Genomic DNA, 72,089 nt, shown 5'->3' with positions numbered 1-72,089 from the left:
CTGGCCCTTTGGGCGGTTTTTTGGCCGAAATTTCTTCCTTGCAGAAGCACAAAAACCCTTTTTGAAACCGGAAAGGCATTACTATGATAACACTATTACAGAAGTAAGAGTAAGGAAGAGAGAAGTTTTAAAAGGTGAGAGGCACAAGAGTAAGAAAGAGACATTAGCAATAGAGGCTTCGATGTAGATGTTTCTGAATTTCAAGAACTTTGGAATCCGCATATTTAACGCTTTCTTGAATCCATCCACTGACGTCCTAAATAGTGGTTGCTGCCATTATGCTTCCATCATGTTGTTTATGTTGTGGGTCATAATGGAATCCATAGAATCTGATGATGACATTAATTCATGAAAATTTTCATTTCTCTAGTGAATTGCTTAGTTAATGTACTATCCATATCTATGAGAAGATTTGGAAGGGTATCGAGCTTAATTATATTTTCTATTGTGGCAATTCTGTCTAAAAGTTCTTGACTTTTTATTTTCTGCTCGGTAGTACGTTTAAATGTGGTGTCAAGGTCACTTCAAAATAACCTCCTTCCATCTGTTACTATTGTCTTATATCTGGGGGGGGGTACTTGTTATTCGATGAAGAGTTATAAATGATGCCTTCTAGGCTGGTTTGCTATCATATTATTAAGTATCATATCCATGGCTATATCTTCATCCACATTGACAGGTCTAATGTAATCCTCTAGGTTGGCTAGATGCATTATCCAAATTTGATATGGTTGAAAGAACCATTCTCATTCTTGCCATCCCAGTGTTGAGTATATGGTGAACACAAAGTTTGAGACTTGCCACTCTTTAACAGTATGTCTAATCATTGGAGGGAGCTGGTTCATAAATTCAAGGTCCAAATCAGTGTGATAGACAATTTTCCCATACATTCCCTTTCAATGGTTTTCATTTCCTAGGCTTCGTACCTAAGGTAGAAGAGGAGTTTCACGTATCCTTCTTACATGTATACTACCTTAAGATACTTTTGTAATACATACTTTGTATACAATAACTTATCTACTTCAATGGCTGAATTGATTCTCTGGAAGAAAAAAAATATTGATAGGATGTGCTTTGCTTCTTCAAATAGACAAATCTTTCAAATCTTGTGGAAGATTGGTTCTTCACGAAAGGTTGTCAAATATTTGCTTAATAGGAGGAAATTATTTACCATTTGGTATCGAATTTCGTCATTGGAATTTGTTTGTTTAATAATGTCGAAGACTAATTCTTAAAATATCTTATCCTCCTTAAAGTGGTTTCCCAACTAAATTGATAATTGAGTTAAAACAACATTTCTTCTATCTTCACAATAGTTCTTCCGCAGTGAATATAGCTTTTCTTGCCATCTGAAGGGTACTCCTTTGTGATGATGCCATTTGTTAGTTTGAATTCATTTTTTGGCTTTTCGTCATCTTGTAGGGCTTTTGTCATTAATTGTGTCATTTGTGGAGTCGGAAATGGATATTGATATTGAGAGTCTTGAAACTTTTTCCTTTGTACATTCTTCTTTGGAGCTCTATATGCCTTTGATTGAGTATCAAAGGCTTGCAATTCTTTAAACATTTTGGAAAGGTTGCTTGTGCAAAAGCTTCGATGGATTGTCCAAGAAGCTTGTTAAAGGAATCTCATTGGATGAAGTAACCTTTTGTTTTTATTCTTCCTTGAGGGGTTGTTGACCCTAGTTGGAAAAATGGACAGATTGTTTCCCTTTATTATTTACTTGTGGGGTACCAATGATTATAGGCATAGAATGGGTATCATCCTTGTTGGATGGTATTGAAGCCTTTTTTTTTGGCTGAGTGACCAAACTTGTGGGCTTTTATAGGGATTGTGGGCCATCTGTTAGGTGTTTTAGGGATAATGGAGAATTGGAAAATTTTCATAGATAAGTGTCATCACCAGATTTTATGGATTCTATTATAGCTCACAACATAGACAACATGATGGAAGCATGACATCAACAATCACTATTATGACGTCAGCAAATGGATTCAAGAATGTTTTGAATTGCAAACTCCAAAAGAACTGAAATTCGGAACCCATCTATAAATAAGGGCACCCCCCCCCCTAGAGGACATCAAAGCCTCTCACCTCTCTCCTCTTAAGACTCCTCTATTCCCTGCTCTGACTTCTGTAATGGTGTTGTCATAGTAATGTCTCTTTAGTCTCTATATCAATGCTCTTCTATAGTAGTGTTGTTATGTCTACTATGTCAACAACATTGGCTAACTCTAGCTGGTGTGGTATCAGAGCTAGTGTTGGTCTTCTAGTATAGCTTAGAGGATCACCTTTGATCTTCTATATTATACTCAAACTACTTAGCCAGTGTTGCCTTATAGTGTGTTAAGCAGTGTAAGTATCCATGTTGTACTTCTAATATATCATTTTTGTAGTGTTTCAATTAATCTATTTCCATCACATCTTATTTATACACCACTACCCCTCGATCTATGGATTAATAGCCACGGCAAAGAGTCCATGATCAACTTTCCATTATGTAAATTCCCCTTCCCCCAGATTCTGATTTGAAACTCTAGATCATTTCCATTTTTTTCTTTTATTATTTCGAAACTACTCATTCTGAAATAAGTTATCAGTTAAAGGCCATGCTTGAATCAAAGCCCATACCTTCAGCTGTATAAAGTCTAAGGACCAAATAGCCAAAAGTTGGTTTTATGCAACAGATTCAAACCGATTTAACCACCCAATTTAGAGTCTGAGCTTCATAATGTATAGGAATATTACTTGCACAGCACAATCCTCTGCTACAGACTATGATCCCACATAGCACGCTAACAATTCATTTTTTGCTAGTAGTAGTGGTTTAAATAACTTTATAGATTGTTCTGCTTATCGGTTTGCTTGTATTAGTGAGCAAATTGAAAATTTAGAACAAAAATTGATACTTAAAGAAAAACCTTATATATCCTTCAATAGTTTTATGTGTATACCTACATTACATTATCAGAAACATTTGATAATTCTTCGAAGTCCTACTCCGAAGAAGATGACTTCCTTACCACAAAGAAGGTTTGGATTACTGAAAGAAATGTTACAACAACTCATTTGATTCCATCAGGCAGCAAAATATTATTTAATATGATATTGTCTTACTATACAGTTAATGAACTTATCTTTAGCAAGCATGAACATGTGTTTACTCTTGATGACTCTGATAGTGACTCATCATTAGAATACAATATGGAAAGAGAAATCTGTCTCTTGTAATGAACGAATGTCGGAAGAGTCCAAAAACTTAGAAACAGAAGATGAAGATTGATGAACATGAACCAATACGAGAACCCTTTGATGATAGTGTTTAAAAAAATTGCAAGAGCAGCAGAAACAACTATGGTACAAGAAGAAAGTTCACACCCCGTCTACCATGCTGGATGAGATGATTTACAAAAGTTCTCGGTTGCCTCGGTGGAACTTATCTAGATCTAACAAATGTTTTAGTTAGAGATTATGGAAAAGCGATAGATGATTGGTCAAAGACTTTAGAATAGTAATTTTCAATTACAAAACCATATGGTTTAGAAAAAAGTTCTTAGAGTATGTCTACAGTACCCTTAAAGGCGACATCCTACTATGGATGCGTGAATTCGACACTGACACAAGAAAAAAGAAAGTGCAAAATACCTGCAGAATTTTAATGATTTTGAAAAAAATACTGTGTGAGGTAAGCACCATGTGTGAGGTGAGCACCATGATAAAAACTGAATTCTGTGGAGTCCTACCCACGGATTCCTATCTAGAAGATATAGAATATAATTTAGCAAAACAAAAGCTACACAACATGCATGCTTTTGAAGAATTTGCAAAAACATACGTGTTTTATTATCAACAGTTGGATGAGACAAGCTCACCCAAAGCCTCTTATCCATGTCAGTTGTTTCTTCCGACCCTGCTTTACCCTGTTGATGAAGGTGAGAATCAGGCAGGATTCTCCAATAACTAGCTACTTTTGGTAGCACAAACTTTAAACTGCAGATATGCTAGATTTCATTTTGTCTGTTAATTTTCTTATCTTGTTTACAACATTAAATAAAAAGAGAATTTCCATATACAAAAGTTATTTTTTTGGAGAAAGTAAGTGAGTGGTCTTGTGTTTTAGGGATAGCATGTGAATTTATGAAGGTCACCAGCCACATTGACATGATAGGGCTTTAGCAGGACTTGTGTTTCTTAAAAGGCATTGAGAGATGGTCAGCATATGGAGATATAGCTTCCTAGTCCACCTAAAGATATACTGCCATATATTCTACATGAGATAAACAACATATATAATAATGAACTATTATTGGAATATCTCATAAGATTAGCAAGAGTTGCTTTTGTTCCCCTCTGTTTTTTGGGATAGGGTGGATCAGCGTGCACAGGGGGAATAAACAGACAAACAGTAGGCAGCAGCTGAGAGATTGCAAAATTTATTTTAATAGTAGAGTTTACAACCATTATATGTTATTATAGAGTATATAGTCTCATCACAGAGCTGAAAAGGAAGTTCCCTTTGAAGGCAGCTATATAAATAGATTTATATATCCATCCAAAAAGTATGCCTACGAATTCAACTACATAAATACATCCGTATATCCATTAATTTATTATGAGGTGAAACTGATGTTCAGTCCAACAGCCCCATAAATTATGTAACAGTCACCAGTGACCAAACATCCTAATTAGTTGAAGTAGTTGCCATCCAGGTAATTGTGATGTTGGTTTATTTTCTCAAGCTCCATGGCAGGGACCTCATGACTCATGAAGACAACCTTAAGCTTTTTGTCAGAGATATTGAATTGAACCATTTTGGTTAGGGGGATTACCAGGACTCCATGAGGCTTTGTATGCAGAAATTTAGACTTTTTGATTGTTGAGCTGGAATCTTAATCTAGATGCACAAGAGCTATGTTCTCTGCTTTAAACAGAAAGCATCTATCAGCCCCATCTAGATGCATAAGAGCTATGTTCTCTGCTTTAAACAGAAGGCATCTATCAATCCTAGTTCTTGGTATATATTATGGGGCAGACGTTCCCCACAAAACCAAAGTGGGAAAACTCCATCACAAGGAGGGAGACAATCTCATTGGATAGGAGCTAAAAATTTTCTAAAGAGAGTATCAACGTATCCAGTAGGGCCTCAAATAGAGTTGACTGGGAAGGCAAGGATCCATTGTAGCCAACCCCATTTAGCTGGGTCAAGGTTTTTTCTTCTTCTTGTTGTAGAGTGTCAGCACATGCCCCATATCATTGTGTATGGGGCTCCATGCTCCAGCATGGTGAAGAATCCTTTTCACTACATTAGTATAAGTAAACCTATGGCTTTCACCTTAGATGGTCAACCTTGGCTTTGCCCTTGTCCTATTAGTTTCTTTGTTCTGTGTAAAAATGAAATTAGGGTTGGTTACAATGAAAATTTTGGTTTCCATTGATTCTACTTGCGTAATGAATCTTTATATTAACCTACTATGAGAATTTGAACGTTAAGTAGGATTTACAGGTATCTCTAGAAATTAACTTTGTATTTGTGATGTGTCATATGAAATGTGTCACAATAATATAGGTATTTGATCCTTCGTCAGCTCTAAAATCTAGTTTGTATTAGGCCATTTTTCATCTCTAAATGCAACTGTTTTCTGACTTCCCCTTTCTCTCAGGTAGCAGTTGATGGTGCCTCATACCACAGAGCCTGTTTCAAGTGCTCCCATGGGGGCTGTGTGATCAGCCCTTCTAATTATGTTGCCCATCAGCACAAACTCTATTGTAAGCATCACCATACTCAACTCTTCAGGGAGAAAGGTAATTTCAGCCAACTTGGCAAGTCTGAAGAGTGATGATAACCAAGGGATGACCAAGAACACAGTTTCCAAGATATGCTAGGTGAATTCTCTGTGTCCATCACCCAGGGAATTAGTGCATACCACAGCCTTCATTCATGGAAATGTAGAACGTCATATAGAGTGGATCTCAAGGCATTATACATTAATGAGAGGTAAATGAGTTGTAAGTGTGAGTTTGGTATCTATCTCTACAATAAACCAAGTTGTCGTGAAGCCTGCTCTTTGAAGTTTGAATTGAGTGTGTTTTCCAGTGTCTTCAACCCCATTGTCTTTAAGTATAGATAAATGATTTTTATCATCTTGTTAGAGTACCAGTTGCTCATGGACTCCTTGGTGACACATCTTAATAATAGTGATGCATGTTTATTGTTTGGTTGTTTCATCTCTGATTTGAATCTTAAAAAGTATGGTGTGTGGTCATCAGTTGTCACTAAGTGGTCGATGCCCAGTATCTGAAACTAAACTGATAATAGTGATTGAGGCATGTTTGATAATTGTTCCCAAACTCACTGGACGGGCACGTTCACAAGACTGAGGCCTTGACAGTCAGATTTAATCCTAAAACTATACAGGGCTGAAGGCAAAACTAGACATCCAACCATTATGGCCAACAAGGGTTTTGTATTTGACTTGTAAATGATCAATAGAGCTTAGAGGAATTAGGTTTGAGAAATAGGAGGGGAAGGGGGTTCCAGGTTTATAAGTCTCTATGTTCTTCATATTGCTTCTCATAGCTTGTATATATAGCTTGCCAAGCATTCACGCAATACATCACTGCTTGTTACACACTCACATAATCATGAAATCCCTAATGGAAAGATGACAGCCCACACATCCTTCAACTCCCATATCCCCAACATTCCCTGAATTCTTCAGCTAATGTAATCCGCTAGAAATACGTACTGGGGTGTTTCCAGTTCAGTGTTGTTTTCGTAAGCTGCCACATTCAAGTTCTGGACTGTTCTTGCCATGTATTTTTGGGTTTGCAAGCATGGCTTCCACCTTCCCTGTGCTTGTTTGCCTACACTTTCATGAGCACTTAGGCCTCCGCAACACTCTACTTACAATATTTGTTTACGGGGTAAGAGCACCCTAACAATTCTAATCCAACCTAGACTAGAATTACATTACAAGAACTGAAATTACAAAGGAAGGATATTACCTACTTAGGGGGTGTGACACCTTATCCCTTGAGTAAGTGTGATGCAAGATGAATGAATGCACAAATGAGAATTAACGCACCACGTTGAAGTGTTTGAACTTCCAATAGCCTTCAATTAACTTACCCTTGATCAACAAGTTGAAAGGCTTGACTCCTTTGAATGGTACTTTAATGCAAACACAAAGCATAAGAGGCTAGAACTCTTAGATTGAGTGGAAGTTACAATCACTTGGTATGGCTCTTCAGTAGAAGGGGTTTGGATATTTATAATATCCTAAAAATCCCTTTGGGTTAAGTCCCAACAGATAGAAAACAGTAACATTTTTGCTGAGATGGTGAGCCGTTCACGAATAGAGCCATTAGAATATTATCACTAGGCTCAAAAGGCTTGCCGTTTGATACAAATGGTCCCGGTTTCAACGGGTCTCTATAATGCCTGTTGTTCAGGCGGCTGGCTTAAAACGGCTTGTTGTTACAAAACAGCGAGGCTTTACTCAAACTAGTCTCTATGATGCTCATATTACTCATACAAGAGCAATTTGGCTTAAAACGGCTTCCCGTTACCAAACTAATCATCATTTCAAAGGAAACACCTTGCCGCTTGAAACAGCAACTTTATACTTGGTCTTTTCATGGATTTTTAGTCCTTCTAACCAAGCCTATGTCCAAGTTTACTCTACCTAGCATGCCCTAGGTCAATCTCATGATATTATGAGCATGAAATAAGTGAGTGCAAATGTATGTGGTGTCCTAAGCGCACTCAATCCAATTGGCCTTGATTTTTCCTTCTTCTTGATTCTTCAATTCTTCACTTGGCCTTCAAGCATCAAGTCTTCATACTTAGTCTTGGGTTAGGTTGTCCCTCGTGTCTTGGTCATCCACCTAGGCTAGCCCTTCACTTGTGTCTTGATCATCCTTGCCTTGGTTCCATATTCTCAATTTAATTCATTTGGCTTGATCTAATTAGAGACAACTCAATTGAGTTATTAGTACCTTGTGTTTTTTTGGTCAACAAACTGAAAACTTAATTATAAAAAAGAGTTAAAGCCAGGAGACCTGGACAATACAGACGGATAAATCATAAACACTGGTGGAATAGTTCACCAAGACCTAGAAAAAGAGAGACGACGAGCTCCCTTAGCAAGAAAATCTGCAAAAACATTAGAAAATCTAGAAATATAATTAAAAAACACCCAACTAAAAGTAGAAGAAATTCTCAAAATATCTGAAGCTAAACTAAGGCACATCCAGTCCAAAGAAGAAGGAAGGCCCTGCAAGGAGAGAATCGCTGGCATACAGTCAAAGTTGACTTGGATTAGCTCCACCCCCAAAGACCTTCCTAAAAGTAAACCATCTCGAATGGCAAGAAGTTCCATTGCTGTAGCAAACCAGCACAAACAGTCTTTACATTGAGCAGCTATAAATGAACCTCGATGATCCCACAAAATATAGCTCATGCCTCCCTTATTGGTATGGTTATTCCATGCACCGTTTACAAACACTTGACAGCATTCAATATCCTCTGATGGTCTCAGAATAGTAGGAGAACCAAAATCCCCTACCAAAGATGACCCAGCTAAGAAATTATGAATGTTAGCACAAATGAAAGAAAAATGTGACATGGTAGACCTAACTGAGATATCAAGGCCACAAAAAATAGATGAGTTCTGAGTATTCCAAATACACCAAGCCATTGCGCTCCAAATTTGATTCACCCTATCCATATCTCCACATCCCTTGAATTTTGTCTGGATAAACTCCATCCAATCATGAATGTCAATCCCTCAAAAAACTGACATATTGATGTGTAGGGGAGAAAGTTCCCAACACATCTTTGCATGCGGACAAAAAAAAAAAGCATGGGTAACAGTTTCCCTACCACAACCACAAATCAAGCATAGAGGTGCTAAAGCAATATATCTAACAAATAAAGAATTTGAAGTTGCAATAGCCTCATGAGCTTATCTCCAAAGAAAGTGTTTAATTTTAGGGAGAGTATGAAAATGCCAAATTTGTTTCCAAAGCAATGACATGGAAGAAGATGAAGCAATATTACCTTGTGAATCTGCCATAGCGAGGCACTAAGAATATGCAGATTTAACAGTGAATTTTCCAGAAGAGGTTTTATACCAAATCCATTTATCTTGGGAATCACTACTAAGTATGGGAATGGTACGAATGGCCTCCACTTCAATAGGAGAGAAGAGGGATTGAAGAAGAGGGATATCCCATTGTGAATCCTACCAATTAATGAGATCCTTCACCCAAGTAGGGCAATGATTAAGAGGAGGGCTACAAATACCTTTCAAAAGGTAATGAAGGAAGCCAAGGTCCTTATAAATATTAACTGATGTCCCAATTTGTCTAATCAAACCCTGATTGAGTATATCCCTACCAATAAGTATACTCTTCCAACCCCAAGAGCTGTAAGATGGAGCTTTGCAAACTAGGAAAGGTGTGTCTTTGATGTATTTTGCATACATAACTTGGGCCCATAATGAATTAGGATTGATCAACAGTCTCTAGCTTTGCTTGGCCAACAAAGCTTTATTAGAACAATGGACATCATGGAAGCCCAATCCCCCCTCCCTCTTACCCCTACACAAAGTCTCCCATTTAACCAAATAAACACCTTTCCCTTGGTCATCCTTCCACCAAAACTGGCGAATTTTCTGGTTCATGGCTTGGCATAATTCCTTTGGAATGAGGAAACAAGACATAGCATAAACGGGGAGTGCAAAAGCCACAGCTTTAATCAAAATTTCATTCCCATCTGGAGTTAACAATTTCCCCTTCCAACCAAGATAACTTAGAAGTCAGCCTCTCAAGAACAAAGGAGAAAGTTTGGACCTTAGACCTTCCAATGGAAGAGGGAAACCAAGGTAAACCCCATGTGACTAAGCCTCTTTAATGTCAAAAGTGGAAATAATATCACTCCTAACTTGGATAGGGGTCCTGGCACTAAATAAGATAGCTGACTTATCCGGATTAATATGCAATCCCGAACCAACTCAAAATCTTGATGTAAAGTATTAACTTGCACAGAATTTGAAATAGTGACTAGGGAAAATGACATGCAATTCATCAGCAAAAAGAAGACGATTAATCTCAGGACCCCTTTGGGAAATTTTAACACCAGGTAATCTGGGAATACCTCTATTGGATGTGATGTGTTCGGATAAGGTTTCAAAATAAAGAATAAAGATGTAGGGACTCAAGGGACAACCTTGCCAAATACCTCTATGTGGCACCAACTTCCTAGAGAGGAGTACTCCATTGATCTTAATCTGATAACTCACTGTGGTGATACATTACATGACCCACTGGGTCCATTGGTCAGCAAATCCTAGGTGCTTCAAAGAATGTTCAATATATGACCACTCTAATTTGTCATAGGCTTTGCACAAATCAAGTTTGAGAGCTATAAACCCAGAATTTGATTTAGATTTCTTCATAAAGTGAAGGTATTCATGGGCTAGATAAATATTATCAAAAATAGCTCTACCTGGTACAAAAGCACTTTGCATCTGGCTAATAATGGACCCCAAAATGGGTCTGAGACGATTAACCAAACATTTACTATGACTTTATAAGGAATGGTGCATAGACTGATAGGACGAAAATGAGAAACATCCTGAGGATGAGCTCTTTTGGGGATGAGAGATATGAATGTTGAGACTCTTAAGCATATGTCCCCCCTTGAAAAAGTGTTGCACACCACGGACTAGATCAGGGCCAATTACGTCCCAATGTTTTTGATAGAACCGAGCAGGGAGACCATCAAAACCAGGGGTCTTGGTGCCTTTCATTTGGAAGAGGGCTTTTTTGATTTCCTCAACAAAAAAAAAAAAAAGAGAGCAAATAGTAGACTTGTCTGAAGCTGTAATGCAAGATGGGGTGCTAGATAGAAACTCCTGAGGAGAGATGGGAGATGAGGAAGAGAAAGTGGATGTAAAGTGTGAGTAGATTTCAGAGTGGATCTGGGACTCCTCAATCAACCATCTCCCAAAATTATCTTTTATTTTGGTAATTGAGTTTTCTTGTCTTCTTTGAGTGGTGGAAGCATGGAAGAACTTGGTATTTCTATCCCCCTCTGAAAGCCAAAGCACCCTAGATCTTTGACACTAGAACTTTTCCTCTACCAAAAGTTGTTTTTCAATTTCTTTCTTAAGTTCCAATTCTTCCTTGGCAAAGGAATCAGACGGGGGCTGTTGTTGGCAAGCTTCCAATAATTGGGTTAGATTTGCAATTTCCATAGAAGCATTATGAAAAGTTGCCTTACTCCAAGATCTAACGGATTTGGTACAGTTTTTTATTTTATGATGAAGTTGGTAAGAAAAAGAACCAAATCTTAGGGCATTCCATCCAATGGTGATTTGATGAGATAAGTCTGGATGGTCTTTCCATTTGGTCTTATAGTGAAACCTCATTGGCCTTTTATTGGTAGGATGGAGAGAGATTTCAAGTGGGGTGTGATCAGAACCCACCATAGCCCATCTATGACCCTGTACACTCCCAAATAAGTCAAGGAATTCAACATTTACAAAAGCTCTATCCAAACACTCCTTGACTAGGTCTCTACCATGTCTTTTATTGGACCAAGAGAATTTGGGCTCACTACACTTCACCTCAAAGAGATTGCAAGACTCAATAGCCTCCCTAAAGGCATCCATTTGAAGTTGAGGTTTTGGGGGTCCACCAAACTTATCCTCATTACACAAGATTTCATTAAAATCACCAAAGACAATCCAAGGGGTACTTACAAATAAATCCAAATGAACTAATTCATACCAGATCCAAGCCCTTTGCTCAACTTGGGGATGTCCATACACTAAGGTTGCTCTAAACTCTGCATCAGAAAAGGAAACTTTAATTAGTAAATCAACAATATGAGAAGACGAAGAGAGGATAGTGATCGAGACATTACCATTCCATAGTATACCAATACCTCCAGAAAGTCTTACTGGATTTACAAAGAAAAAATCATTGAAATGAAGATTTTGTGATAGTCTTCTTATTGCAACATTTTGTTGTTTAGTTTCCATGAGAAAGATAATGTTGGGCCTCCCTTTCCTGCAAACCTTTTGCAGGTATTGTTGAGTCAGGGGCGGGCCAAGCCCCTGACAGTTCTAAGAAAGGAGCTTCATGGAGCTTGTGGAGGCTGACTTAGGGCAGACTGCCTCTCCCTTGTAGCAATAAAAGGGGGGTAGCCCCTGGCCCTCATGGCAGCCCTAAAAAACCTAGCTGATCTCCCACCAACTTGACGTGCAAAAGCATTCAGGCCTTGTCCCCTAAAATCATGAAATGGGAGAAAATCTTTGTCCTCCTCAAGTCTAAGTCTCTTCAGCATGATGGTTACATGATCAGAGGATGCAGCTCTTTTTCTAGCATGAATGGGTTGCACAACAGGTTGAGATGAATCATTTTCAGGTATCTCCTCAATAAATACTCTTGATCCCACATGAGTAACATTTGGTGCAGATGTCCTTATAATGATTGGTTGTACTTGAGTAATCTCCTTTGAAGGACCCTCTTCTAATGGGGAATTATATTCAATTTGAGCAATCTGAATATTCTGTTTAGTCATAGAAAGCATAGGCAAAGGCATTTGATTATTGGGAAAAGAAAGAGTATTTTCATCCAAAATCTCACATGGCTCAGCAGAATGCAATACATTCTTTCCATAATCTTTTAAGTGTATCACAGAATCATGTAATTCATCAGAAATATTTTGATTGGGCCAAGAAGGTGGGTAATCGGTCAAAGGAGTCTCAATCGAACCAATAGAAATAGAAGGAAGCTTAGACCTTGAAACATTGGAAGTACTTACCTGGTCTAAATCAACAACTAAGTTTTTACCTTGCAGTGACACTTGAGATTGAGCGGAGTTTGAGCTACCATCAGGATGGTTCACTAGTAAAATAGGTAATGTTTTACCTCGTGGGCCTCTAAAGTCAGTAGGCCCATTGACAGAACCAATAGAAAGTCTTCTATTTAAGGAATGAGGTGGGCCTGCTTTCTTGGGCCTAGGTAGTTGATGATTAATAAGAGAGCCCACTCTAGAATTTTCGCCCAAAGCTAAAGATGGAATTAGGATTATTCCAAAGTTAGTGATACTACAGATTTGTCCCTGTGAATTATCACTCCTACCTATACCTACACCATTGATGCTCGAAGAAGCCCAAGATGGTGTCACTTGGTCTAAATTCCTTGTCGCCGGATCAACAAGTTCTAGAATGTACCTCAGCAGATCAGGAGGTAGACAAACTGTAGCATCACTAGAAGTGGGCGGGTATAATATATTGCATTCAATTAAAACCATTTTTTCCAATAACTTTCGAACTTCCCAGTTGGAAGGACGATGAATAGTGCTGCTAGAATGAATCCAATCTCCGAACATTGCTCCACAAATTTCACCACAAATATCCCCAGTAATTCCCTCAAAAATCGGAATGCCTTTGCGAGCAATTTGATTACTCAATGAACAATTTCTAAAAGCCAAACAAAAAAACAAATCGCAGGAAGCTTGGTAAACTGCAAATTCACCCAAATCATACATTGTCTTGGCCTAACAATCCGAACACCTGGTTTTATAGGAACTCGAATAGAACGGGATAAACGGATTGCAAGTGGTCTCCCTAAATCGCTTAGACCATGGTGTGGTTTTACCTCAATAAATGTCCCCAAGTTGTTACCAATAGACCTTGCAACTTCTATATTATACATTACAGGAGGAAGATTAAGAGCTCGAGTCCAGATTTCATAGATGTCAAAAGATACTCTATTTATTGGTATATGTGGTTCCAAAATCTTCAAGATAAGCAAATGATTCTTTATAATCCAAGGGCCATTGTGAAGAGCATGGTACAATTCGGTCGAAATGTGCGAAATTTCGACCGAAATTTCACATTTTGGAAAATGCGAAACGAAACTCATAAGGATCCAAAAAAATTCCTCAATTTCAATCAAAACTGTCGAAATTTTGTTGAAACTTGTCAAAACCTTGAAACCTATCAAAACTTGGTTCAACCCAGTTGGACCAGCTGGTTCATGAAAAAAAAATTCCCAAATTTCATGGGAAACTTGGGAAATTTAGTGGAAACTTGGGAAATTTCTTGGAAACCTTGGAAATTTCATGGAAACTTGGGACTTTTTCCTGTAAATTTTGTAGCTTTCCCAAATTTTCAATTTTTTTTTTTATTTCATGTTTCCCCAAATACCACGACAAATACCCCCTCCATCAAGACTTTCCTATCCAAAGTGCGTATTCCCTCAGGCTGGTTATCTTAAGCATGTTAATGACCAGACTCATAAAGTTACAGTTGTCGATTGCCTTGACAACCATAGGCATAAAATGTCATGGGATGTCTATGTTCGTTGGTTGGAGGAGAGGATGTTACAAGCATAGTACTACTTAGCTCACAGGATGAATCCACTCTTGGCACTCCTCTTAGCACTAAGTTGTATTTTCCTTTTATTCTCAACTATTTTGAAGTTCGAAATTATATATTGAATGTTATCTATTTAAGTAGTTACGTTTATAATGTACTTTTCGGACAACTCTACATTGATGTTATGTACATTGAATGACATATCTACATTGATTTTTTAGCAAAATACAATCAATGTGTTTTTTATACTCTAATTAGCTTAAATACAGAATCCCACCCCAAAATACTCTTTAAAACCTGTCGAAACTTGTACGGAAAAGTCCTCAGTTTCCTCGAAATTTCCCAAGTTTCTATCTAAGTTTCCCATTTTCATCTGATCGAAACTTGAGTTTCCCTCGAATTTTTTATCATGGTGAATAGCATTCTCAACTTCCACTGGAGTCAGCAGCTTGAGAAGAAATAGATGTCTTCCCACTTGACGGACCTCAAGCTCCCTTGGTAACCCCTAAGTTTTTGCCAACGAGAGAGCAATAGTTGATCTAGAAACCCTTTTTGAAGTGATAACTTTGCCGATTAAAATAGTGTGACCCTCTACAATAGATGCGGATAAAAGAGAACTAACATCCGAGGAGTCATCCGGTAGAATGATGTCTGCCGAAACGCCACCGTCTCCTGAGAAGAAATGGATGAAGTGGGTGGGGGGTCCCCCAAAATCGACTCCATAACTCACATGCACAAGTTAATAAAATCAAACAAGTATAGTAACAATAAAGTAATCAGCCAGGTGTCACACCCCATCCGCCGGTCTCGGTTATCCGCCCGACAACCCGTGGGAGTGAACCGTCACAGGATCCACGGTCTTACCCATCAATAATAATAAACACAAGTATAGACAATCAAGAGCAAGAATAAGTGCAATAATAAATAAAAAGGTTACAGGAGTCCAAATACTCAAATAAATATCCAAGAAATAATCAAAGGAAAGAATCAAGAATCAAATGTAATATCGAGTTCAGCGGAAGCAAAATAAATAAAATAAATAATCCTCTTTCCGGTTTTCTTTTCTAAATCTAAAAATTGGTTTTCTAAATTAGCAAGTAAAGGGGTCCTCCAATCTTTCTCCATATGAAGGGCAAACGGCTTGGCAACCTGTCTCCTCCGCCCATCAATGGGTGCTAAAAGCGCACACCAAGCATCTTTAGGAGACTTCATCCTCTGCAAGTTCATGTACCACTGTTTGTGCCACATCAGCTTCATACAAGAAGTTTCTTTCATATGAATCATCTCCAACTTCCGACGTTGTGCCATCATCTGTACAACTCATATAATATATACAATGAAAGGAATGAGTTCTGACGAACTCAGTAAGGAACAGACAATTCTCATATATATGTCAATACAATCCACGAATGCATACATGAAATGATATAGATGATATGCAGAAATATGAATGCTACTAAGATCTAACTATGCAAGTCTCTAACAGCTGACATGCTTTAAAATATACACCAGCCCTCCTCTGGGTAGGTCTAGTCACTCTGATTCGACAAGGACTGGTTACCTCTATAGGGATCCTAGGCAAAGGGGTAAGTCCACACCTAGCTCTCAAACCATGGCTGGGGATAAGTCAACACTCTCTCACCACGACCATTGGCAATGAGTACTGGAGCATGTCGGGGTTTTTAATCCAATGCAAGTCATAATGGTAACATACTATATGAAGTTCAGATACTTCCCCTATGGCACCAACCAACTCGGTTCAGTATCCTTCGCAACCTAGGAGTGAGAACCCTCACGGACTGGCTACCGCTGTTGGACTCCACTCCTTAACCCTATGGTCATCCACATATTATTGGGGCGGATGCTCTCATGACTCCTCACGACACCCGGTCCGCTCCTTGGACGTCCATGAGGCCAACCCTAACATATGCAACCCTACCATTGCATGACCAACAATGGACCATTGAGTCTCCGCACGGGACTGGTTACCGCTGTAGGATGAAACAGAGTCACGTCACCATTGTCACGGGTCACCCGGCTTCAATTCCCCTGCCGAAAGGGTAATAGCATGCGGGGTACCTAGCCATGCAATTCTAGACTCTCCTAAGAATGTCATCCAATAATCATGATAGTGCTAGAGGCATCAATGAGCATGTGTCCTATACCACAGCCCTCTGATATCTCCAGCCAAGATATCCCAATGGAATACCCTTTCCATCACAACTACACTATATCACTCTTTATCATACCATGAACAGTTGTGCAATATCATAAAAGATGAAGTACATCAAGAAACACCACAAACAGCAAGTATACAATAAGATTCACATGCTTAATACAATCACAGCAAGTTACATGATCAAAGAATAGTAAATAGAACAGGTGAATAATCATGTATATGTAATTGCATATAAATAAGAATGCATGTCCTTACTTGTAATTTAGTAGGAGTCCTTTAAATTACAATCCAAACACAATTATAAAACTTTAAGTAGAAACAGAGGACACCTATATGCAGGGTTACAAGAATGTATAAGAGTCAAGAGTCAAAACAAATCCAAAATCAAACCTACACAGTCACTAGAAACCAGCCGATTGCTTGTGTCGGTCGCTTAGGTTAAGCGACCTCCACAAGCAACCGCCCCTGTTTCAGACAGTTTCCAACTCCAAAAATCAGACTTTTGATCATCCGATTTCAATCTGTTTTGGGATGATCTTAGTTCGAATTTCAAACTTAATAGGGCTAGAACAAATGGGTAACAAGAAACCCTAAAATTAAAAAAGATCAACCACCCAAATCATTCCCCTTGATTAGATCCATCCATTAACAAATGCAGGGATTCGTTTCTGGTAGGATCTCATCAAGAACATTGGAAAGAGAGCTACAACTAATCAATTGGGTAACCACTAACAAAATGGGGATGGGTTCATATCAATTAGAGGTTAAAAAGAAGAAAATAGCAGATGGAGATTCATTACCATAACCAGAATCACCAAGAATAGAAGGGAAAAGGTTCCAGCACTTCGCCCACCTTCCAGCACGTTTCCACTGCCGCCTAATCGCCCAAAATAGCAATCCCGAACATAATAATGCATTAATAGGGCGAGGGATGCTATTTATAATGAACAGGGGGCAAAATAGGGCATTTTCTCTCAAGCAGAAAGTGGCGGTTGCTTGGTTTAATCAACCGCCACTTGCAACCGCCCCCAAGTATATTGCTATACAAGGGTGTTTTGCTCAGGGGGTTGAAACCTAAACACAACCTAACCCAAAACAACACATGGGGGAGGTCTTACCTTCATTCCGAACATCTCCAAACATCACTTGCCTTCTACCAAAGATCCAACTTCCCAGTAAGGCAGATTCTTCAACAAGAGAATCCAGATCCATGGGTTCTGGATATGGATCATGGACTTCTATCTGGACACTCCACAAAATTAATCCGACTTGACCTTCGAGTTCTAGGACCTGCAATACGGATTCCGAATTAGAAATATGGGGGTTGTTACACCAGGTGTTCGGATCATATCAGCTTTAATGGCAGCAATTTCAAAGCTAAAATCATAAACACACAAGACATATTGGTAATCCCAAGAAGGATAAACAAAACGAAGTGGGAAGGGAGAGAGAAATGTGATAGAAGATTAGCTAAGGGCCTGTTTGGTTACATGAGTCCCGAGATTTCAAATCTCTGGATTCATGAATCTGAGAATTATACCTGTTTGGTTGTAAAAATCTCTAGATTCATGAAATCGAGAGATTCACCTTTTTACACTAAAAACGTGAATCTATAGATTTATGGGTAAGGGGTGAAATCTAGAGATTTCGAAAAAGCTATATATTTGCACATTTACAAAAATTACGTCGATCAAATAGTTTTTTAGGATGAATCCAGAGATTTCATTCCACAACCAAACATCTAATTTTATAAATTATAACTCCATAGATTTGAAATCTATAGATTTGAAATCTCTAGATATTTGAAATCTCCATACTCATGTAACCAAACAGGCCCTAAAAAAATGGTCAACTTCACAAGTTAAGAAAAACCGACAAGTATATCAATAAAGTAATCACTATAATACTTTAATGGCAACAATTTCAAAGCTAAAAGCAGAAACACACCAGACAAATTGTGAATTCCAAGAAGGATAAACGAAACGTAGAGGGAAAGAAGAGAGATGTGAAAAAAATTAGCAAAAGAAAAGTCAAAAAATAGAGACAAAAGAGACCCTCACAGGAGGGTTAAAACCCCAAGATTTAGAGGTTATCCAAAAAACCAAACTGAAATCAGGTCTCACTTACTGGACAAATCCGGTCACACAGAGACTTCCGATAAGAAGTATGAAAAACTCTATAGCAAAGGGACAGCAAAACCCAAACGCAAAGGGTCATTCCGCAAAACCCTAATGCAGAGGGTCGTTTGGATGGATCTAGTACCTTGTGTTTGTTATCATCAAAATTAACTAGAGGCTCATGTGGCATTTTCCCAACAATGTCGTTCTTTGTGCTTTCTAGAACATATTTTGCTAAAGTGGGGGGTGGACACCCATATAAAGCCTCAAAAGGAAGGTTTAGTGGAATGAAGTATTGTACGAAAAATCTGGCTAATAGAGGTAGCAGCTCCTTCAATTTGGCTCTGCTTCAGCAAACATCCTCAAATACATTTCCAAGCAATGGTTTAAAACCTCAGTTTGACCATCAAATTGTTTGTACTCATGACTAATCCAGTGCTCTGCAACCTAAACAATTCCTTTCAAAATGAACTAATAAACAAGGGATCTTGGTCACTTACCATGGAACGAGGAACTTCATGGAACCTCACTAATTCTTGTGAGAAGACTGCAGCCACCTTTGAACTGGTGAAATTGGAAGCGAGAGCACAAAAGTGGTCGTATTTGATGAGCCTATCAACAACTACCATGATAGTGCTCTTGTTGTTGGAAGGAGAAGGGCCAATGGTAATCTAGAGAAATGTTGTCTCAACTTGCCTCAATAATGGCCAGTGGTTGTCATAATTCCACCAACAGTGTAGTCAAATACTTAATATATTGGCAAAGTGAGTATTGTGCGACATTGGCTTTAAAATCCTATTGAATACTTCTCCATGTAACTCTTGCCAAGAGGTGCATAGACAATCACAGGTACCCCAAATGCCCTCTTGATTTGGAGTGGAATCACTGCAACAAGATCTCCATTAAAGGTGATTTGGAGGGTATGACTAATCGAGCCTCCTGATATGGCAAACCATCTCATGCAATCCTTTTGTAACGCTGCAAAAATTATTTTTTTTTTTTTTTTTTTTTTTTTGGTAAGATGTTGCATAAATATTTTAAGGTTCCTCTAATGCAGCAGTGGGCTTTTGCAACTCTGCTAACTCCGGTTGTGGTAGGAAATAAGCATAATTGGAGTGGGAGAGGGAATCAACCGCACTACTTTCTTGTTTAGGCTTATATTCGATCATAAAAATGTACTACTTGGTCAACTATTCTCATTGCTCTATCCTTTCGATTAACTTGTTGGAGAGTTCGTGGTGATTGTTTTGATCGTTGTGTGTGGTGAACTTGCGGCCCAACAAGTATTGCCACCGGCCAACCGCCTTAGTCATGGCATACATTTCCCAAGCATGGGTGGGTGCAGCTTGAAGGCGTGTGGAAAGTTGTTGACTGTAGTACCCAATAGGATGGCCCTCTAGGGTCAAAGCCATCCCTATCCCAATTTCGAAGGTGTCTCCTTCAATAACAAATAGTAGGTTAAAAAGAAACTTTGAACCAAGAGAGTTTTTATATATAGAAGATGGGGGTATTACATATGTTGTCTGTAAGGGTAGAACCCATAACTTCTTCACTAAGAAGTTTTTTTTCTTCTTTGGTATGGAAAGTCACTAATCATAAGAAAACCGTGATACGGCCGAGGATACAGGCATGGATAGCACCTGGAGCCATGGAGTGGAAATAGGTCAAATTGTCGCACACGGAATCAACAGACCCTCCTAGCAAGAGCATCTAAAATTGCATTAACTGCTCTTGAAATATAGCAAAATGAACAAGATACAAAAGTAGAACTTAGCTCTCTTATATCTTCTACCAGAGATGCTAAGTGAAGGGGAGGGGGTTTGTTCACATTTTGAATATGTTGCACAAGAGATTTGCAATTTGACTCAACTATAAGGTGGTTGAAATCTTCAGATAAGGCAGACCACAAACCTGCTCTCATTGCCAATGCCTCACCTTCTTCTACAGATGAACATGAAACCGGTTCGAAGACTGCTTTCAAAATCTCCCCTTGCTGTCCTCGGAGTGTAAAGCCTATTCTTGCCTTTGTTTCTTTGCTTAATGAGAAATATGAATTCAATTTAAGTCTACCACTCTACCAACCCTGCATTGACGTAGGTTAAAATCTAGTTAGGACAAACCTGGTGCTTATGGAAGTACCTTTCGCATCCTGTTAAGCGTGTTGGGCAATGCTAAATGTCCTTTTTTTAACATATCAGTTAATGGGCTGGCTAAATGGGCATAACCCTCCTATAATATCTAGTGAGGCCCAAAAGACCTCTTACATCACTCACACTTTTTGGGATGGGCCATGCTAACACAGCTTCCACCTTTTGAGTGTCCATGGTTAATCAGTGGGCCTAAATCATGTGGCTCAGATACTCCACTTGGGTCTAGCCAAAACTGCATTTGGACATCTTGGCATATAACTGATGGGCTTGAAGAATTTTAAAAACCCTTGAAGGTGCTTGAGGTGAGTGGGCCAACAAGGACTACATATCGATGAATCGTCAAAATTACGTAGATAAGGCCGAAATACTAAATTCATCATGGATTGGAAGGTGAATGGTGCACGTAGTCCTATTGAAAGTCCATATTGGACAAGTAACGGGCTCCGAGCAATTATCAAACAATTCATCAATTGTTGGGATTGGGAACTAGTCTGCAACCGTAATGCACTGAAATCCATGCACATTTTCCACGTGCCATTTTGTTTTTTAAGCAACAACACAGGCGAAGAAGAGGGGTTGTGGCTAGGCCATATAATCTTTGTGGCCAACGTATCAGTGACTTGGCATTCCAACTCATTTTTTTGGAAGTAAGGGTAACGATAAGTCTAGACATTAATGGGCCCTACACCTTCTTACAAATGGAGGTAAACCTTTGCGCTCCTCAAAGACATTCAAGAATCAATCCAGCACTGGTTTTAACCCTTGGCCCAACTCATTTTGTTGTGCCATTCTAGGTACCTTTGTCGTCAAAACAAATAGTGCCATATATTGTTAGGGCCCCATTGTCTTATACACCCATGCAAGGGTAATGCTATGGATGGAGAAGTGGGCTCACCCCATAACATGACCTGGTTCCCTCTATACTCAAAACTCTAAGGTCTGTTTGGTTGCATGAATCCAGGGATTTGAAATGAAATGGAATTTCAAAATTATAGATGTCAAATCGATGGATTCATAGTTCAAAAAATTAACTGTTTGGTTAACCTCAAATTTATCAACGTTCGTAGAGTTCCATCATGTTACTACACGTGAATTCGTAAATTTCATCCATTTTACACTTAGGGTGGAATTCATGGATTTCACCCAATACCCAAGAATGACTTAATTCACATTTTTATGCAAAAAGATGAAATTCCTGAATTTCATGAATCTAGAGATGTTTTACAACCAAACTGGTATAAATTTATGATTCACGAATCCATGGATTCAGATAACCAAAAAGGAAAGTTAGTTGTGAGTAATAAAAAAATGACTAGGCCTAAACAGGCTATCCATTGCCCGTCTAACACTAAGTTGGCCCAACTTATCAGTAGAACCAAGGCTTCAACTGTCATGGCATATTGTTGGATTTGTAGGAATAGACAAGTAATTTTACCTTCACAGTTATATTAAATATCATAACCCGTGCTCGTGGCATTGCTAAATCTTTAGGGGTGAGAGCTTTTTGAAAGGAATAGTGGTTGTAGAAAAAGGTAGCAGAGAGGTGGCTTTGCTTGAAAAGAGACTACTGAGGTTGAGCCTGAAGGGCAGGGAAGGCAGCAACACAACAGTATTGATCTAGTGAAGGGCTTGCAGTAATCCACCATTTTTAGCTGCTTGGCCTCGCTAGCCCATCAATGTGGAATGAAGAGATCATCATCCCTTACTCGTTGGGTGTTCCATGGAGATCAAAGAACCTCACAGCCATGAACACCCATCTTGTATTATCCTCTTCATTAAACAGCTGGAAATCCAAACAGATGGTTCTGGTTTAGATTGGATTGCTCGCCAGAAAAAAATGGTGGTAACCCCTGAGAGCACCTCCCATGTTCCCTGCTTTGAGAGAAGATGGACCCATATGTAGCACTATTGATCCGATACTCCATCTAGTGTCATGAGGCAGAAGACTATAACCTCTTCTTCACTGAGAGGTGTTGGTCTTACCCATAAAGCAACCCTGCAATGACATTCATGCAAACATCATTGTGTGTTGCATAATCACCTAATCACTAAATCCCCAATGGAAAGATGATAATTCACCCAACCTTAACTACCGTGTCCCCCACATACATTCCCCGATTCCTTCAAGTTCTGTAATCCGCTAAAAATGCTGGTGTTCGTTTGATTCTGTATGATCATCGTAAACTTGTGGATGAATAATAAGGGCAACTAAATATGTCAGAGTGCTAGCAGGGCCCTCTTATTGTGTTTAAAAGCCACGGTAAGGCAAGCAAAAGAAACTGTCGACCTGCCAAACATTGACAGTAAAATGGTTTCCGCAGGCATAGCTCGAAACCAAATCTGGCATACAGCAAGAGCATCCTGAACCGTGCACTCACAAGCAGAAGAGCATTCATAAAATGAAAGACTGAGGAAGTACTCAAATTGCCAACCAAGGCCTCAACTAAAGTGATGACTTCTCATTTAGTTGTGTTTACATGCTCGCTCGGTTTGGGCAAGAATGAGCCCAGAACACAATATCCCATGATCAGAATTGCAAGAGCAAGGAAACAAATAATGTTCAAATGTTTTAACTGCAAAGCTATGTAAAAGAATCAGTTCTCAATTCTCCCTATTAACTTACTTTCTACACCTGAGCATTGTATTCAGTAGAACCAAGTACCTCAGCCAATTATCCGATGAAGAAGAAATTTTAGTTTATAGTAAAAGACGAAAAAAACTGAAGAAAGCCTAGACACTGTTGCCTTCACGGATGAGTTCACCAGAAATCACACTACTTGCAGCCACTTTGATTGCAGAAACAGTTGTTCTGCCTATTTATGCTACCAAACGAAGTTCTCTGGAGGGAGGTCATATGCATACCTTCATTAGGGGAACACTTACCAGTAACTGAAAAATATTGTACCAGCAGCACCTTGAACCCCATTGTTGAGAGGACTAGCAGCTCTGAATTTCAGTTCTTATGCAAGAGAAATCCTGCATATAAATCATAGAATCATGCATTTTGGATATTCTTCAGTTTATTATTTGAATATTGAAGGGCCTGAAGGGTAAAAATCATCATAATCAGTAGTGTGATGACTTCATGAATGGATGGATGACTATTTGATGAATGTTGTTGGACTCTAATGCTTGTGACCATAATAAAAATGAAGAATACTGCTTGATGATATGATGTTTTAGACTTATCAATAATATATCATGACATGACATGACATGACACCAACTGAAAAATGACGAGACAGCAAGATGTCCCTTGGAAGTATCAATCCTAATATTAATGCACAACATAACCAACATGAGAGTCCCTGCTTAAAATCAAGTAACTCAAGGTTTCATGCACCATGTCTGCCCTACAAAACAGATGACAGATCTCCTATTAATTCAGACTTTCTGCATGCCAGCAAATGCATTTCTTCACTATATCACATCCTTGAAACAAATGCCAATTGACAGTGCATGATATCACGTGCATTCATTTGAACAAGCAGAGATGATAATGATGATGACTTGATGAAGTAGGTTCATGCAACAGCAGCATGATGCATCCTATCATTTAGTAGAAGTAACTGTCTTGTTTCCTATTTCTCATGCAGTGCATTAAGAGCAGAATACATCCCTTCCAGCTACTGATAATTTAATGGCTGAGGAACTCCATTGAGCTCAGGGGCAGCAGGAACAGGGGTGTTTAAATCCTTTCTCCTCCCGAACGGATTCTTTGAATACGTTTCCAAAGGTCAAGAACAACACATAACAACAAAGCATTCCAAACAAAGACAAGGAACATGGAGCCAATTGTAGATTTTGAACAGAATCTCCAACTGGGAGGTATGTAATAAAAATTCAACTGAGCCAGACACCCTGCATAAGGTAAGGATATTAAAAAAACAAAACTGCTTTTGGTTGACTCTACTATCCACAAAGACATACAAATGAAAAATGTAATGTTTGTTCCTGGCTGTGCTTAGAATCACCAAACCTCTTAGTCTACAATCCAATTAATAGGGGAAAAGAATTTTAAAATAAGACTGAAAGTGAAGAAATACCACCACTTGAAAGCAAAAGCAAAATGAGCATATTATTTCAAAAAGTCTATGAACCAGTGGCTGATTTTGGAAACCTTTTTTTTTTTTTTTTTTTTGGGGGGGGGGGGGGGGGGACCTTTTTTCTCAAACACCAATAAAGCAAACAAAAAATGCCACAGAAATATAAGGGGGAAAGCCTCAATAAAATCAACAAGCATTCAATAACAAAAAGGATATTGGATTCGCATGCCACCACGTCCAGAACTGGCGATCATAGCCCCTTGCAAATTGCGATGCACATTTGTGGCACTATTCACATCCTACACAAGAAAGAAGGATCTGGATAATATAGAAAGGGGGAGATATCAACAGAATTTAAATAATATCATGTGTGTTCTTTTGGTGGTTGGGAGGGGTGGCTTAAAGTGACATATTTATGTTGTCTTTTCAGAGTCTGGACTAACTCTACTTGCATTCAGAGACCCCTCATCACACTGGTGTCAGGTGTCGAACTGCACACCTACAACCCAAAGTCTATAGCACCTTCTAGAAGTCCAAACTATCCCCCTATTTGGCATAGTTTCCTATTGGAAGCCCAATTCCTTTGCCTGAAACTGCAAAGGGCGTCCGGGGGAACTCACTCCTTTGTATAAAATGTTTTCCACATTTATAGAATGGTTATTGATGTGAAAAGTAACAAAACACACGCATAAAGCTGTTTTATAAAATAATTTTATGAGCAAATAAAGCTGCTTGTAATTTTACTCTGCATCAATTTGACCCACTTACTTCAAATTCCATGAAGCATACGGTATTTCTTTCTTGCCTCAAGATCTTCATTTGCTTAAACCCAGGTTGACTGCATCACAGAAAGAAGATTCAAGCCAAGCTATCAGAATGGAGAATGGAAACAAGGGACTTTGCTGAATTATGATACTGTAACAAAACAAACCTGTAAATCAGTTCAAACAAGGAAAACTGAAAGCAAAGTACAAAGCAGAAATGAAACACACAGATCATATATTAGGCAAGGATGGAAAGATACATACGTACTGAAAAGGTCCCTCAGTTCAGATTCTAGAACATTCTCTCCAAGATTGCCTATAAAGAGGGTATTGCAAGGAGGATTATCTTTCGTGTTCTGCAAAAGATGGAAGTGAGGAGAAAATAGGATAACCAATGAGATGCTTCTCACCCAATTTCTTGTCATAACAAACAGACAAAGTATGCTTGCATGTATCTTCTTTGTAACAAAGAAAAGAAAAGCTAAGATTTCAAATTGCTATTAACATCCCAGAAGCAAACTACCATGCACTGAAACTAGATTAGTAATCCTTGGTAAGTAAAACAATCCATGTACTAGGGAGAAATTTTTATCACAACAACCCTTAAGCCCTTCTATGTTGCCTGGTAAACAAGTTGTGAGAAGAAACACATGCTGTTCTCAGATGAGAAGACATCACCAAGAAAACTCTCCCAAAAAATTATAAAGCTTATCCACTACAGCTAGAGGTAGAATGCTATCCAAAAACACAAAGTCATATCTTAGTTGGCGAACTAAAATCAGCTTCACTAAATCTAGATATCTAATAAGGACATATGGGCTGCAGGTCCTCTTGGGCTTAACACTAATTCCCTATCAGCTTCTTCCCTCTTTGATCTCTGTTTTTGTTTCTTCTCTTTCTTTAAAAAAGACAAGGTTTTCCCTCAGATGGTTATTCTCTGTTTTTATATCACTTGCTTTCACATCTGGGACTCCAGGAACAAGATAAGGAATGGTCAAAAAAAGATATCTCCTAAATCAATTTTGTCCCTTATCTATTACTGGCTTAACCTCTAATGAACCTTTGATAACTTGTTTCCTCTTAATCCTGTCATTTCTAAAGCTTTAATACCTCCAACTCATAATCTGGAAAATTGGCCTACTGATTCGCTCTTCTACCGTTGGATTGCAGGTTCTGAAGTAATAGAAGGTAATAGAAGGGATCAGAGGGGATGCTCTTTCTGCTATGTGTATAAAGGCTGCTGTCTTGCCAGAAGAGTCAACTATCCTTTGGAACTAGCTGTTCTTAGTGGCTTATGGTCTTTTTAAAGCTGCAAAAATGATCTCGGTTTTGGATCCTTTTGGGTTTACTGGAGAGATAACCATCCCATCCAATTCTCCAATTTTGGAACAGCTTTTGCCCACTCCAAAGATTCCTTGGCCTTATCCTCTTGTTACTTGTCCTATTTATACGAAGTACTTCACAAAGCTATGTTCATTACTGACATTTTATCCCCTAATATGTTATATGTGGCTAGTGCTGCTGAGAACTCTTTGAACAGTTAGATATGTATTAGATATTTTCCTTAATGAAGTTTTATATATATATATATATATATATATATAAGTAGTGTGAACTACCATTTCCCTTGTTCTGTTTTTCTTTTCCTCTCTTTGTCTGATAATGTTTTCTGCTACAGCATTAATCCTTGTTTAAGGTCCCTGGCCCATCTCTGGGTATCCTTTTACTTCAGTTTTAGCTGATTCAAACTTGTTTTCACTTTTAAACTCTAGTTTAAGACACCCCATTAAAACTAGTATGTAACCTACAATTGCCACTGATTGAATGAAAGTTCTAACTTGTTGCTGCCAATAGCTGCGTACACATGCAAATCCCCTCTCCATTTACAGGTGTGATCTCTCCCACCCCTTTTCCTTGTTCTTCTGGACCCCATTCTTCGTATCTCATTCTTTGCTCTATTCTTTCTTATTATTTCAGTTTACTTCCTCTTACCTGTGAACAAATACCCTGTTGTGGATGACACTTTACAGCTCAGACATTCATATTAATCTCTCTCAAGATCATTTTGTTATCCTGAAACTTTGAGGAATAGTATGCAATTCTAGGGCTACCTGCTCCCTAGAAGTTTGTCTCCAACAGATCTTCATACCTGCAACCAAATCTTAGTTCTATCCTATCATCTATATCAGTTACAGAAAGTTTTCCTTTAATGGTTGTTTCTCTTTCTGTTGGGCAACACCTGAGTTGATAGAAGTCGGGAATGAGAACTGTCCCTAAAATTCCAGATTCAATGGAATCACTACAAAAGAGTAACCAGCCCCAAAACAGGATGATGTGAACACAAGGACCCCCCCCCCCAAAAAAAAAACAAAGGCCAAAGCTAAAGTCAGGCCCCCAAGATAGCTCCAAGAAACCTCCATAAGCTGGCAAACCCTTCAGGAGGGGTATTTTGGGCATTTTTCTTAACAGGCTTGGATTTGTTTGGGGTATCTTATTTTGTGTTGAAGTTGTCTTTGAAGGAGTCCTATTTAGTAGTTTGGATAAGACTCAATTCTTTATCTTATATGTTAAGAGTTTCAGATAAGAGTCCAGTCCAATAATACATAATGGGATCCTATCAGTAAGCATGGTGGGAGATCTCGCTCGAGAGCGAGATCTCGCCACTCAGAGATCTCGGTCGAGATATGCCAAAAAATTGGCGGTAGTCTCGGTAGCCCATCTCGGTGAGTTTTAGGGCTCTGGTTGGGCTGAAACTTGGTATTTAGCCTATTTAAGGCCTTTTGAACACATTGGTGGCCTTAGATTTGTGAGAAAATAACCCTAACTATGTCTCCTACGTCGACCCTATGTGTAAAACCGAAATTCTGTGAAATGCAAAGTTAGAGTCTTAGAGAATAGAGATTATAGGTATAGAGTTAGAGTCTTAGAGAGTTAAGAGACAACATGAAATGTAATTATGTAAAGATATCAAGTAATTCAAGACTTCAAGTTAATGAGTTATCATTTATCAACCATCAAGTATCAAATACAAATATACAATAACATTACACATCAAGTATTCAAGAATCAAGTCAACAAGTGATCAAAGTTCAAACTTCAAACTATCAAAGATTCAAAGTAATAAATTGTTAAACACTTAAATGTCTTCAAAATTTTACAACCATAACTCCATAAGAATTAAGAAGATTACAACTTACAACTTACAAGTTACAACTTACAAGTTACAAGACTAAGAGTATCACTCAACATTCCGCATCAATTGATTCTGAACGGTGGTCACATATGACTCCCAAGTCAATTGATCACTGAAGTATGTTACATATCGGTTTATATGATCATTATATGTTTGCATGTCAGAATACTGGAGGAATAGCAGTCTGGGATAACCGTCAATCGTGGGTGGGTGAAAGAGCCATTGTTGTTGTTGTTGTTCATATAGTTGTTGAGTATTTGGGTATGGGTTTCTAAACCACTCATTTAACAACCCACCTTCACTCCCATATGCATACTCTCCAGGTGAAGGGTCTTGAGGAATAGTATGACCTCCATAAGAAGAATACCCACTGTAATCTAACCCCGGTCTTGTGATCCCCCGTATTGTTACCCCGATGACAGCTCTCTGCTGTTGTGAATCACTCGATCTAGGCTCATGCTTCCCATGTTCAATTCAAGATCATGCATACTCGCATCATCATTCGGTTGCCCCTGCCCTTGCTTTGATCTGCTCTTCCGACTCCTACTATAAGTCCGAGAGATAGGGGAACTGTGGCTCACATGTGTTGGATGACTCGGACCTGGTGGAGGTGAGTCAGGTGACTCCCTTTGTTGACGCTGACTTCCACCAGAAACACGACCAGCCTGACTGCCTCCATGACTCGAACTCGATGTACCGATTTGGGCCACTTGGCCGTCTGGTATGAGTGGTATCATCGGCATCATCATCCGAATCCCCACTACTAGTTGTCACCTCGGTTGTTTGAAGTCGACCGGTGGCTCCACAAATGGTACAGCTGATCCTTCCGATGCCGCTACGACAGCCGACCCTCATCAAAAGATAGGTGCTCACCACGAGCATCCGGGCCCACAAGCAGCAGCAATGGTAGGATCGGGCTGCCCTTCTCCGGCGCATCCAAAGACCGGGGCCACCTCGATCCCTAACCCACTGATATATGACATCATCTTCGTCATCTTCTGCGGGGGGCTCGTGGAATATATCAATCAACTCAATCGGTTCACGATTGTCGTCATCTATATTATCTTGTATGTGCCCTACTCTCAATCTCATGTTGTAATGCACATACACCAAGTTCTCGAGCCTCTTACTCCCCAATCTGTTCCGTATCTTACTATGGATGAGCGAGAAGGTGCTCCAGTTCCTCTCGCAACCGCAGGATGAGCAAGTCTCGTGAGAGTACTTTAATTGCTATGTCCCCGAGATTTGGCGCACTAATTCCATATAGAAACCACCGATCAACCGCATAACCAAAAATAAGAATGCATTAGGCAAGCAAATCTTTATATTTATATAACTTATCATTTATAAAGTTATAGATTTATAGTCTATAGACTTATAGACTTAATGACTTATAGAGTAGTGAACTATTTACCAGGATCAGTTTTTTTCCTAGTTGCAACTGCAGAAGGCTTTCCAAAACTCCCAGAGGCATCCCTGAACTCCCTGATCTGTACACCAATTCTTTAATTATTGTATTATGTATATGCTTAATGCACTAATGCAAGAAGTTGAAGAAACAATTGAATAAGTTCTCACCTCTCCATTAATTGTCCCTTGCATGATGGGATTTGACACAAGCTTCTCCACCACCTCTTGCACCGCAGTCATCAACTTTACATCAAGCCCCAGATCATTCTTGTAATGGTACTTTGGGTTGAGGTAGTAAGCTTGCATTGTGGAAATAAAAAATTTGGTTAGTGACTTAGTGATTTGATTGTTTACTAACTTACTTGTTTATAAATTATAAGTTATAAGTTATAACAAATAAAGAATTTAAATTAAAGTATACAACAAAAACTTAAAGACTTAAAAGTGACTCACCAGCCAAGTGCAAAGGATGCATCAAGTGCATCTCCCATCTATTATCGATGATCCTCTCGTATAATTTGAAGGTGCTGGGGGAGCAACTCTAACCAACTCTTTCATTTGCTGGAGGGCAGCATATATGTGGGGCATTGTGGGCTTCTTCTCCGAATCCACCATCCTTAAAACAAACACAATAGGCTCTATAATGCCCAATGTCCTATTCAAATGCCTCCAAAAGGAATCATCAAGAATGGTTTGTTGGGCTAGTACTTGCATCGGGATGGCTAGATCCAAGCCAACCAAACCACTCCTCACTTGCAAACATGTGCCGAAGACCCACCACTTTCTTCTAGAAGCTTTTCAGAGCTACATAGTTGGTGGCGAATCTAGTCAATCCAGGTCTGACTAGATCACCCTTACAGTGGTTCCTCATCATCTTCAAAGCACATAACCATGGTTATAAATAAAATTACTTACCCTTCTAGCCCTCTCAACCACAGTACTGATTGACTTTCTTTTCCCCAAGTCCTTCAACATAAGATCAATCGAATGAGCAGCACATGGTGTCCAAAAGAGGTGGATCCTGCTGCTCTTCTTCCTCATCAACATTTCACCAACTTTTTGAAGTTTGCACCATTATCTGTGACAATTTGGACAACATTCTTTGGCCCTACCTCGAGAACCACCTCCCTAAGAAGCTTGTAAAGGTAGTCAGCATCTTTGATCTTATCTGAGGCATCCACTGACTTGAGGAAGGATGTCTTTCCATTGCTGACTCACCATGAAATTAATGATGGACTGTCTAGTAAGACCACTCCATCCATCACCCATCACAAGTAACACCATATGTACTCCATTGTTCTTTTAATGATTCAATGTATTCATCCACCTCCCGCTTTACCTTGGGTAAATATTTATTCATTACTTCCCAAGTGTTGGGCCTTTAACCCCTACACCGCCTCTAGCAACTGCATTGATCATCCCCTGATAGTATGGTGTTTTGGCTACATTGGGTGCAATGTTGTTATAGAGCATGAATTTGCTGATTGATAACCTAGCTTCCTCCTCCCTACTGCCTTCTCTACCTCCAGCAAACATATAGGGAATGCTTCTTTGATAGATGTCTTGTTGGTTGAAGAGGGAGGGGTCTTGGTCAAATGTGGAATCATAATGTGTAGTCTTCCTCCTCCTCCTTTCGGTCCTCTCGGTCTCGGTTCCACGAAAACTATGTCTAGGTGGCATGGATGCCCCCGACCCCGAACCACCTACTCCCCTTGTTTGTTCATATTGCCTCACACTATCAGCATGTAAGGACTGTCTGCTAGCTTCCATTGCAGCCTTCATCTGTCTCCATTCGGCTCGTGACTCAACACCCATAACCCTCCTCCTCTCTTCATCATCGCTTGATTCCTCATCAACATCAAGAGTAGGTCTAGATAGCACTATATCCTCAAATTCCCTTTGCTTTTGTGCCATCTCTTCCTTTTTTTGTTTCTCTCCCCTTAAAGTTGCTTTCAATTGTTTTTTGGACTTCATAAGGAACCACTGGGACACTTGGCAACATCTTTATAACCACCACCAAAATGTTGCTTTAATCTGGTTGAACCACCGAATTCAAAGTCTTGAGGCAATACTTGCATCGGGATTTCTTCTTGTCGCCAGTCGGTGGATCCCCATGTTGCCAAGCAATGTCCCGAGTCCCACTACCAGGTCACCGCCACTCCCACTAGTTGCCATTTAAGATTCAAATGTACAAAGACCGAAAGTCTGAAATACATACATGAATCATGAATATTCCCAAATAATCATTAGAATAATTTTTAGATACATAAAAACATGTAAAAACAATTTATAAAACAACAAAACACACACTTTGTTCTAAGATAACATATATACACTGCTCAAACAAACATGTTAGTATTTTTAAAATAAACTACATAATATGAGCATCATTTTAAAAAAAAAAAAAAACAGATAAATTTTTAATAACATATTATTTTTTATAATTATTTTATGTAAAAATAATTTATAAAACAACAAAGCACACACTTTGTTCTAAGATAACATATATACAATGCTCAATAAGACATGTTTGTATTTTTAAAATAAACTACATAATATAAGCATCATTTTAAAAAAAAAAAAAAAAAAAAAAAAGATAATTTTTTAATAAAATATTATTTTTCATAATTATTTTATTTAATTATTTAAATTTAAAAAAAAATATTAATACATGAGATTGTAGCCCTCTAAATGTAGTTTAACATAAATAATAATCACATTCATATCATAAGTATTTATTTATAATCTTTAATTTTAATTTTTTAGATAATATATTTTTTAAATACGAAAATTCAAAAAAAAAATTAATAACAAGAAAATTAAATTTTTTTCCATGAAAGTGTAGATCTAAGCTTGAACATCAACATATATTTATATCACACTCATACAATCATTGTAGAACCTTGTATTTGAAAAAAATCAAATTTGGGGGAAAATCTTACATTTCTTGAAGATCCCTTGAAATATGCTTGAATCACTACAAATATGCTTCAATTTGTTGTTGTAGATGAGTTGATGATGTTGCTATGTTGAATCCCCAACAAATTCCGGCCAAAAATGAAGTTTTCCGGCCAAATATGGGCTTCCAGCGAGATAGAGGAGAGAGAGAGGCTTGAGAGAGGCGAGAGATGCCTCTCTCGAGCGAGACAGGGGCTTTAAAAAGCCCCTAAAGCAGCCAAAAAAGTCCCGTTGGCGAGATCTCGCCGAGATATTGGGAGATCTCGTGAGATGGGCGAGATCTCGAGTGAGATTTGCAATCTCGCAGATCTCGTCTCGCCTTTCTAAAAAGGCGAGATATCTCGCGAGATCTCCCACCATGTCAGTAAGGACATCCCAATTGGAGTCAGAGTCTGTTATTTTAAGCTATAAATAGCCTCTTCTTGCATTGTGATTTTCAGTTTTGATGAATTAATGAATTGATTGTTTGAGGATTAGGGTCTCCTCTATAGGTAGGCCCTGGTTGAGTGAAAAGCCTTTCAAGTTCTTCATTATCTTCTTCAATTCAGCAGCTCTCAAGAGATCATCAAAGCATCCAAGCAACCATTCCAGCAAGCATCCACCCTCTCCAAGTACAAGAGCCTTCCCACCCTTCTTCCCCCTCTCTTGTGCAAAACCCTAGAAGCCCTCCCCTAGAAACTGTAGCTTCCCCAGCCACCCTTCTTCCCCCCCTCTTGTGCAAACCCCCCGAAGCCCTCCCCTAGAAACTGTAGCTTCCCCAGCCCCCTCCCATCTTGTTTGACCTAGAAAATCCTCCCCACCCCATCGCAAATAACCTCTGCACCATCCCTTTCAATTTCCTGCAACCCCAGTCCCTCCTACAGCCACCATGACCCTCCCCGTTTCCCTCTCTTCCCCACAGCAGAAGATCCTAATCCCAATAGGAAACCCCCATTCCCACCCCCTAAACCCACCCTTCTACCTCCATTAGGATCGTAATCCCTATAGGAGTAAACCCCACTGCTAATTCCCCCATTGCAGCCCTGTCTCTCTGAACTTAAAAATCCTGCACTTCATCTTCTTCCTTGAGAAGAATTGCAGAATTTTAAATTCAAAAAACCCGAAGTGTTTAAATACCTTAGCCCCTCCTTCAGTGAACCAGTTTCTGAACTGCAGAACAGTAGCATCATTAACTCTGAACTGCAGGACAGCAAGCTCTTCCCCCTTCCCCAACCCTAGCCGAAACCCTAGTTTGACCTTTGAAATTCAAATTTCAAATCTGAAATTCTGAGTACAGGTGGAATCAGATCTGGAATTTAGTTTCAGCAGGCCCGCACCACCTTAGAAACCCAAAATTCCTTTTCCCTTTTGCTGGAATTTCCTGGGCAAATCCTAAGTCTAGTGAATTTACCAAAATACCCCTAACCCTAGACCTGGTTTACATCACAGGAATGTCTTCTGCAACCGGTTTTTAGAACCAAGAAACAGAACTGCCCATCTTACCCCTTTTCAATTAAACCCTCTCAAACTCAAGTTCCAATATTGTCCCTCCCTACTCTTATTCTTGTTTATCCTTTATTTTGACTTTGTTCCAAGTTTATCCCCTTGGCATAAACCCTAATTAACTTCTCATTCAAATGACTCGTTAACTACCAGGGTGTCATCTGATATTCTGGCTATATACAGCTCCACCACTCCCCTTTACAAATATTAAGATCATGAAATCACCAATGTCTTCTCTGATTTGCTATAGTAAATTTGGCTGGCCCATTGTGAACCAAGAAGAGTTTCTGACCAGGCTCCACATCAGTGCAAACATCAAAAGTTTATCATAGCCAAGGCAGAGGAACAAAGATGACAATAAGACGCACATAAATAAAATAGAAACAAGAATCAGCAAATACTGAAATAAACCACAGGTGACGAGCAGAAAATGACAAATTACCTGAACAGGTGCATAACCACTAGGTGCTGGTAAAGGAGCAGGTGTAGGCATTGGTACTGAAGGAACCGGATATCCTCCATAAGGATCATATTGTGGAGGTGGTGGAGCCATATAACTACACAAGTAAACAACATTAACAAGAAGAATGAGGTTTAAGTGAAAAAACAGAATAAATTCCTACCCTCTGCCAAAAAAATTAGATACAGTAAAATGAGCTGTGATGCATTCTTCACAGAAACCCAAAGCATGAGGTATAACATAAGAACTCTAAACTATCCATCAGGTGTGTTGTGTGTATAATTCTCGACATCAAGTAGCATGGCAACTTATTCTTTCATGGAGGCACCCCCACTTCATTGAACAAATTTTGACTAAAAGGTCAGTCTCCTTCCAAAATGGAAGTGAGCTAGCACGATGAACTTATCATTTTGACCATCCAGCCTCCACAATTCTTATGAAATCCATGTATAAACAAGTTCTAAAAATCTTATACGATGCAATAGCATACCCCAGGTTGGACTGACATTACCCATTTTCGAAACCAGACCGAGGAAAACCTGTTCCAAACCTGGATTTTGACCTAAGAGGGGCATTTAGGGATTTAAATATTTGTCTGCTGATATTGCAATCTGAATTTTTCATATAATGATACCAGAGACAAAATGTTTGAAGAGTTTGTTTCAGTGAAGTAGCATAGTTGTCAAGGCATCACCTAAGTGAAGGAGCACTACTCAAAAGATCATCTATTTTAAATCTGTTTCAGTTTATCCCATTCTAAGTTTAAAAATCTAGATTGATACTTTTTCTTTTATATCTTTTTACTGATCCATCCATCCTGAATCTTTAATGTATTTATTGACAATGAACCTTTGATTTGTCATTACCAGAATTCAATGGCAAAAAGAGGCACAAGACTTTTCTAGATTGAGGCCAAATTTGAGAGGTCTACAAGCCCTTTCCAGATTATAAGTGTGACCCCATCCTCACCAAAACCACTGGATATGCACGTTCATGGAGGGATGGTGTGCTACAACCAGGTTCATCTGGGTCCACTCACTAATTGGGAGGTAAGTAGAACAGGACAGAAAGATCATTCAGATGTAGTTGTAGCCTCATACAAGACCACCTAGGAGCCAGTATTCAAGATAGGATGAACTGGCAAGCTCAGGTAGGTCAAAATTAGGAAGCTTTGGTCATCTGAGTGTTTGGGGAGCCTATCAGTGAAGTTTGGGGTTTCATAGGTGGAACATTACTGAATTGGAAGAAACAGCAAACTAGAGATTTGTTCCCAGGTTCTGAAAACCGTATTTGAAGTGGGGTGGGGGGAAAATGGTGGGAAAAAGTAAACTTTTTCACAAAATTCCAAAAATCTGGATTGTTTGGTACAATGTGGTGGGAAAATGAGCAGACAAGCTTCCTTAAAATAAGGAAGCTTGTCTGTTGACAGGGAATCCCACTTTTCCCACCCCATTTCTTTTAAAAGTTCTACATTTTTAGTGAGACTACACGAAAGGGAGGGATGTGACACAAGTGGGAGCCACATTTTCAACTTTTCCACAAAACCCTTCCTTTCCTTTCCTATCCTTTCCTTTTCTATTCCCCCAGCCCAGTACCAATGGGTCACACCTATTTATTTTTCCCACCCCTTTTTACCTGGCGAACAAAGGGAAAAGGAAGCTAAGGGGAATCCAGGGATTCAAATGGTCAAGTGAGGCTGTAATTAAAATAAAATTTCTCAATAGGTATGGCAAGATGTGATCCAGTTATGGAGGAAAACTGATGGCTCTTCCTAGGAAGAACATGAGACTGAGGTCATTAAGAGTTTTAATGATTGATCAGGGTTGCAAGGGAGATAATGGGAAAGGTGATGCAGGGAGGACTGTAATGGAAGGAGATTAGCAGAATAGGAAGAGGAAGAAAGAGAGAAATTGCATAAGAGGAAGGAGAGTGCTCACGTTCACAAACCATCCACACAGGCTCTCACAGAACAAGTAAACTGGACCCTAATACAATCTATTTAAAGGAAATAAAACACAAAATCCTAGTTGAAATCAAAATCCAAAACAAAATCCTAACCAAAGCTAACTCACCCTTACGTAGGAATAATAAAACAAGTAAAAGACCAAATTAAAACTGAAATAGAATACTTAATTAAGTCCAACTCCAACCCCATCGGACCAGTTCTTTTAGAATTGAACTGAAACTGATTGAACCGATCTGATACTGAAAAAGGGGCAATGCAATCAAAGTTGGTTTTGTGGATCACTGGAAGTAAACTTTTGATGGATTCATAGAATTAGAAGCAATGATATGAAACTAAGTCAACAGTTCGAAACAACCAATCACAAAACTAGGATCATAATTAGAAGTAGTGAACAAGATGAAAGTTGCAGGCTGAACTCCAATTATGACTCAATAACTTGAAAGTGCAGCCCAGAAGTTGCAATTGCAGAAAATACGAAGTCCCTGCAAACTGTGATTTAGATTCTTTTCCAATTTGGGAGTTGGTTGCATGGATTCAAAAAGGCTACGACTGAAGATCTTAAACCCAAAATGTCAACACTAACTTAAGTGAATTTTTAGAATCTCTCTCATCCTATTCATATATTTATATTATCAGGGGTCGATGTTATACATCTGAGGCAGGGGATTGATAAGTCCCATCAATTAAAAACAAGGAACAGCTTCTAGAACAACCAACCCCCCCCCCCGGTGGTTATGTATTCATTTCAGTTTTGTCTTATTCTAGCTTATTTTTTTCAGACTGGTCCCTTTCCTTTAAATCAATTAACAAGTAGTCACGCATTCAGATTTCTTACCCAAAAGGGTCCTGGTTTTTTCAATATAATATCAAAAATGTCATCCTCTCTCAGATTTGTTATTTGTGAGCCCATAGCAACTCAAAATTAGGGTTTTGTAACCTCAGGCTCCACCACTATTTCTCAATACACATTGTACTTAACCCTGAAAACATACTGAAAAGGAGCATAATATAGTTAAACAAAATACCCTTGGGGTCCCCACATAGGTGCTGGTGGGGGAGGATGAAAAGGGGATGGACTTGGATAACCAGTGTGTGTGTAATCACCACCCGTTCGCAAGCGTTTGCTTTGATCAAAGGAACTTGGATCTGTCACTACACCTACATGAAAAATGATAATCAAATCATAACACTGATAATAAATACACTTTGTACAGTGTACCTTGGAAAGTAACCATATTAACATGAACATACATTTGAGACAACATTAGGCTTTTGATTGACTATTGTTCAGCCTAGAGTACCCACAGCAGCCACAATCATCTGAGCCCTCAATTCTGTAAGTTTCAGAATTTGTATACAAAACTAATAGCATAGAGCACTCGTCCATACATCTTTTTTTTTTTTTTGGAAGTAAAAAAACGAAGTGAATTGGAATTGTAATCCAATACCTTTTAACATTTTTGAGAACCATTTGAATTGCTACTTGATTCAAATGGTTCTCAAAACGGAAACAAAGTTTCGTTATATACGTTCTTCCCATGTATTGAATGAGCCATAACCATGTAACCCTATTCCTAATAGATTGACCCCAAAATAGGAGATCCAAATTATAAGAAATCCTAGCGAAGCCACAATTGCGGAATTTGCACCTTGCAAATTTTTTTTTCTGAGTATGTAAAAAAATCACGAATATAGTCCAAGTAATAAATGCCCAATTTTCTTTAGGGGCTATGACTTAGAAAGAAGGCAACTCAGACCGAAAATGATGTTCTTTAAAGAATATGAATATATATATATATAGATATATACATCTATACTTTCTATACATATCGATACAAACGAATCATATTTCACAGGGTTTCTGTGTGCACATAGCATGCTTGATATTATGATAGGCACTCGAGCTGCTAAATCAGTGTCACAGTTTCTGGTTGCCTGGTTATTTTGGTTTTAAAATTGGATGAGCTGCATTTTGAAGAAATGAGTTACAGGATAGCTGACTGCATGGTTCATTCCCTTTATTACTTCCAAAATTCAAAGTACTGTATTTCAAGAAATAGGGAGGTGCAGGCCTCATTCAACCAATATCAGCTTTTTCAAGTAGTCCAGAACTAGTTTACAGGCTGATAGTAAAGCAAGAGTGACTCTCTAGGCTTTCTTTGTGTAAAGAGTTCGCACGGTTAGGAAACTTAACATTATATCTTGTGAACAAGCCAATTTGAATAACCTTTTTAGCTAAAGGACAGTTGTCATTTCCCTTTCAAAACCACTTTGATCTATTCCAGGGGAAAAAATGGGAAATGTTAAAACTGAGGGGAGTCCATCCAAACAGGATGCCACCTCAGATTAAGCACTTTGTCCATAAGATTAGACATTGTCACTGTTATTTCAATTGTTACACAACCAAAACATAGCATCAGGGCTGGCATGCCTTTATAGAATTATGGGTCAAGGCCAGAATAGAGAGTGAGAGAGTTTTCTATGTGGCTAGTTCTCAGATGCTAAAAGTACAGGTTAATGCCCAACTGATCAAACTATTTATCAGAAATCTACATAATATTGTCAACTATTCATTAAATCCTGGAACAGACACTGATTTGCATCGTTTTCCATCCCAATTGGCCTGGCCAGTCTAGGCCAATCTTCCCTTCCAATGTTTTAACTTTCAGTCGAAATGATTGAAATGTTGGAAATTTTCCGGTTTGGACAAAGGTCCAAACAAGGTGAGATACCTGGGCTTTGGTAGAAAACCAACCAGAAGCAGATATCCAGGATCCAAGATGAATTGGAAATTTGACTAGGTCAAAACTAGGGTCAGGGCTTGATGGTAGGGCTGTGTAAACTGATAGTAGACAAATCTTAGTGAAAGTTTGATGATGTTTTGATAGTGGACTATTGCTGTACCAGAAAAAAAATAGTAAATTTGGTTTGGTTTACAAGTTTCTGGAAATAGAATCTTGGGAAAATCCTAGAGATTATAGAGAGGTTTTGAACAACGTGGATCAATTTACCATTGGAAGGAAAAGTATGTTCGACCCAAATTTGAAATAAAATTGATGGTTGGTTCCATCTGGTGAAAATTTAAGGTTTCACAAAGACAACAAAGTTGGAGTTTTTATGGTTCCAATCGATGGAAAGGACTGCATTTCAGATAGAGTAGTCCAATGGGGCAGGGAAGTATTAGATATAGATCCGGGGATTCTTGGCAGAATGGATAGGTCTGTACAGGACTTGTGTGTTTGAAACTTGAAGATAAAAAGGAAAAAACACTTACGGTTGAGCAGCATAAAGAAAACAGAAAACAGAAAAAAAAGAAAGAAAAAAAAAAAAAACAAAGGAAGAAAGAAAGAAAGAAGAAGAAGAAAAGAAGAAAGAGAGAAAAAGCCAAGATCAAGAATCAAGATTCTAGAAAATCCCAATAACCTATCCATACCTAACTGCAAGTTTCTCTTTCCCTAATTGATAAACCCTTCCCATCCCAACCTGCAAGTTGAACTGTTTTCCTCCAAAGTTTCCACCCAATAGGGTTTGTTAAAACCAAGGTTTAAAGTATCCCACGATCCATATGATACTAGCCAATACATATCCATATTGAACACATACGATACGATACATCACGATATGTCTCTTTATTGAATTGCACTAAAATACATTAGACAGTATAGTACAATACAATACTCGATACGGGACGATACATCTCTTAAAATCAAATGACCGGTACGATACTCAATACCGATACTTCAAACATTGGTTAAAACCCTAAAAACTCTCATCATAACCCCTATAACCAACATACACAATTCTTTAGCCCATCCAAGGTCTTGTTAACCTAAACTTAACCAAAATTCTTCCCCAAAACCATCCCATAGGGAAATCATAATTTTTCGAAAATTCCTTAACCCAAAATTCCTTTTCTTTACCCAAAACAAACCCATCAATAAAACCCTGACCCTTTGATAGCCCATTTATTTGCTGGTTCTAATTAAAGAGAAGTCCTAGAGGTTCACCCAAAACCAGGGTTACATTAGGCTGCTTGAAGAAATTTGGAGGGGGTAGGGAGAAGCATAGTACTACTTTTCGGTGAAATGAGGCGAAACTTCACCAAAAATTTGTTGTTTACCCACTTGGCAAAACGAAACCCTAAATTGAAATAGAAAAGTTTGATAAATTGCCGAAACCTCAGCGAAATTTCAAAAATCTCACCGAAATTTCACAGCAGCCCTTTCCCTTATGACACTTGCTTTAAGATGGGTTTGTTGTTTTATGAGGATGATGCTACCTACATAAAGGCCGTGTCCGACTATACGGAGCACTACAAGGGTTAGATGACATGGGCTAAGTATGACCACCATTAGTAGAGGCAAGCCTACAGGGTTGAAACAATGGATCCACCACAGCACAACAACTAATATTAGGTCATTCATGGGTGTATCATAAATTTGTAATTTGTAATTCATTCATATACTGTTATGTTACACACTTATATTGTTTTAACCATGTACTACTCTCCTCTTCGAGGCAAATCTTTTCCTTGACCATGATATCCTTTGTTTTTTATCAAATACCATATTTTGTGTATTAGTCTTCTAATAATTTTTGTTATTTCCTCACAAATTGTGGGTACCCATTATATTTTATTTTTTTCTTAAATTTGTAAAATCAAATATCGAATCGGAAAGAGAATTCTTACACGTTATATTTTTACTTTTTTCTTAAATTTGTAAAATCAAATATCGAATAGGAAAGAGAATTCTTACCTGTTATATTTTTACTTTTTTCTTAAATTTGTAAAATAAAATCTCAAATAGGAAAGAGTATTCTTACCCACGATCGTTCATATTAATGGTAGAAAATATTTCGGGATTTTCTCTCAAATCATCTTTCAAGTGATTTTCCCCTCTTACAATTACTTTCAATATTTTTTTTTCTAATTTGCTAATAATTGTGGTATTCTTTTTTAATTTACTTCCATACAAATCAACTTCAAAATTTCCTTTTCTTTTTCTTACATTTGTAAAATCAAATAGGAGAGAGGGTTGCCAAAAAAGAGACTTCCACCCACGATCATATTAATGGTAGAAGTCTTCCAAATTTTCTTTGGAGTCTTCTTTCAAGTAATTTTTCCCCCTTAAAATTCATTTCCATGTTTGGTTTCTAATTTTGGTAATAATTGTAGCATAATATTTTGGGATTTTCTATCGATTTTTTTTTTCAAGTTATCTTCCCTCTTAAAATTTGTTTCTATGTTTTATTTTCTAATTTTGCTAATAATTGTGATATGATATTTTGGGATTTTCTATCAAATCCTCTTTGAAGTAATTTTCTTTCTCACAATTTCTTTCAATCTTTCAAGGTCAAAAACCTAATTTAATTCAAGATTTAATTCTTAGAGATTTGGATACATTTATTGACCAACAAAGTAGTGCGGAAGACTCCGAAGATCTCAGATCTTCAGTTCTTAATCTCAACAATAAAATTTGAGACTCACATAAATAATCACAGTTTTGATTTACAGGTTTTTTCTTTTCTCCTTTGGATTCTAATTAGATATATTCCTTATTATTTGTTTGTATTTTGTCATAGTTCGATCCATGGACTAAGCTATAGAGTTCTAATTCAAAGTTGAAGTTCTCTCTCTCTCCCCTCTTTGGTTGGTGCAGCATAAGAGGTTCCACTCAGGATATTGATCATATTTATGCGGATTTTGGCAAGCCTAATTACCAAGAAACAAATGCCATAGCAATGTTAGTTAAGTTGAATGATGTAGGATGATCGATCATATTTTGGTATATGTTACTTTGTTATTGAAGTTATTTTATCGCTTCTTTAGTGTTTTTCTCTATGTAAGGTCGTTTGATTGTGTAAGTCTATGGAATTTTTAGTTTCCTATATGTGAGGGTGATGGGGTGCCAATTGTTTCTATTTATTAAATTTTCACGTGCGGGGCTTTTAAACTAAGTTGGTTCACTCAATTTCATATTTTGTTATTCTCCTTGATGATCTTCAAGAAATTTGAACCGTTGCAAACTCCATGTCAAGCAAGAAAGTCTTCCTTTCAAACTCTACAATGGACTCAAACCCGCCCCTGTCAAGAAACTCTTCTCTTGGATCATCTTTTCACGGGTGACAAATGCAATGCTTAGAAAAGGACCGTCATGACTTCACAGGTTATTTTGGGTTGCAACAAATGCAGCTTTTCAGCTTATTTTTTTCTATCTTGCTCTCAAGTTAATACAATGTTCACGAAGGCTCGGACGGAAAGCCCTATTGATTGGATCAAGAAGGTATCCCAATTGTGGATGCTTAAGTAGCATTTTATGAATTTTTAATCTGCAAACACCTTTTCTTCCAATTATCTCCGTAATTCTTATGTGGGTTTTGATCATGTCGGATGTGAATCTTGAGGTTCTTTGCATTCTTACACCAAAAGGAAAGATTCTTTTATAGAGGATAAAATAAAAGGATAAACTTTTGCTTCTGATTCATGGTATTATGTCCGTCAATCCTAGGTTCCTTTCATGTTGTTTGTAAGGAATTTAATAATTTGGACATTTATTGGCAGTTCAATGTAACACTTGCTATCTTACAAGGATCAAATGGAGTCACACAGCTACAGTCTCCATTGGCTCTGAAATGTACTCTTGGTAAAGCCCCATAAGTTCCTTCTTCTCACAACAACAAGAATTATCTCTATTCACCAATTTTGCCTTCATCAAAATCCCATTATGTATTGCTAATACCTAAAACTGCATTGGCTCTTGGCTTAAATGATGACAATGATGACAGTGGAGCATTAGTTAGTATTGATATCGGTTACTCTGATGACTCTTGTTATGCATTACTTCCTCAGATTTGCTTCTTCTTCTCATCATGTGTCTAGGTTTTTACGATATGTTTTTGTTAGTGATTATCTCGCTTTTATCGCTTTTCTTTTTCCAAAAACCCCAAGCCTCTCATTGTTTTGGAAAATCTTCTTTGTATTTGCCTACACATTTGATACCTTCATTATTGGCCTAATCTTTGTTTTGTTATTTTGTTCTTAGGTTGTTGCAATATCTATGGTTGGTTTTGGATAATCTATAATCCTTGGGTTTTAGCCAAATCACAGTCTTCTCTTACCCTTTCTAAAGAAAAAAGATCAACATATTCAATTTCTTCTTCTTCTTCTTCTTCTTCTTCTTCTTCTTCTTCTTCTTCTTCTTCTTCTTCTTCTTCTTCTTCTTAGCTTCCATTCTATTTCTTCAAATCAGCCAAAATTGAGGGAAACGGAATTTGGTACTTCGACGAAACGTGAAGAATTTGTTCTCTATTTTGATTTTCACATTTACGTGGATTATGAACTTGCTTTGGAAACTATATTTTATTCCTTTAAGTTTATAGGTTATCAGTAGATTTATTGATAAGCATAGTTGTAAGGCTTGAATGTTGTTTAGAATATTTTATTTACATTGAAATTGAGTTTGTTTGTGTTGGTTTGATTTTCCTTTGAAAAGAAAAAAAAAATTGAATATGGGGCAACAAAAATCTAGAGTGGATTATATCAATAGGTGAGTTATGGAAATGTAGTCTCCTTGTTGAGGAGCAAGTCTCTAGGTGTCAATTAATTGTAATTGGTGTTTCTAGGTGCCACGTCAAAACTTGATTTTTGCTTTGTGCATATTTTCAATTACTCACTCTGCATTCCCGCTTATAGTGAATTGATAAAGAAGGAAAGACTCCTTGATAGTTGCATCCATGAATTCCCAGCTCTTTCATGTTGCAAAGCTCTTATAAAACTAGGTGTTATTGTCAATGCTTACCTATTTATGCATTAGAGACTTATATATTAAGTCTTAGTGTAAAAGACTTATTTCAACCCAGCTGACGTTCAAGACTCACATATCAATTGATAGATCTATTAATCCATTAAACTTGAACAAACTTGTGCAAGTAGGCTGAAACTCTGAGTAAGTGATTGTTTTTCTTTGGCATTAGTGTTGTCGGAATTTTTATTCTATTGATTCATTTTGACCCTAGAGCTGGTGTTCTAGAATTTTAAACTATATCATACTACATGTAAAAAACAAACTGGGGTCGTGAGATGGCAAGAGAGCTGGATGAAACAGCTTTACAGGAAAACTGAATTAGAATGATCTATAATAGCTCTAATGAATGTTGGGGGGGGAAATAAATTTCGCATCTATATTATTCTCCAGGAACTCTTTGACGAGGACAACGCAATACTAGTTAATGTATTTCAAAGAAAATAGATTGCTTGTAGCATCCATTTACATGTTCTAATTATGACAATTTTCAATGGGGTTTGATCGAGATTCACTAGGAGGAAGGAGTGTATCTAGAATTGATCTTCTATATCTTCTCAATTGAAAACATTTCTGATGAAAGAATGAATGTGGGAAGAAAGATGATGAGTTTCTTCGACAGTTTCTCCACCAAATTTATCATCCAAATTGATGGTTGCAGACAGAATAAATAAATGGGTCTGTAATTATTGCTTCTATTTCATTAAACTTGAATCTTAAGTAAATAAATGGGTCTGATCTTTATTAATAATGTGTTGCTCTTCCCAGGTCTGTGTGAGTGGAAAGCTTAGGGCCCCACACGCCAAATCAACGAAATTCAGCTAATAAATACATCAATTGACCCCAGATCTGATCTCTTATGGGCAGTCAGTTAATGAATACATCAACTTAGCAATTAGGCATGTTTTGATCTTACAAAAAATGTGATTGTATTTCGATTTTTAATCTCATATGAAATGTAAGGAGCCAAGGTTTTAAGATTGGATGTTAATTGGAAACTTCACGACTTAAATTTGTGAGAGATTTTATTTGGGAAATTTGGGTGTGACTTTGTACCTACCAAATTCGTTTGAAGCTCAAAACAACTTGTGCATTGAGTTTCCCTAATTAATCATCTGATTAAAGTATATGATTGGACTAGACATTGTTCATAAATTATCTGTTAATATGTGCATTTTCACATTTGATTTTATTTCAGCCATGTGTCTAGATACAATTTAATAAGACACTAGTTTGTGGTTGGACCAAACATAATAACAAGATAGCAATGAGCGATCATTACATCAATTAATAGAGCGCATACTATATCAACAAGAAACCCTTGAAGGTGTGAATAGTCTATGAATCAAGGAATACAATTCAAGTGAAGGAAAAAAATTGAATGATGATCGATAATTATAATTTGGGTGAATGATCCGATGTGTTTGGGGGAATGATCTAGAAAGAAAATAAGGAAGCTAAAATATTGGTATTTTGAAAGTAGGATTGGATGGATAAAATTAAATTGATGGATAATGGATTGAAATCTAATGACATGAATTGTGTGTAGGGAAATTCGATCAAGTGAGTAGGGAGAAATGGATCCTATTTTTCGAGATCTTGATGAATATAAATATGACAAGAATGACATAGAAGACATGTGATAGATATGACGAGAATGACATAGAGGACATGCAATAGATAGATATATAGATATATTTTGATATATTTATTATTTATATATTCACATTTTCATATGTATCGAGCTTGTGTCCCCCCATTTTTTTTATATGGGACCTTCCCAAGGGTCCAACTACTAATACCTTCAAGTTCAGAAAATTGTATTGATCATTTCCCTATTTTTAGTTAAGCTTAATTCCATCGATTACGGAATCTTCGAGCGTTACTGGGGCTCAGTCAAAAATATGGATTTGGGGGTTATCTTTATTAAGCTTTTGCTTAATCATTATATGCTAGGGGTAGTTCAAGGTGTCAATACCCTTCTATGATTCAAGCCAAAGTATCATTGTTGGTATCGGGCCCAAAATCACTATTCTATTATTTTAATTTAGTTTTTATTTAATATAAGAAAATCAAAATATGATTTATAAGTAATCAAATTGTACCTCTTCGGTATGACTTTCCCATGCAGGGTATGTTCACTCGCTGGTTCAATTATGTCGACTCGAGATTCACCGATTCGAACTGGTTCATTAACCAAAAATCAAAAATTCAAATTAGATCGGGATTTTGAGGTGTGGGTATTACATTTCTCCCCCCTTAAAAGAAATTTCGTCCTCAAAATTTGAGGAACCATACAACTCAAATAGATTTGGATATTTTTCTTATTTTCACTTCATCTTCCCAAGATGCTTACTCGTTAGAATGATTACTCCATTGCACCTTTAAGTAAGAAATTGTACAGTTCCGGAGTTTATGGATCTTCCGAACTAATATCCAAGTTGGCATCTCAGGATAGGTTAAGTCAACGGCTAGTTCAGTACTTCTTGAGTCAAAACATGTGTTGGATCGGGAACATACTTTCGAAGCATCGACACATGGAAGATGTCATGGATTGATGCCAAGGATGGAGGTAAAGCTACCATGTAAGCTACTAGTCGACTCTAGCAACTATCTCATATGGTTCAATATACCTTGGGCTTAGATTACCTTCTTGCTGAATCTCATTATCCCTTTGATAGGCAAAATCCTGAGGAATACTTTTATCTCCTTTTTCAAATTTCAACTCTTTTCTCTAATTGTCAGCGTAACTTTTCTGTCTAGATTGAGCCGCCTTAATTCTTTCTCTAATTAAATCCACTTTTTCACAAGTTTCACATATAAAGTCTGGCCTGAGTATTCTTCTCTCACCTACCATCCAGCACAACTGCAATCCACACTTCTTCCCATATAGTGCTTCAATGGTGCCACACCAATGGTACTTTGGTTATTGTCATTGATGTAAACCAGGTCTAGGGTTAGGGTATTTTAGTAACTTCCCTAGACTTAGGGTTTGCCAAGGAAATTCCAGCAAAAGGGGAAAAGGTTTTAGGGTTTCTAAGGTGATTTAGAGCCTGCTGAAACTGAATTCCAGATCTGAATCCTACTGTAATCAGAATTTCAGATTTTGAAATTCGAACTCAACAATCAATTTAGGGTTTCGGTTAGGGGTTGGAGAAAGGGAAAGTGCTTGCTGTTCTGCAATTCAGAGCTAAGGATGTTACTGTTCTGCCGTTCAAAGTCTACGTTCACTGAATGAAGGGCTAAGATGTTAGGAACTCAGGGTTTTTCTTGAAATTTAGAAATTCTGCAAAACTTCTTGAAGAAGATGAAGTGCAGGATTTTTCTAAGTCAAGAAAGCTAAGCAGATTTGGGGAAATACTGTTAGGATTATAACCTAGTGCTAGGGGTGACCAAAAGGGAAGGGGAAAGAAGGTTAGTGGGGCTGGGGTTCGGGATCTGCAGGTGAAGGGATTCCAAGGGTGCCATGGGTAGAGAGGGGTGGGGAACCTGCTGGTGCTAAGGGGGAGGTGGGAAAGGGGCTGGGGAAGTCGTGGGGCTTAGGGGGAAAGAATAAGGGAGTCATGGGACCTAGGGGGTGCTGCTGACGTGATGTAGCAGCAGGGCAGGGGGTTGGGGAAGGTTGCACAGGGCAGGGGAGGAGGATAATGAGCTTGCGTGGGAGGGAGTCTGTGACTTACTCGGGCTTGCTGGAAAGCTGAAGAAGCTTGCTGGACATGATGAGTTAATCTTCAGAACTTGAATGTTGGCTGCTTGAGTGCTGGAAATCAATTTAAGAACTCTCTCAAAGACAACCACAAGGTCCCGAACCCTGCCACTCACTCAGGCAATTAACAATCAAAATTCTTATTCATCAAATCTGAATATTACAATGCAAGAAGAAGTTATTTATAGCCTAAAATAAAAGACTCTTAACTAGAATTGGGAATCCCTAAGAAATAAGGATCCCAACTCTAGACCAAGGATCCCAACTCTAGACCAAAACACTCAAAATGGAATCAAATTACTACAAGACCACAATTGCCTAACTCAACACAACTCTAAAACAAAAAACCAAAAGTAAACCAGTGATCTATGCTCATCCTAGTTACGTTTCATATCAATGGCACAAGCTCTAAACATGTCCTCTAATATTTGATCCTAGTTTAAGTCCACAAGGAGACCAGAAACTTCAACTCCAGCAACAGTAATTACATCAATAGGTTCTCATATTTGCAAGAAACTTCAGTATAATAAATAAATAAATAAATAAATAAATAAACTGAAAAGGGAAAAAGGAATAGGGTTGCCTCTCAGACTCAGGTCCTCCACCCATGGCCTCTCACCAATCTCAGAATAATCCCTTTAACAAAAAGTAAATACACAGGCCTGCACAAACTATATAGGCGACTCAAGAACATACTCAAACATCAAAAAGGAAATGCCTCACTCAGTCCACAGCTAATAGGCAACATAAACCATCTAGAAAACTAAAAAAATGAATAAAACTGACTCAAAACAAGACTTCAACTAAATTAATGAAGTAAACCCCATTTTGCTACTTTCAACACATATTTTAGGCCCCCTTACAAAGACAGCACGTCTGCTCAATGGACCATCAACTACAAAGCCCAACCCCAAACCTTACTTCCGATTAAAAAAAAGCCCACTTAGCCGAGACAAGAGCTAACCATTTCAATTGAGTTGGTCAAAATCTCGACCGAAATGGACTGAGTACAGTTGGTTGAAACATGTGATTAAATGACAAATAGTCACTTGGTTGAGCCAATCTATGAGATTCCAGTGGTTTCAACAGTGTCGCCCCTTTGGGGTTTCAACATTCTCCTCCATATCTCAACACAGAGGTTATTGGAGCTTGTTCATCCATGCCCTCTAGGAGCATCTCACATAATTTTTTAGAATTGGCTACAACTTTTGGTACCATTTTGACTGCCTTGATAGGGGGATTCAAAGAAGAGCTGGTGTATGAAAACAGAACCAAATTTAAAAATTTCAAGTAGGGAGCATAGAGGACTGTTTTAGGGTATTTAGGACTGATGACAGGTTGTGGCTTTGGGAATAGGGACCATAGGTGCAAGGGAGGATTGTTGAAAGTTTGGTGTGGTTGAGGGGAACTAGGACTCCATGGCCCAAGGTCTAGAGGTGGAGTCTAGGGTTGTGATTTTGAGTGAATGGGGCATCCTACTAGGGGCTGGTTTAGTCAAAAGGAAAAGCAGAATTGAGTAATAAAAGTCAATGAAAATCTCATTTGCAGCTTTTCTCTTTTGAGGTGGTTTACTGGAGGCTTGGTGACTGCTAAAGATGGAAAATAAGTATGGACCAGGGGGTTTCCATCAGCAAAAAACAAAGGAAAAGACATGATCTGATCAGCAACTAACCTTACCATAAACCAAGGATGAATGATTCATGGAGATGACATGCTGAACCCACAGGTAAAACAAACTCATGGATTTTAACCACTAAGATTTTTCCACCTAAGATACTAGGGCAGGATCTCAAATACCACTCCCCAATTCAGTTCTGAACTTTTACTACCAGATGTTCCTTCCTTCTAGGAACAATGCTTCCAGCTAAAAGCTTAATTATATAACTTAAATCCACCTATCCTGACTCTTCCCTCCAAGTGGTAGAAATAAGATAGCCACAGCCTTGAAATGCTTAAACGAAAGTAGGAAATCAAGACCTTGAGATTCTTCAACTAAACCCATTAATCATAGTACAACTAAACAACTAATGTGCAGGACTGTACATCGACTCCTAGCAACGGTTTATTAGTGGAACCAACTCCTGAAATGACTCAAGTACTATATATTCCAAATGGGACTCCTCAACCAAGACCATGGAGATCCTTTTAAAAGCCTACTTACTTAAAACATAAAACTTTCCAATCCTGATAACTTAAATTGGCCCAAGATTTCAATAAAATCTAACCAGTAGCAAAATTTGATCGAAATACAAAGCTATTTCTGCACTTAATTTTACCACTTTTAATGCTCGTGACAGCATGAACCTATGGGACAATGGCCCAACACCCATACCCATCAACCCTAGGTTGAATCTAAGGCAAAATAGCCTTATGTAGGTTTGTATCTACGTCACTTAATTTCAATGACTTCAGCTTTATATTAATTATTTCGACTATCTCATCCATCAAAAAATATCATCAGTGAAAAGCAGATACCAAGGGGCCTCATCTTGGATGTGTCAACTTAAACCAATGAGTGCACAAAAAGATAAGCTTAAAGCTAATCCCTAGCATAACCCAATTGTAATTGGAAATTCATCACCATGGCCCTCGACAATCCTGTCACACGTCATTACACCCTCGTAAATGTCCTTAATTATACCTAGATAATCACTAAAGTTCTTCCTTAGGACATGCCATATGACCACCCTAGGATTATACCATAGGCCTTTCTAGGTCAATGAAGAACATATGGAAGTTTGTTTTGTAAGCTCTAAAAATCTCTATAAACCTAAAGAAGGGGTAAATAACCTCCTTCATGGATCTTCCCATAAAATAATCAAATTCGTTCTTTTAAGATTTTAGCTTCTCTTCACAAGTGGCTTTCAATGATTTTTTTTCCAAAGGTTCATGGACTGGCCCATTAGTTTTATGCCTTAATTTATGGTTATTGCAATCCTATATATCATCTTTATTCTTATAGCTCAAAACCACAATGCTTCTCCTCCAATCATCTGGCACTTCATTTGCACTCAAGATCTGTTACACAATTTGGTAGAACATGACAACCCCTCAAAGACTTAGGCTTTTCTATACTTCAATTGGCATCACGTTAGGATCACTTTCCAACACTCAAGCAAGATGTGTGTAGGACAAGCTATTCAAGGTGCAGCAACATTCCACCACATTGAAACGAGTTTCTTCTAATACAAGTTTCATTTTGCTAATTAAGAAAACATGATTGGCCTCTTTCAGTTGTCTACAAGAGTTAATTACAGTCAATCCCTAACATTTGCGTTATTCACAACGTTCAAGACATTTCACAGGGTTTGTCACACATTGTCAACCCAACAGGAGCTCTTCTAGGTCAATGGGGCCACAACATGAGAATCCATCGATTCACCATTCTAACAGGAGCTGAGGAGCAGAAAACAATCAAAATAAATTTTAAATTATCAACACCTGGGGGAAAAGGGGGGTCTAATCACAGGTCACCAATTCAGAAATCCCAAAAGCACTGCTAATCCATTGGAGGCATCTATAAGAATGCTATATCAAATATAACAAGGTCCATTGATGTACTCACAGAATAAATAGAGCACAAAGGCAACTCTTGACTCTGAAGTCATCCAATGTGAATTCCTCATGGTATACAGACCATCAACGGAAGTTGGATCGTAGAATCAGTATATTTGAACTTTTTTCTTACAAACAACAAAATTTTGCTTGAATTGATAATTAAATATTAAATAAGAGAGAGAAAATGCGTAGAGCATCTAGTAAGTTCTCTCACAAATGTGTAAGCTTCAGAATCTCAATTGAATGTTCAAGAGATGATTTCGGATATCACATCAGTCGCAACTTATTAGACAAGACTTAACAGTTACAGAACTCTCTCGCAGCATTAAACTTAATATCTAAAGTAAACAAGTAAAAAAAGGTTTCACCTCTTTTAACGAAAAGATTCTTCTTTGCCATCTCTGTTCGTAATACAGACTTCGCCTCCGCATCAAAAACCATGTCCTGAACATCCAAAAATTAATCCATTCATCCCGATAATCAAAAACCAAAACAAAACTAAAATTGGACTGAAAATAGAGACCTGAAGTGTATCTTTAGCAGCCATTGCAAACTGAGCAGTGGAGAAGAGAGCAAACCCCATGGGCTGCTCTCCTTTGAAATTAACTTGGGAGGCCTCATAACCTGGTAACCATCTCATGAGGTTTTGTAGTTCGCGCTCTTTCACGTCTTCTGGAAGACCAGAGATGAAGATCGTTCGAACCTGAAAACAAGAAGAAAGATGACGATTCTTCTATCCACAAATCAGAATATAGGATGAAAAGAGAGAAATGAGTTACCTCATCAGTGGTGGAGCGGTTAGGGTTTTCGACAGGGATTGGTGGAGGAGGTGGAGGAGCAGCAGGAGCTGGAACCCATTGCTGATGATGGTAAGGGTGAATGCCAGCACCTGCCATAGCTGTCAGTTTCGAACTCTCTCTTCGTCCTCGCTTTTCTGTGTAGTAGGATCTCCGGAGAGATTCTGACAAAAACACAAAAACGATCTTTGAAGGTATTCTGCGTCTTCACGGTTTTTAGAGCGGAGGTTGTGTAGCATGAACAGAAATGATGTCCTGGAATAACATTAACTCACCTCGTTTAATTTTAGCCGTAGATCTCGCATTAGATTAATCTCGATCATCGGTTGAGTTTCCGCCTATCAGCGGAAGCGTAGATGAATAAATATAGAGCATATTGCACGCGCAACCCTAAAATGGGGACCTTAAAGACTGACACCCCACTTTATGTTTAAAAAGCATAGAAACCCCAAAATTGAGTTTTTATTAAATATATTTGTCAAATTTATCACTAAAAACAGTTAAATCACTATTTATTTTCAAAAATATCCCATAAACAATGTCGAAAAGATTTTTAATGACAAATTGGACAAATATATCCAATAAAAATCTAATTTTGGGGTTTCTGTGCTTTTTAGATATAAAATGGGGTGTCAGTGTTTTAAGGCCTCCATTTTAGGGTTTCAGTGCAATTTGTTCATAAATATATATAGTGTGTTCTTGTCCTAAGTTCATTTTCTTTACTTTTGTGTGGAAACAAGCTCAAATCCAAATATTACTTGTAACGGCTAAAGAAACTCAATAAGCTGTTTATAATATAAAACCCTAACATTTAACTACTCTCACAATGGTAAAGGTTAGTAACACTCGTGACTAAATAATCTGAATGAATATGGACTTAGATAAAGGATCGATATTAGTTAAGTCCACAACCCAACAATCTCTCATTTGGGCTACACTGACACGAGTACCTTTACGTAGGTATTTGGTCATAACTCTCATAATCCTTCGTCTCTCAAAAAATTTGATTCAACCAACAAACAATTTATGTGAACGACAACAGAAAATGCTATTCAATATACGGAACACATATATCGGTCATTACAGTCATTAACAATTTGTTGATATGAATCATTGAGGTGCATACAAGAGGTAAATAATGCAAAACCTTACGTTATCACAAAAGCATTCCCTCTTATGGGTTCTTTCCCTGATCAATGATCAGTCTATCTCGAATTACCTTACAGATAAAATACTCAGATATTAATTATAATTTAACAAACCATCATGATCGATCTAACGTTAATATCTGACCTTAGCAAAATCTCCTATTGGCACAATCGCCTGTGGCAAAACTGTCTATTGGTATAACTGTTTGTGGCAAAATTGCTAACCAGGATTTAGGCTAAATATCGCCATAAATCCAAACATTGGCTAATTATCGTCGTTGTCATTAGAACCTTAGCCAAATACCGCTATTATCATCAAACAACAATTATAGCAAACATAAATCTACATCATTTGCCTTAATCATTAACACAATATGAAAACAAAATAACCATCTTATTAATGAATAAACTTCATAATGAAGTCAAAGAATGTTAAATAAAAACAAACAATAACTCCCACTAAATGAAAGTATCAAAAGATTCTAAGACACTCATATTGGAAAATGATTCTTACAAATTCTCACTAAAAGTGCCTTAGTAAGTGGATCTGCCAACATCTTATCAATAGTGATATGTTGAATATCAATTTCCTCGACAATGACATTTTCCATCACAAGTAGATATTTGATGTCAATGTGCTTGGAGTTCCCAAATCTCTTATTGATTTTTTAAAATAACACAGCAGAATTGTTGTCACACCACATTTTTAAATGTCTTGAAATCGAATAAACTACCTTAAGCCCAGTAATCAAATTTGTAAGTCACACAACCTACTTAGTTGCCTCATAAAGTGCTACAAACTCTGCTTGCATGGTGGAAGATGCTAGTGTAGTTTCTTTTGCACTCTTCCATGAAACAACTCCACCTCCCATCAAAAAGATATTTCCTGAAGTGGAATTTAGATCATCAATGTAACCACCAAAATCTGAGTCAGAATATCCAGTCACCTCTAGCCTCTCACTAGCACTGTAAATAAGTTTGAAATTTTGTGTTCTCCGTAAATACCGCATGACCTTTTTTTTATTGCGGTCCAGTGAACAGTTGGGGTTGAGGGGTCAGCCCCCGGATTTTTTTAAAAATTTGATATATTCTATAGTTTTTCCTTATTCCTCTCACTTCACATGTGAAATACCACTATTTGGACCAGCCCAAAATTAAAAATAAAAGTTCAAAATAACAATGATGGGTATTGATACGGAGAAAATATAATCAAACCGGGTTCATCCTTGGTTCGACCCTTGACCTTGGTCGGGACGAAAGGAATCGACTCGCTTCCGAGAGCGCCGGGTTCAAAAGGTAGCTTGCTGAGGAAGTAAACTGACTCAGTCAATAGGCACACCCGAATCCGCTATAATCGGAATGGACTAATCATCAAGGAGACAGTTAGCAACATTTGCGGAAGATACCGATCGTTATCATATGGATAACTACCATATAACGATCATATTATTAAAGGAGTTATCTATTAGCCAAACCTCAAACGGATCTATCATTAACGGATCTATTCGTTAAGATCTGACAGCTATCCGAAGAAGGCTCAAATACATCCGACTAATGAGATTCGAAGGTACACACTATATAAGACATCACCAACCCACAAGGTAGATAGAGAGAGAAAAACACATACAATCTGAATCGTATTTTCATCATTCATTCTTTAACTCTGTGCACAAGCAGAGCCGTTTATGATCAGTTCATCAACTGACTTAGCCCTTCGGAGGTGGACTCCTGACCCCAGCGGTTGGGCCACATCTGACGTTCTTTTTTGCATGTCATCTACAGGAGATCTAAGGGCTGAGCAGATTTTAGACGCATCAGGTATAATTGTCATTCTTAATCATTATCTAATGATTGTCATTAAACCTTTAGTTTTATGGAATAAAAAGTTAAATACTAATTAAAAATAACTCACGATCCATGAATTTCTCCCCATTTATTCTCTCATATTTTCATTCCTATTTATTCTCTCCTGAATCTCCTATTTTATTCCCTATTTTTTTCTCTCTTTTTTTATCTCACATGTCTTACAAAACATTAGAGTAGTTAGTAGACATTGAAGTTTTCATAAATATTCTCCACAATTATCAAGTATTCACTCTCTCGTTCTCAAATTATTCCTCTCTCTCTCTCTCTCTACTCAGGATTTTTCTAGTATTCTTTTTATAAAATATAATTGATAAAATTTTGATTCTACTAATAGCAATTTAAATCTCGTCAGAATTCAACCATTGATTTTATCAGATATAATCATAATCACTGATTTTTTATTTATTTTTAATCCCTAAACTTTCTACTAAAATTTTAATTTCTATTAATAGAAATTTAAATCTCCTTTAGAATTTCAGCCATCAATTTTATCAGATATAATCGTAATCATTTAATGTTATTTTTGAATCCCTAAAATTTCAATTCCTACTAATAGCAATATAAATTTTAAATTTCATTAGTTGGATGTTTAGAATTTCAGCTGTTAATGTCACATCCACCCAGCCAGTACCCCATCGGGCATACCCGGGTATGTGATCCATAGTCCCGAAGATCAAGTATCGAGCAACCATGCCTCCCACATACGCGATAACACAATCATGAACGATAATAATCATGGTTTAAGCATATAATAAAGAATCATGAATAAGGTAAAACAGATAATCAGAGTGCGGAATAAAGATGATACCTATATATATATATATATATATATATATATATATATATATATATATATATATATATATATTATTTATATATATATATATATATAATCCAAAAGGAGAGAGAGAGTGATCACAAGTCACTTCCTCACACAACAGCGGAAAGTAGCAATTTAAGTTAAGTTTACAAATCACATGTAATGAGTATATCAAAGAAAGTTAAATTACAGATCCGGTTTTAAAGGAGAATCCAAAATGTAACTTTAAACAAATGTTTCTTCGGTCACATAAAACACATTCTCATAAGTGTAGATATCCGAAGTCCAGTACAGCTGCTCCAACACCAGTGTCGAGCTAATCCTGGTGTGCAATATAGTTCTCTTTGGTACCCTCACAATAATCTTCATAGTAGCCACTACCCTGAGGGTAGTGTAGCTCATCAGAGGGTGCTTCGAAGGACGTGCCATCGGACTTTTCAAAACCTGTAGAATGGTCTAACAAAGAAAATGCACAGAAAGGAATGAGTTCAAAGGAACTTAGCAAGGCAGTTAATCCATAGTATATAAACCATATGATACAAATCATAACATGATGCAAATGATATGAGACAGATGATGCAATTATTATTCTAACTCTACATATGCTAGTCTCTATGTAGACATGCTTTAAGTCATAGCACCATACTTCCTTGGGTAGGTCTCAAATCGCTCTTCCCTCAACCATTCAGGTATCTTGGGTTCTCCGGTGTGAATTGGGTCCTGCATCCATCTCGGACAATTCCATGATTGGGGATTAGGTCACCACTCTCTCACATCACCATTGGTATAAGTATTGGCGCATGTCACGGTAAAGCCTAGCCCAATGCAAGTCATCTACTCAGTCATACCATGTCAGATCCAGATATGTCCATTCCTCGCCCCGGACGATCCTTTTCGGTATCCTTCACACTAGAGTCACGGATATTACTCACCGAACTCATCAACCCCATTGGTCATCCACAAATAGTAGACGGGAAGCTCTCACGTTCTCTCACGGATATGACTCATCGATCTTCGAGCGCCCATGAGCCCAAGTCTTACTATTTGCAACCCTACCAACAATGGCCCCTTTCAGGTATCCGTGATATGATCTATGTCCTCTCATGGGTTGGTTACCGGTCTTGAGCGCCCATCAAACCATACTACTACCACGGGTTGTTCGGTCTCAATACCCTTCCGATTCGGGTCTGATATGACAAGGACATCCTAGCCATACACCTAGACAAGTCCTATATATGTCATCCAATAATCCGGAAAAGTGTCGATGGACACCTTCGGAGAACATCCCATACTATTTCCTCCGATGTTCAAGGACAGAAATGTCAATAGGACATTCCTCAATCCCAAATTATACTTATCCAATCACATTCTCAATTCATCATATCACACATACATGATACATCATCATATTGAAAGTCATATCATAACATCGCATAATTCAAGTGTAATGTAAACAACAATAATTAAAGCGACATGATATACAAGAGTGATTAAACATGTTACTACTGTTAAAAGACAACTACAGTAGTCATATGATGTCTAAATAGAATTGATAAGTAAAGCATATCAAGTTGCCAATCATCATTGAATAAACACATAGTCCATGTCATATGGGTATAACTGTCCTTAACTTAATCGAATTGAGAATAGCAAAAACCACTTAGAATAGTCCCCAACTTAGTTCTTGAACCCTAGATAACATATAAGTAACATTAGAGAAGGAAACAATCAAATCGGAGATCAAACGGAGTGAAACGAGCAAATGTTGAGGCGTTGTTTTCCTTTGGTCGACTGACTGGTCAACTGACCAATCGACCAAGCAGTCGACCAAGAGGATCAATAACGGGCAGCATAGGGAAATTGGGCCTGAAACCTATCTTCCGGTCTCGGATCGACTTGAAATTTGGAGGGAATGATCATATAGCAATATAGGGACACTATATAATGAAAATTATCATGATCCAACAATCCAATTAGGAATACCCAAATTGAAACCCTATGTTCTATCTGCTAAACATCAAGAATTGAAATGGGGTTTGTTGCAATGGCAAGGAATGATGGGGAATCAGCTAAGGAAGTGATAAGAACTATACTAGAATCATAAATCAATAATAAATCAGACCTAGCATGCATCTACAGATCAGTTTAGGTTGATAAGACAAGTTGGAATGACAAGAATCATAGAAATGCAATGCTATTGATTGTATATAATGCATAGCATAGCAAGAATGAAAAGAAGTTAATGGAGATGAAAGGGAAACACATGGCTAAGTGTTTGCAAGGTTGCAGCACTTCAGCCATAGTCTCAATAGTGAGAATGAGTGGAGGAAAGAGTAGATTAGAGAATGAGAGAGAGGAATCATACCTTGAGGAAGTGAATGAAGAGGGAATGCAATGATTGAGACCAAGAATCTTCACCAACTTCAAGAGAGGGCTTTAGGTAGCTCACTCTTCGTGGTCTGGAGTGCCAATGATTAGGTTAGGTTTCTATTCACAAGTTCCCAAAAAGTAGAGTTAAAATAATAGAGAGTTCTGTAATTTTTGAATTTACTATTCTGTTGGTTGACTGATTGGTTGACTAGCAAGTCGACCAAGCCTGAACAACAACTTCAGTCAGGGAAATGGAAGGCCAAACTGATCCAAATTGAGTTGGGTTTTCTCCTACAAGTCAATCAACAAGTCTAGAATAGATAAATACTTTCGGAACGAGATCGGAAGTGTATCATGTACTTCAACTACGCTCTCTCCCTTCTAAGTGCAGTTCTCAGTGAACACTGACAGTGTATCCAAGTAAGGGGCATCACTGTCAATATCCATAGGCTCTGAGTCATACACCGAATCTTCAACTATGAGGGCCCACAAGTCTCTTCTTCCACTACTCCGGGTCTTCGGACCTATAAACACCAATGGATCCGGTAAGGGTCCGGGGTTAGGAAATGGCTGGATTTCACAGTTAATAATCATAATCATTGAATTTTTGTTTTCACTTATTTTATGGAAATTGACTGTTTTACCCATATTTAGTTAATAGACTTCAAATCTATCTTTTTCCTACAGTCTCTCCAACAATTGTTTTCTCACATTTATCTTTCATGATTTTGTAAAGTTTTTCTCCCACAATTTTAGCCCCTAAGCTTTATTTCAATCTACTTTTTATAGTTTACTTATAATTGTGTTATCTATATTTTAGTCATTTTATTAATTTACCTACATTTTTAATGTGGACCCCACATTCGAATATAATAAATAATTCAAAGGTTGGCCCACATAATATGTATGGTAAAAAGACATTGGTGCTTGTCCAACGGAAAGATGATCCAAACTCATTATTGCCCCCCCCCCAATATTCAATCCTAGCTCCGCCCCTACCAATGAGCCACACCAGCATTAGACTGAAACCTTCCAAGAACACTGACTGCAAAAGCAATATCTAGACGAGTACAAACCTGTGAATACATCAAGCTCCCTACTACAAAAGCATATGGTTTGTCATTCATCTGTGTTCTTTCCAAGTCATTCTTTGGACATTGACCCTTATTTAGTTTGTCCCCTTCGCTAATGGGTGCATTATGTCATCCCTCCAGCTGGTACCCTATCTAGAATACCCGGAGGTGTGATCCACAGCCCCGAAGATTAAGTTTAGGAACGATCATATCCACTTAACACAATAATATAATCAAAAGCAAGAACAATTCATTGTATTCAAGTAATTTAATAATAAAAATCAAGAAAATATCTTAGAAGGATCACAAAAGTATATCAGAGTGCGGATAATTAGATACCAATCAAAAGAAACTGTAGAGTATAGCGGAAATATACCCCACAAACAAACGCGGAAGGTAGATCGAAATCTAGAGCAAAGTCTAAAGCTATCAGAAATAAAAATATAAGTCTAGAAGAACAAAGTAAACTAGTCAAAATCTTATGTCGGTTCTTCTTCTTCTTCACCGTAGGGTTATGCTCTTGTAACTTCCAGTCGGCTTCTAACTCATGAACCCATCGGCAAATAAGACGATGCCGGCTGCCATCAGTAGGAGTCGTCCATGCAATTCAGACCTGAGTGATGGTCACACCACTGATCATGACCTTCTCCAAGGATTTCTAAAGTTGCACCAAGTAGGGAAGGATCCTCTGTACCGAAGCACATGTTCTCTTCCATTCCTGCAGAAGCATCTAAAAACATGTCCCCCGAAGAGTAAGCTCAAAAAGATCATAGCAAGTAGTCCACTCACAACAACATCTTCACACACAATCAAAGGCAAACATAAATGCAATGATATGAAACAAATAATGCAAGTATGCTTCTAACTCTATATATGTATGCTGGTCTCTATTGGTAGACACGCTTTAAGTCATAGCACCATACTCCTTTAGGTGGGTCTCAAATCACTCTTCCTCAGCCTTCCTGGCAATCTTGGGTTCTCCGTTTGGTAATTAGGTCTTGAAACCTTCCCGGACATACCTTGGCTGGGTTTAGGTCAACATTCTCTCATGTCACCATTTGGTCTGAGTATTGGTGCGTGTATAGGGTTAATCTTAGCCCAATGCAAATCATCTACTGAGTCATATTTACTTAGGGTTAGATACGTCCATTCCTCGCTTCTCGCGATCCTTTCCAGTACCTTTCCCACTAGAGTCACCGTCTCCTTCCTGGCTACGTAGACTCTTAACCCTATTGGGCATCCACACATAGTAAACGTGAAGCTCTCGTGTACTCTCATGGGTTGGCTACCGGTCTTGAGCTCCCATGAGCCCAAGTCTACCACATGCAACCCTACCAATGAATGGCCCCCACAATGTGATTCATGTCCTCTCATAGGTTGGCTACTAGTCTTGAGCACCCACAAATACCCATTGCTGCCACGGGTCACACGGTCTCAATTCCCTTACCGATAGGGTCAGATATGACAAGGGTTTACCTAGCCAAACACTTATAGACCAATCCTAGGTATGTCAACCAATAATTAAGGAAAGCGCCAAGGGACACACCAAGGGACACCATAGGAATGCGTCCCATACCACCTCCACTGGTGTCCAATGACAGAAACGCCAAAAGGGCATTCCCCATTCCCTAATCACAACCTAGGCATTCACATCACATCATGCTTTCATACATATCACAATCAAGTCCAAATCATATTCACATCATTCATAATTGAATCCAGTATGTAAGTCACAATATGAGTAACCTACTATAATTGCAGAAGTAATGTAATGTAACGAAAGTAAAACAACAGTAGCTGAATCATACATTCGAATCACATCATAACAAGGTATGTAAATATGCATATTGTGAGTGGAGTATTCACCTTGAATTCGACTTCATAAACTTCGAGAAAGAGATCAATGGGCAAGTCCAAGATCACCAAAATAACCCTAAACAAATATGTATTGAACATAAGGAACAAACCCTAACAATCGGAGACGAAACGGAAGCAAAACAGAGCAAAATTGAGGTTATTGACTCTGTGGGTTGATTGGCTAGCAGCTTGGCCCAGTCGACCCACTAATCGATCCAGTGAACAGTACGGAACAACAAACCCTAAATCGGTCATAATTTCTTCTTTTGAAGTCCGATTACTCGAAATTCGAAGGGAAGTTCCCCCAGAAACATACTAACACTATCTAGGAAGGTCTAAGCGTCAAATAAAATCAAAGGAAAATAATTCTAATCTAACCATAACAATTAGGGTTTTACTGAAGAGAGTCCGTGTATCTCATGGAGAGCCTAGAGAGAATGGGGATTCACTCTAGCGAAAGAAAGAATAGTATTTCAAAATCAAGAATAGGAATTGGGAAGGGTCTAACAATGAGAGAAAACAAGGTTTTCAATTGGATACCCTTTCTTGAAGGTTACCCTAAAATTTCCTTCAAAATAACCTAGGGTAGATTCATAGAGAGAAAAGGGAAAAGAGATTCACCCAAAAATAATGGGGATAGAAGGGGAAAGTAACTCAAGGTCTTAGGCAAGATAAAAAACATAGGAAACTCTCCATATGGCTTCGAGGAAACATAGAGTGAATGGGGATTCACTCTAAGACTATGAGGATCAGAGAATAGGCCATTACAGAAGTGTAATACCTTCCTCACAATCAAAACAATTAGAAGAAATAGAAGAGAGAGTAAATGTCACATCCACCTAGCCAGTACCCCATCGGGCATACCCGAGTATGTGATCCACAGTCCCGAAGATCAAGTATCGAGCAACCATGCCTCCCACATACGCGATAACACAATCGTGAACAATAATAATTAAGGTAAAAGCATATAATAAAGAATCATGAATAAGATAAAACAGATAATCAAAGTTTGGAATAAAGATGATACCAAGTGTATAGATATAATTCAAAAGGGAGAGAGAGTGATCAGAAGTCACTTCCTCACATGGCAACGGAAAGAAGATAATTCAAGTTAAGTTACAAAGTCAAAATCTAAGAAGTATATCAAAGAAAGTTAAGTTACAGATCCGATCTAAAAGAAGAATTCAGAATGTAACATTAAACAAATGTTTCCTCAATCACATAAAGCACATCCTCATAGCTATAGAAATCCAAAGTCCAACACAACTGCTCCAGCACCAGTGTCGGGCTAATCCTGGTGCATAGCATAGTCCTCTTCGGTACCCTCACAATAATCTTCATAGTAGCCACTACCCTGAGGGTAGTATGGCTCATCATAGGGTGCTTCAAAGGATGTGCCATCGGTCTCTTCAAAACCTGTAGGATAGTCTAACAAAACAATAGCACAAAAAGGAATGAGTTCAAAAGAACTCAGCAAGGCAGTTAATCCATAATACATAAACCATATGATACAAGTCATAACAAGATGTGAATGATATGAGACAGATGATGCAAATATGATTCTAACTCTACATATGCTAGTCTCTATGTAGATATGCTTTAAGTCATAGCATCATACTTCCTTGGGTAGGTCTCAAATCGCTCTTCCCTCAACCATCCAGGTATCTTGGGTTCTCCGGTGGGACTTGGGTCCTACATCCCTCTCGGACAATTCCATGGCTGGGGTTTCGGTCACTGCTCTCTCACATCACCATTGGTATAAGTATTGGCACATGTCACGGTAAAGACTAGCCCAATGCAAGTCATCTACCATGTCAGATCCAGATACGTCCATTCATCGCCCCGGGCAATCCTTTCCGGTATCCTTCACACTAAAGTCACGGATATTACTCATCAACCCCATTGGTCATCCACAAATAGTAGATGGGAAGCTCTCACGTCCTCTCATGGATATGACTCACCGATCTTCGAGCGCCCATGAGCCCAAGTCTGACTATTTGCAACCCTACCAACAATGGCTCCTTTCGGGTATTTGTAATATGATCTATGTCCTCTCACGGGTTGGCTACCGGTCTTGAGCGTCCATCAAACCATACTACTACCACGAGTCGTTTGGTCTCAATACCCTTTTGATTCGGGTCTGATATGACAAGGACATCCTAGCCATACAACTAGACAAGTCCTATATATGTCATCCAATAATTCGAGAAAATGTCGATGGACACCTTTGGAGAACATCCCATACTATTCCCTCCGATGTCCAAGGACAAAAATGTTAGTAGGACATTCCTCAATCCCAAATTATACTTATCCAATCACATTCTTAATTCATCATATCACACATACATGATACATCATCATATTGAAAGTCATATCATAACATTGCATGATTCAAGTGTATATGTAAATAACAATAATTAAAGAGACATAATGTACAAGAGTAATTAAACATGTTACTACTGTTAAAAGACAACTACAGTAGTCATATGATGTCTAAATAAAATTGATAAGCTAAGTATATCAAGTTGTCAATCATCATTGAATAAACACATAGTCCATGTTATATGGGTATAACCGTCCTTACCTTAATCGAATCGGGAAATATAGCAAGTACCACTTAGAATAGTCCCCAACTTAGTGCTTGAACCCTAGACAACATATATGCAACATTAGAGAAGGAAACAATCAAATCGGAGATCAAACGGAGCAAAACGAGAAAGTGCTGAGTTGCTGTCCTCCTTTGGTTGAGTGACTGGTCAACTGACTCAGTCGACCAAGCAATTGACCAAGATGAATAGTGACGGGCAGCATAGTGAATTTGGGCCCGAAACCGATCTTCCGGGGCTCGGATCGATCCGAAACTTGGAGGGATTCATCATAGAAGTATAAGGACACTATACAATGAATATTATCATGATCCAATGGTCCAATTAGTAATACCCAAATTGAAACCCTATGTTCTATATGCTAAACATCAAGAATTGAAATGGAATTTGTTGCAATGGCAAGGAATGATGGGGAATCAACTAAGGAAGTGATAAGAACTATACTAGAATCATAAAACAATAGTAAATCAGACCTAGCATACATCTACACATCAGTTTAGATCAATAAGACAAGTTGGAATGACAAGAATCATAGAAATGCAATGCTATTGATTGTATTGGAAGCATTGCATAGCAAGAATGGAAGAACAACAATGGAAATGAAAGGGGAAACACATGACCAAGTGTTTGCAAGGTTGCAACACTTTAGCCATGGTCTCAATAGCAAGAAAGAGTAGAGGAATGAGTAGAATAGAGAATGAGAGAGAGAAATCATACCTTGAAGAAGCAATGGAGATGGGAGGCAATGATTGAGACCAAGATCCTTCACCAACTTCAAGGAATGCCTTAGGGAAGCTCACTCCTCATTCTCTGGAGTGCCAATGATTAGGTTAGGCTTCTATTCACGAGTTCCCATAAAGTAGGCTTAAAATAATAGAGAATTTTGTGATTTTCGGATTTATTAATCTGCTGGTCGACTGGTTAGTCGACCAAGCAATCGACCAAGACTGAACAACAACTTCAGTTCGGGAATTGGAAGGCCAGACTGATCCAAATTGAGTTGGGTTTTCTCCTACAAGTCAATCAACAAGTCTAGATTATAGAATTACCTTCGGAACGAGGTCAGAAACGCATCACGTACTTCAACTACGCTTTCCCCCTTCTAGGTGTAGTTTCTCACTGAATACTGACAGTGTATCCAAGTAAGGGGCATCACTGTCAATATCCATAGGCTCTGAGTCATACACCGAATCTTCAACTAAGAGGGCCCACAAGTCTCTTCTTCCATTACTCTGGGTCTTCGGACCTACAAACACCAACGGATCCAGGTCAGGGCCAGGGTTAGGAAAGGGTTGGATTTCACAGTATATCTAGAGAGTAACAGATTGATTACTAACCTTGAAGAAGGAGATTCGGCGGAGAAACTCTAATGGATATTTGGGGATCTTCCTTAGCTTCGAAGAGGAGGTTTTTAGGTACTTTCCACGTTCTCCAGAGTCTTAGGAACATAATGGGGCTGATCACCACAAAATTCTAATAAATAGAGCTTCAAAAACCCTAAAAATCAAAGTTTTACAAAGCTGCCCCTCACTCTGGGCAGCTTGCCCAAACTCAGGGATTTGAAGCTCTAAACCTCAAAATTTTCAATGGGGCTTCTCCCAACTCAACAAGCAACTTACCTAGCATTGAAAGACCTTCCAAAACCTGTCCAACTAGGCCTCAAGTCCATCAACCAAGCTCTTCAACACTAAGATGCAGTTCAACTCCAAAACAGAAAAGGTTTCCAAAAGGGAACTCCATCATCAATATCAATGGGTTTTGGGTCAAACACCATGTCTTCTACTGAGATGGCCCACAAAGTTTTCTTCCTTCACTTCGGGTCTTCGGATCTACACTAGGGAGAGGTCTGACCTAATTCCTAGGACCTTCCAAAGATATCAACACTATACTCAAGGTCCAACTTCAAGGTCAAACATCATTCAAGTCAATTCTTCATCCAAAACAAATAGGGTGTCCAGGTTAGGGTTAGGTGGGATTTCACATTATTAGTCCATGATCAGGTAGTAGTAAGATTAAAAGTAGACATAAAGTCATTAAAATGCTAAATATCTCTCCACCGTAATGGGACCCCACCTTTTCGATCTAAGACACTGAGATAGCTATTCCAATCACCACAAAAGGAGCCAAGGTAAATCCACAAAAGAGCCCAGTTGATATAGTGTCTCGTTGTCTTTTTGAAGTTGGTTGGAGGAATGCAAATAAACAAAAGACTGCTTACACTTCCATTGATCAAAAGGAAACAGCTACATGCAAACACCAACAAGACTACCATACCGGATCAACTGTAGAGTCCCAAAACAACAACAGACCACCACTCAACTAGGAGGGCCAAGAAAACAATACCTAAAAAGCCCCACTTTTTACATAGACTTTGGAGTTGGACTTTAGAAGACTAGACTTCACACAAAAACACCAAGGATGATCAAAACCTTAGATGTGAGAATTAAGCTCATTTTTTGTTGAGGGGTGACCTAGCCCTGGACAGTTCAAAGAAAGTTGGATCACGGTGCCTCTAATGGCTTAGACTGACAAACCATCCCAACCTCAGACAAATTAGAACCACATTCAAAAACCTTCATTTTCTTCCAAGTGAGATTCGTTCCTGTTTCACTGCACAACATAGTAGCTTCATCAATGTCTGTTGAAAAGAGCTTCCACTTGCAAGGAACTAGAGAGGGTGAGGGGCACTAAGGGAAGGTTGTAAGGAAGAGTTCCTATACCCTTTTTGCATAATAACATATTCCAAGGGGACAGTGGTTAGTGAAGGGGAGGGGTGAGGGTTGTATGGAGATTCCTCACAAGGGTCGGGATCGACAACTTGCATTTCAATTCTAGGGGAAGAAGTCACAATTATCAAATTAGGCAAGTCAGCACTAGTAGAGTGTAATTCGATTGGTGTGGTTGGGGAAGAAGGTTAGGAGGTGGAAGCTAATTGGAGAAAACGTCACATCCCCCCATGTGTCAAGGAATATCCAAATGGAAGATATTGGAGAGAAGAAAGAAGTTTTGGATCAAGTCATTATCTCTACATTGGGAGGAGGTTGATGATGAAGCCCTTTTCAGGGGGAGTAAATTGAAAAACAGATCCTTGTATAAACGAACCACATCATGCAGCGGCCTCTGTCTCCTAATGAAAGTAGCAAGCTTAAGTGGGTAGTTAGGATCTGCTGCCTCACGGAAAGCAAGTGATGAAACATAGTCCATGAAGTGAGGATTAATGCGGAAAGGGCAATCCATCCCTTTATGCCCACTTTGAAAATAGTAAGGACAAATTGTAGAGGGTCAGTACTCATAAGCAAACTGCACTAGTACTGTCTTTTGATGAGTAACATCAATGTTCACAGAGGTTACCAAGTCCTATCGAAGATCTATAACTACCCTTGCCACTGGAAAGAAGCTTGATATAGGCCTGGAAGGGCTTTCAATCTCCAAAACTTGACTGACCTAAGATAAAATATTATTGAGAATCTCATTGTCATAAAACATTTAGTTCAAGTTCATAATCTGAACCCACATGATGCCATAGCGAACAGGACGGTTGCTGGTGGTGTGGTGGAATCCCATCGCTGCATGAAGATTAAATGGCCTTTATAGATCCATGGTTGAGAGAACAACAGTGCATGCAGGTCCTTAGCATAGGTTAGCTTTAACTAACCATCAATTTTGATAGACTCAGATTTCCAGGCTTTGTTGGCAAGCATTTGTAGTTTATACGTATTCATGGGGATGCTATTGGGGATCCATCCTAGGATAGAATATCGCAAGCTATAGTGAATATCATTCATTTTCCCTGCTAAAATAGAAATGGTGGCCGGTGAGAGAATAGGGAAGTTCAATTTTCGAGCAAAGTTAGAAGAAAAAGAGTCTTCAGTGGGGACCAAAGAAGGGGAAGTCGAGGTTGAAGAAGGCAAAGGGTTCATGTTGCTGCTTTCAGAAAACACAGTAAGGACAACAGAGGAGAAGAAGGTTTTATGAACATACAAGACTCTAAACCAAGTACCCCAAACTAGCAGTGAAAGCCAAACATGAAAGCTCGCTTGATATAAGAAGAACAAAGAAGGAAGGACAAAGACATGATCCTAAGGAAAAGAAATTGAAGACTAAAGAAAGACAAGCACCGCTCAAAGAGGCCAATCAAAAGAACAACAGGTAGCATGCAGGGAGAGCAAGAAGGACTGACTGGTATACAAGGTATGAAATCTCGCCTGAGTTTGCCGGTGAACCGCGAGATTTTGCCAATCTCCTCATTCAATTTTCCCAAATACCCATTCCCAAACCAATCCATATTATCATGACACGCAATCCCAGGGTTCCACCAACTTTTAAGCTTCCAAATTTCCCAACCCATTTCCATCATCACACAACCCCAAAAGAAGATATTTCTTCTCTTTTCATTTTTCAAAGTGGGATTGCGTGTGGGATAAGTTTGCGTCTTCACATCTTGTCATCTTCACTAATATTTTAAATGAATAAAAAGAGGAGAAATAGGCGGTGGATCCGGCGAAGATTTCTATTTCAGGCAGTGGTTTTGGTGATTCCGGCGCTGAGAGAAGAGAACAAGTGAAGACCAAGTGAACAACAAAAGATGGAAGGGTTTCGGGCATATTTAGCACCTTCTGAAACGTTGTTGGAGTTTGAGTTGCAGAGTTTGATTGTTTTGTGCTTGTTGTCTTCTTCTTCTTCTTTTTCTCCATCAAAGCAAGAATTTTGCCAGTGATAGAAGAATTTCGACCATGAAGCTGAACACGGTTGGCATCATTTTATAGGTTTACCGTCGATTTTTGCCGATTTGGCATTTGTTCGAAGATATTTAGCGATTTTTTGGCGATATTGTTTAACTTCATTTTTCGGTGCAGCTTTAGGTTCAATACTCACCGAACTGGGCGAAATTCGCCTAAATGTTTTACCTTGCTGGTATATGCTAGTGAAGAAGAAGGGATACCCCTATAGCACTTTGCCAAAAGATAATAGGACTACTTGAAAAAGGTCTTGTTAGTCTATGTTAATAGTTGATTTAGGATGTAATTTTCCAAAGGATTAGCATAGACAACAAAAAGAATATATAGACACATCTTCCAATTGTTGTATAGTATGAAGATGAATTCAATAAAGAGGGCCCTAGAAGCAAGAGTCCCTACTGCAAGCAAAAACAATTAAGAAGAGTAATTTTAGACGTGGGACTTTGCAAGGGATGTTGTCCAAGTAGGATAGTAAATGATAGGTGACATAGCCTTAACATACCTCCCACACAAGAAGAGCAACATATATTCCTAACTAAAACAAAATTAGAACAATTAACAAGTGGAAGAAAACATCATCATCCCACCACAATGTTGGCTATAGATAAAATACAAATCTGCGCATGGGGATGGAAAGAGTAGGTGTAACACAACCAAGGAAGCAATGCGGCTACATTTGTTGCACAATGAAGAAGCACTTTTTGAGACCCCAAATTGAATCTTCCAAAGCTAAGGTTTGATATCCACGACAACCTTATCTTCTTCTTCTTCTTCTTCTTAACCAAGGATTGGGGTTTGGCCAAAGACTCACACTTGCTAAAGAGGCAGCCTTCCTAGCTGGGGCATTGACAACACCATTGATTTCCCTAGGAATAAAAGTAATAAAACAAAATTCAAAGCAGGGGATGAGGGACTAAATGTCTTCAATGATTGGGTTTATCTTTGTCTTGGCAAGACATGATGGATCATTTGCCTAAGAGACTAATTCTTGGTTGTCGATTCAAAGCAAACCGCGTATAGCAATGCTTCTCATGGTTCTATGGCTTCCCCAATGAGGACCAAAGAACAATTTATTGCATTGATACTGTAATGATGCATCTCCCTGGAAATCCCTAGCCATGAAGCCGATTTCACCACGTAAGTCATGGGGTTTGAAGGAGGCACTTGTGTTAATTTGATGGTGCCTTTATTCAGTCTTTCCCAAGTCCTCTGATCTCTTTGTGAATGCTCTATTCTAAGATTTGTAGCAAGAGGCTCGATAGACTCTAAGAACTCTTTGCAATTGCACTCCACCGAATGGACAACCTCAGTTGGTTGTGTCACACCCCACCTAGCTAGTATCAAACTTACTAGAGTTCCCATGGATGTATTACATAGTCATAAAGATTTAGGTCTATCAATCTAAAATCAATCACACAACAACGTAATCAAGAGCGGGATCAAATGTATAAATAATTATTATAGTCATCCATGAAATAGTCAACAGGAGTTAAGAGTTCAGTGTATCAAAGTTTGAAAGTATAATAAGTCCAATTGTTCAATTTCCCACATTAAAAGAATGAAATCCCAGTCAAAGTCCACCACATCTCTAAATATAATCACATGGTGCTCAAAAGGGTTGAACACCACATGAGCACTCCATGCAAGGACACGATTCATCGTGTGTCTCCATGTCTTTAACGGCTGGTACGTTGTACAGGTCTAACACTGGCATGTGAAATCCGTCAAAACCCTAACTCAAAAATCCATATTGTAGGTTCGAAAACCCGGAGTGCGGGAAGAAGGAAATTGTGGGCCATCCGAATTGAAACCAATGGAAGTATATGGAGATGATGCTAAGTTGGGAACTTTATCAGATTATGGAAGAAGAACTAACTCAAACGTTAACGGACTTGGTAGATGGATCAAGAGTACAATAATGCCACAAGTAGAAGGTCCTGAAAAACCAGGTAAGACCCTTCTATAACTTAGAAAATGACCCAAGAAGAAGCTAGGGCCTTCGGAGCACTAAAAACCCCCTTTTGATCAAAAGTGTCAGTCTTGGCAGCCTGCCTACCAAACTTGTTTCAGGGCAAAAAGGAAATTTTGGGAAAATTAGGTTTTTAAAGCCCTATTTAATTGTTTTTCATTCTAAAACGTGTCATTGTGTTCTACCGTTAGAGACTTTCTTTGAACCCTCTTTAGGGTGAAGGAAGGTGAGATCATCCGTCAAACTTTTCGTTCATCGTTTCGCTTTCTAAAAGGCTAGCATTCATTATTTTCTTTCTAGTTCTTCTCTTTTGATTATTTCTATCAACAATATAGACCTTCTTCAAGGTCTGTACTTGCTGTAAGTACCTATTCTTCTATTCTCTTAGTTCTAGAGTGAATCTCTATTCACTCTAGCTTTTCCGTGAACTTCATGGTAAGATTTCGGTAAAGATATAATATAAGATCTATTGAATTTTTATCCTCTTTGATTAGTCTGATCTCCAAACTATGTTAGACCATGATCCATGATGATTTCATACCTTTATCTACTACTCTCTTTACTCTAGAGTGAATCTCCATTCACTCTAGTCTATCCGTGAATCTTGCGGTTTGATTTTGGAAGAAACTTAATATAGGATTCGTTAGGTTTTCATTC

The 72,089-nt window shown here is 38.3% G+C and overlaps 2 protein-coding genes across 2 annotated transcripts in view; one reads left to right on the top strand and one right to left on the bottom strand.

Annotated features, from left to right (window-relative positions):
- The window catches only part of LOC149018623 (LIM domain-containing protein WLIM1-like), a 12,318-nt gene extending 6,093 nt beyond the window's left edge, over window positions 1-6,225 (top strand). The window contains exon 5 of the mRNA XM_089152792.1: window positions 5,661-6,225. Within this exon, the coding sequence (XP_089008918.1) occupies window positions 5,661-5,837 (177 nt within the window). The 3' untranslated portion in view covers window positions 5,838-6,225. The remainder of the gene's footprint in view (window positions 1-5,660) is intronic.
- A 15,897-nt stretch (window positions 6,226-22,122) lies between these two features.
- On the bottom strand, window positions 22,123-53,208 carry LOC149018622 (RNA-binding (RRM/RBD/RNP motifs) family protein). Its single transcript, XM_089152791.1, has 9 exons — window positions 52,967-53,208; window positions 52,711-52,890; window positions 52,556-52,631; window positions 38,147-38,279; window positions 35,138-35,252; window positions 25,917-26,008; window positions 25,657-25,726; window positions 25,105-25,187; window positions 22,123-24,568 (listed from the first exon to the last, which is right to left on the bottom strand). The coding sequence occupies exons 1-9, from the start codon at window positions 53,081-53,083 to the stop codon at window positions 24,469-24,471; spliced, it is 966 nt and encodes a 321-aa protein (XP_089008917.1). The 5' UTR covers window positions 53,084-53,208; the 3' UTR covers window positions 22,123-24,468.
- Window positions 53,209-72,089: the final 18,881 nt, after the last annotated feature.

The sequence above is a fragment of the Hakea prostrata genome, chromosome 4 (genome assembly GCF_041222555.1).
Source record: "Hakea prostrata isolate BN-2017 chromosome 4, UWA_Hpros_2, whole genome shotgun sequence".
NCBI classification, from domain to species: Eukaryota; Viridiplantae; Streptophyta; class Magnoliopsida; order Proteales; family Proteaceae; genus Hakea; species Hakea prostrata.
The sequence above is the reverse complement of the archived record's forward strand: the minus strand, read 5'-3'. Positions and strand labels throughout refer to the sequence as shown.

Excerpts from the sequence above, each read along its gene's own strand:
- LOC149018622 (XM_089152791.1), bottom strand. The coding sequence starts at position 53,083 with ATGGCAGGTGCTGGCATTCACCCTTACCATCATCAGCAATGGGTTCCA. Across the intron at positions 52,632-52,710 it reads CTGCTAAAGATACACTTCAG|GACATGGTTTTTGATGCGGA; the intron begins GTCTCTATTTTC and ends TTGGATGTTCAG. Across the intron at positions 24,569-25,104 it reads CGTGGTGGCATGCGAATCCA|GTATTCAAAGAATCCGTTCG; the intron begins ATATCCTTTTTG and ends ACCTTTGGAAAC.